This window comes from Lactuca virosa, chromosome 4, assembly GCF_052849685.1.
Source record: "Lactuca virosa cultivar CGN04683 chromosome 4, Lactuca_virosa_CGN04683_v6, whole genome shotgun sequence".
In the NCBI taxonomy this organism is placed as follows: Eukaryota; Viridiplantae; Streptophyta; class Magnoliopsida; order Asterales; family Asteraceae; genus Lactuca; species Lactuca virosa.
The window spans coordinates 40,015,122-40,087,210 of NC_136429.1; the positions used below are offsets into that span (position 1 = coordinate 40,015,122).

Here is a 72,089-nt window from a genome sequence, read left to right on the forward strand (position 1 = left end):
TAACAATGATTCCCTTGTAGACCGTGAAACTTGAGAACTTAGTGTCACAAGTGTAACACCTCTAATGGATCACAAACATACAATGCAAGAGAATGTGTAACATCCCAAAATACGACCCAAAAATTTTGTTTTAATATTACTAAAAATCACATCATCGAAAGCCATACATACTAAGAACCATAGAATGAGTAGCTCAAAAGTCAAGTAACAGTGTCAAAACAATACTGTATCAATTATATCAAAATATCTGAATAAAACTCCCAGGATAAAACTGAAGTTGTGGTGTGTGCCATGCCATCATCCCGAGCTCTTCCCCTTACTTGCGGAAGTACCTGAAACCAAAAACTGAAACTCTAAGCACAAAGCTTAGTGAGTTCCCCCAAACTACCACATACCATACAATGACATGTAAGCAAATACTGGGCCCCGCCCACTGCATCGGGCCCCGCCCGGCATCGGACTGAAATCCGGAACTAGCTTGGGCCCCGCCCACTACATCGGGCCCCGCCCGACATCAGACCGAAGTCCGGAACTAGCTTGGGCCCCGCCCACTACATCGGGCCCCGCCCGGCATCGGACCGAAGTCCGGAACTAGGTTGGGCCCCGCCCACTACATCGGGCCCCGCCCGGCATCGGACCGAAGTCCGGAACTAACTGAACATAGCATAGCATAATCATAACTATTGGCATAAACACGTATACTACATACTGCATCGGACCGAGGTCCGGAACTCATATCACAAAACATGCTTGAATCACAAAGACATCAAGCACACTGAACTACTGCATCAGACCGAAGTCTGGAACTACTACTAACTAAACGGGCCGACATTGTGGCCGTAGACCCGTTCCTATTGGAAGGAAACTCACCTCATAACGCTGGCTGCTGAGGTGCTAAATCTGAGACTGTCTGACTGCTGCTCCGGAACTCCCCGGCTACAAATCCCATAAACACTAGATCAATTACAGATAACTAATCTCAGGGTAAAATGACTATTTTACCCCCTAGTCAGAGTCAACTTCCTGGTCAAAGTCAACTTCCTGGTTGACCGGACTCGCCGAGTTGGGCCGCCAACTCGCCGAGTCCCTTTCATCCATTCTAGTCCTATACTCGCTTCTACTCGTCGAGTTTGGCAAGGACTCGACGAGTTCTTCTTCGATACATACAACAAGTCTAACTTCATCCGACTCGCCGAGTTGTATGAACAACTCGTCGAGTTCTCCTTCATCATATGAACACGTCCAGACTGCGACTCGCCGAGTCCTAAGAACAACTCGTCGAGCCTGAAGAAAAACTCGCCGAGTTGAAGAACAACTCGCCGAGTCCCAAGCATGCTATTACTATACAGTCGATTCTAATCGATTTCAGTGCTTCCAAATCATAGATCTGAGCTTCTAGGACTGGTTTTACACGTAAAGTTTCCAACTTTACGTGCATGTACAAGGGTATGAGGCTAAAATACCCAAAATCATCAAGTACTAAGCACCTAGGGTTTGGAACAAGGCCATGATTGCATAAAGGTGGCTATAAAGAGCTCCTGGAGTTCAATAAGGTCCAGATCTAAGGTTTTCATCCAAAGGAAAGTCCATATCTCAAGTTTTGAATCATATAAGGCTCCATGGAAGACATAACAAGCATAAAAGAGGGTTTAATGGAGGAATACACAAGGTAATAACTTTATTACCTGAATGAGAAACAGATGGGAGCTAACTCTTGGATCTCCTTTCTCTTCTATGGACCTTCTTTCCTTCCTTCTCTTCCAAAGCTTCCAACCTAGCACAAACACTCTCAAGCTCAACAATGGGGGATAGGGTTTACAGAGGAAATGCTCTAAGGGTGCTGGAGGCTGGGGTGGGAGGCTATAATGACGTTTATATAGGGTACAAACCCTTGAAATTAGGGCTTCATCCAGACAGGCAGACTCGCCGAGTCCCTTCATATGGACTCGCCGAGTAGCCAACTTAATTTGCGTGATCATCCTGTCTCTACTCGACGAGTCGGGCTACAGACTCGTCGAGTACCCCTTAAGAAATGAAAATTACTTTATTAAAGCACATACCAGGAATGGGGCATTACAGAATGATATGAGAGAGGAGGAGATCTAATTTCCGGTTCTAGCTTTTATGAAAGAGTGACCAAAAATCATAACCTTAAGGGTTCTATTTATAATGCACCAAGGATGTTATGAATAACCCTAATCTCAAATTTTGTAATTATCCAGTCCCTGTACTTTTTTCCTTTAATCCCAAAATTAATTCCAAATTAATTTCTGATTAAATACTAATTAATATACTACTTCCATAACATATTAATAAATCATTTATTCCAATTTCTTAATCAAATTAATAAATTCTTTCTCTTCCTCAATTAATCATCATGTCTAGTTACACATGTGAAGGTAACCCAAAAGGACATGCCACTATCAATTCAATTACATACCAATTATATTTATGGGCTTAGACACCAAATCCAACAGACTCCCCCTTGGATAAGTCTAATAACTATAGTTGCAAGTATGACTTCAAAAACAGATAAGCAATCGTAGCTCTCAAAGCCTTTATCAAACTCTGACCTAGTCAGTGCGTGTCCTAACATAAGGGATCATATAATCCTCCGTTCTGCGAGATATCATGTGGATAAATGACATGGAACAAAATCATTCTCATTGTCCAACAATTTGTTTCCCGATTTCTGATTTGTAATGACGAAGAACTTAATTGAACACATCAATTCAGTCCTGACCGCGCCCGTCACATAAGTCAACACCAAATCATCGAGGGGCCCAAGATATCGCTTTTCCCCCTTGGGGCAAAAGGAACAGATAAACTTTGACTCATATGTTTGCACTATTTACTCATCCAACCATGCACAACAATACATTTATAGCACCAACTTACGGATGCGTTTACGCATTATCAATGCACAACCAACTCGTAAACAACAACTCATATATCTTGGTTTAAAGATTATACGATATTATTGTCTCAGAATTACTCGTGATAAATTCCATGAAGTAATTCTTTGAGCGTGGGTTTAATCCAATACTTAAATCCCCATTTCAAAAGTACTCATGAATGTTGCAGCAAACCATTGTTATGTCTAAACACTTAGACAATCTACAATCCAATTCATAACAGCCTTAATTCCTTACTTCCTTCCAAAGTATGATCGACTGTGGATATTTGAATTATCTAATTATTCGGGAAATAAAACATGCGAAAGAAACAATTGACAAAAGATAGTAAACAATACTCATAAATAAATCTCTATTATTTAATCACCAAATGTCAATTACATTTATTTGTTACAAGTTTCTAAACAACTATCTAATCACAAAAACTAATATCATCTTTCGGACCAATGCTCCTCCCGTGTTGAACATGCTTAATCCGACTCAGACCCTTTGTGAGGGGATCTACAGGATTTTCTTCTTATGATACCCTCTTAACAACGAGGCTTCCTTCTTCTACACGATGTCTGATAAAGTGGTATTTTCTGTCGATATGCCTAGATCTACCATGATCTCTTGGTTCCTTGGTCAAGGCAACCGCTCCTTCATTATCGCCGAAAATCTCCATCGGCTCCTTAATGACTGGCACTACTCCAAGATCTCCAATTAAGTTCTTCAATCATATAGCCTCATTCGATGCTTCGCTCGTGGAAATGTACTCTGATTCACAAGTAGAATCAGCCACGGTCTCATGCTTGGAACTTTTCGAAGTCACTGCTCCTCCATTAAGGGTAAACACTCAGTCTGGCTGAGAATGGAAGTTGTCTCTGTCTGTCTGAAAGCTGGCGTCACTATACCCAGTAACTCTTTTGTCATCACTGCCACCAAAAGCAAGGACCCAGTCCTTAGTTCTTTGCAGATACTTAAGTATGTTCTTAACCGCTATCCAATGAGCTTTACCGGGATTACCCTGATATCGACTAACCATGCTTAAAGCAAAAGTCACGTCAGGGGGAGTACATGTCATAGCATACATGATCGATCCAACACCGGAAGCATATGGAACTCGACTCATTTCTACTATCTCTGCATCGGTACTCGGACTCTGAGTCTTACTCAGCTTGGTATTACTTTGGATAGGTAACTCCCCTTTCTTTGAATTCTCCATGCTAAAACGCTTTAACACCTTATCCAAATACATACTTTGACTAAGTCCAATTAGTCTTCTACTCCTATTTTTCAAAATCCTTATTCCTAGAATATAAGCAGCCTCTCCCAGATCCTTCATAGCGAAACACTTTCCAAGCCAGGACTTAACCTCCAGCAAGGTTAGAATGTCGTTTACTATAAGTAGTATGTCATCAACATACAATACCAGGAAGGTGACTATACTCCCACTAGCTTTGACATATACACAAGATTCATCCTCACTTCTAGAAAAACCATACTTTTTGACTTTCTCATCAAAGCAAAGATTCCATCTACGAGAAGCTTGTTTAAGCCATAGATTAATTTCTCAAGCTTATACACTCTATTCGGGTATTTAGCGTCTTCAAAACCTTCTGGCTATCTCATGTAAACATCATCAGCCAACTTTCCATTAAGGAAAGAAGTTTGTATTTAGCGTCTTCAAAACCTTCTGGCTATCTCATGTAAACATCATCAGCCAACTTTCCATTAAGGAAAGAGTTTTTCACATCCATTTGCCAAATTTCATAGTCATGAAACGCAGTTATGGCCAAGATAACCCTAATAGATTTAATCTTAGCCACCGGTGAGAAGGTCTCATCATATTCAATCTCTGGGTTTGAGTAAATCCCTTCGCAACCAGTCGAGCCTTGAAGGTGTGCACCTTTCCATCCATGTCAGTCTTCTTCTTTAAGATCCATTTGCACCCAACTGTCTTACGACCTGGTACATTGTCAACCAAGTTCCAAACTTGATTGTCATACACGGACTGGATCTCGCTGTCCATTGCCTCTTTCCACTTAGCAGAGTCAGGGTCCTCAGGTTGAGTGCTAGTGTTAGAGGTTCCTTCATCGCTTGGCTATTGCATTTCTTCAAGATCAATTGTACTCCCACTGTCCTCTTTGCATATGAGTTCTCTCTCTCGAAAGACTCCTTTTCTTTCTACGAAGACCACGTTCTCACTAGGTCTATAGAACAGGTACCCAAAGCACTTTTGTGGGTAATCGATGAAAATACATCGCTCCCTTTGAGGTTCAAGTTTGTCATGAGTCTCGTCTAACGAAAGCTTCATAACCCCAAACCTTGATATGTGCCAACGAGGGAACCTTCCCTGTCCACATATTGTGAGGTGTTTTGACAACCTTCTTTGTCAGAACAAGATTGAGAATGTGGGCGGCAGTCTCTAAGGCATACCCCCATAATGAGATTGGTAGTGAAGCTCGATTTATCATTGAACGAACCACGTCCAACAAGGTTCGATTACGCCTCTCAGGCATACCATTAAGTTGTGGTGTCGTAGAAGGTGTCAATTGTGAAACAATTCCAAATTCCTTGAGGTCATCGTGGAACTCGATACTAAGATACTCACCACCTCTATCAGATCTGAGCATCTTGATCTTCCTGTCCAATTGATTTTCGACTTCATGTTTGAATTCTTTAAACTTTTCAAAGGTTTCTGACTTATGCTTGATTAAGTAGATATATCCATATCTGCTATGATAATCGATAAAAGTCAAATAAAATCGATTTGCATCCCTTGTGGTGGATCTGAAGGGCCTACACACATCCATGTGTATGACATCAAACAATCCCTCACCTCTTTCACAAGAACCTGTGAAAGGTGATTTAGTCATATTTCCAAGTAAATAAGACTCGCATGTATCATCCGACCTTAAGTCGAACGATTCCAACACTCCGTCCTTTTGGAGTTGGGAAATGCGTTTCTTGTTGACATGTCTAAGACGACAATGCCACGGGCATGTTTTCTCTAAACCATTAAACGAATCAATTTGAAACACACTATTTCCTAAATTTTCTACAATCATCACAGTTTCATACACACCATCACAAGGTAATGCTTTAAAATAAAATAGACCATTATAGTAAGCATTAATAAAACCATTCTCATTGTCAAAAGAATATCTAAAACCTTCTCTATATAAACAATGAAATGAAATAATAGTCCTTGTCAATTCTGACAAGTAACAACAATTATTCAAATCTAAACATAACTCATTACTAAGCATTACAGAGCGAGAAGTGGTTGGATTTGTTGTTGGAGTTGGAGGAGACGGAAGCATTGTTTGAAGTTGACATCTGAAAATGAAATAGGATAAGATTTGATTAGATAAGAGAATCCTCAATATAACACCCAAATGAAATATTAAGGCTAGGATCCAACTAAATAATTAACAATTCAGAAGAGGGATGTAGTAATCTAATTGCAAATTATTTAAAGATAGGTAAATGACGATTTACCAATTTCACCACCACGATGTCATTTATCATCTAACTAATGTGTCGGTTAACCACACACGCTCCATTAATCAACGATAAGTTACGAGTTACTCATTTCCACGCTTTATTAGTCCATGTTAGTGTGTCGGTTAACTACACACGCTTCACTAACGACTTTCATAAGGTGCAATATGCAATTTCATGAATTAGCATCAAATTCACATTTTCCTAAACTAACTAAGATTGGAAATTTTATAAAAAAAATATTTAGTTACTTTATATATATATATATATATATATATATATATATATATATATATATATATTAATGAGAGTTTAGTGTCCAATTAAACCCGTTCGGCTAACGAACCTCCACCAATCAAGGAAGCGGTAGGTGAAAGTGGACACCCATTCAACCGTCATTTTATAGACAGTTTTCTTATACCCTCCTTATAGATTGACTTCGTGAATGAGGCATAGTAACGGTAAGACTGACTTTTCTTATACATATATATAAATATTAACTTTTAATTTTACAATATATAAGGGTGTATTTTAAACTTTTAAAATACTAGGGTTCTTAAATTTAAAATTTTCAAAATTAAACTATTCAATTTAAAATTTAAATTTCGAAACCAATGATGTATTTTTAAAACTTTTCAAAAATACTAGGTTAAATTTTTTTAATAATTAAATTAATTAATTAATTAATTTTGTCTTTATCAAAAAATTTAACCTAATCATGAATTCATGATAAAGATACAAAATTAGTGATTAAAATATCCCATTTTAAACAATTAAAATGAATTTAAGGTTATTATCCTAATCAATCCATGATGCATTTATCAAAACCGAAAATTTAGGATCTGACAGTGCAACTCGTCGACTTGGGCAATGACCTCGTCGAGTTGCATGTCTACTCGTCGAGTTCAAAGACCAATTCGACGAGTTCGATGAACAGAATGACGATTATGTTCCCTTTTCTTCTGAACAATTCACAATTGCATCATATTCAACATAAAACTAATTCTAGGCTCTCATACCACTGATGGGTTTTTATCATAACAACAATTTCTAAGTCTGCATGCAACCCTAATGCTTTGGATATAACTTTTCTCTAATTGAACATGCAAACTTGAACACAAAAGGAGAAACCCTAGGAAGTGTATACTATTTTCAAAATTTATGTAAAACTAGGGTTAGGTTACATACCTTCATTGTTATATTGTAATAACAATGATTCCCTTGTAGATTTTGAAGCTTGAGAACTTAGTATCACAAGTGTAACACCTCTAATGGCTCACAAACACACAATGCGAGAGAATGATATGAGAGAGGATGAGATCAAATTTTCGGTTCTGGCCAAAAATCATAACCTTAATGGTTCTATTTATAGTGCACCAAGGATGCTATGGATAACCGTAATCTCAAATTTGGTAATTATTCACCTCCTTTGATTATCCATATATGATAAGATATTCTAGAAACTCTAGAATAATCTTTCATATATCATTAAAACCGTCCACCCTTCCCCTAGGAAGGTTCTGGACCCTTTTGCTCAACTATTGAACAATTGCACATTTAGTCCCTGTACTTTTAATTAATTCATTTAATCCCAAAATTAATTCCAAATTAATTTCTGACTAAATATTAATTAATAATATGATTATTAATTAATATATTATTTCCATAACATATTAATAAATCATTTATTCCAATTTATTAATCGAATTAATAAATTCTTTCTCTTCCTCAATTAATCATCTTGTCTAGTTGCACGTATGAAGGCAATCCAAAATGACCATGCCGCTATCAATTCAAGTACATACCAATTATAGTTATGGGCTTAGACAACTAATACAACAAGGTGTTGGTAAAGAAATGGCCAAGTATCCAAATTATTTTCAGTTCGGGGTCAGGATGTCGGGTGGCACTGAAGCCGTATTACATAGCGTTAACAGGGTGTCGAGTGAGCGCGACAATGACGAGTCTCTTTCCATGCTTACTATGGACTTCTCCAATGCCTTTAACCTTGTTTACAGATCCGCATTACTTGATGAGGTCAGATTGAGGTGCCCTTCTATATCCTTGTGGATAGATTTTCTATATGGTCAAGCAGCAAGGTTGTATCTAGGAGACACACATTTGGTCTACTACTGGAGTTTAGCAAGGAGACCTCTTGGGACCAGTTCTCTTTGCCCTTTTTTTACACCCGCTCTTGCATAATATTAGAGAAAATTGCAAGCTTCTTCTCCATACATGGTACCTTGATGGTGGCACGCTTATTGGAGATTCGGCGGAGGTGGCCAAAGCGTTAGACATTAAGGTTATTAGCCTAAAATTGGGCCTTCAGTTGAATATCAAGAAAACCGAGCTCTTTTGGCCCTCATGTGATGGTAGGAAGCTGTGTGAGGGGCTATTCCCAGTTGGCATCGGGAGGCCGCCATTGGGGGTGAAACTTCTCGGGGGAGTTGTTAGTAAAGATGCTAGTTTTATTAGCGGCTTAGCCATAAAGAGAGCTGAAAACGTTGTGAATTTGATGCGCCTTTTTACATAATTGTCTGACCCACAGAGTGAACTCCTTCTACTTCGGTCTTGTATGCGTATTGCTAAACTTTTCTTTGGGCTGAGGATGTGCCGCCCGTTCACGAGGAGGAGGCGGCATTGTTCTTTGACAATGGGTTACGCGGGGCGATTAAAGACATTGTGGTTTGTGGTTACCCTTTCTTTGGCGACATATAGTGGCAAATTGCTTCCCTACCTATTAGGTTTGGTGGTTTGGGTTTATACTAGGCAGTAGAGGCTACCTCATATGCTTTTGTTGCCTTAAGGGCCCAATCATGGGTATTGCAAGACCACGTCTTACAGGATAGTGACATATATAGTATGGATTCTGATTATGATTGTGCCTTAGCTTCTCTTTGTAACAAGCTTCTGGACATTGACCTTAGCAGTTTTAGAACTAAGGACACCCCCCCCCCTAAATCCCTGAATACACTAGCAAGTGCCTTTTTTAGAAAAAATTTCCAAGATATGGAAATGCATTTCAACATGACAACTCGGCAGAAAGCAGTTTTCCAGTGTTTACGTGCACCAGCTGCTCAAGATTTTCTTCTAGTTATCCTTATAGATAGGCTTGGCCAACATATGTATCTATGTATCATGTGGAGTATCGTACCATCCTTAAATATCGACTTATGATTCCAATATTCCCAGCTGACGAGATATGGTTGGTGTGCCGGAAGGCATGTTAGGACTCTTTTAGAGAGCATACATTTCATTGCAAAGAACTCCTAGGCTTCAAATACATGCACGATATGCTTAGTGATGTTTTGGTCGACATATATAAGCGTGTCGGGGTTTCCGCCAAGAAAGAGGCTCCTGTTGTAACATCCCGATATTAAGGTAATTCTAATTTTGGACTCTATAATTTTATTGTGTTGCATTTCTGGTCCCTAAGTTAAGAAAGAGTGAAAAAGGGCCCAAAGTGGCATTTTGGTGAAAGTTGGGATGGGATGAATACGTCGTGTGTATGTGTGTGTACGATGAGCGTACTAAAGCGCGCCTTAGTACGCTCAGCGTACACTTCGTACGCAGGGCGTACATGGATTGCATGCAAACCCTAATTTTAGGGCTTTGGCTCATATTTAAACAACCTTATGGACTCATATCCTCTTCTTACCCAGCCTACATCTATGATATCGTCCCTAGAGCAAGAGAGAGCAAATTTTGAGCCTTTAAGAGAGTTTTGGAGTGGTTTTGAAGAGCGAAGAAGGTGGTGATAAAAATGGGTTACAAATGGTTGAAAGGGTCTTGACCCATTAAGTTGTCCTTTCAGACCCTTGGAAGGGTCTTGAGTCATAAAAATGGGTTACAAATGCTTGGTTTATCTCCATGCATCATTTAGAAGGTCTTAATGGATTAAGAAGTTGAGTTAAGCACTTAATGGACATGCAAAGTCATAAAGTTGGCTGGGTCTTCGATTGGGGGGATGTGTATGAGGATATCCGTTGATTCTCCGCTTTGAATTGATCAGAGAGGCTCGGGCAGAGGGAGTTCGGAAAAAGAACTAAAAACAGGAAAGGATCAGGGGTGAGATCGTGATGGATAGTTGAGGGTTGTTGACCCGATATGGTCGGGTCAGGCAGATTGTGCTAGAGGAGGCTCATAAGTCTCGCTTTTCTATACACCCTAGAGCCACCGAGATGTATCTGGATTTGAGATCGAATTACTGGTGGTCGCGTATGAAGAGGGAGATAGCATGGTATGTCGAGAGGTGCTTGACCTGCAGGATGGTTAAGGCTGAGCATCAGAGGCCGCATGTCAAGCTGCAGCCTCTGGAGGTTTCCATATTGAAATGGGAACAGATCACCATGGAGTTTATCACCAAGTTGTCGAGTACGGCAAAGAGTTTTGATACTATATGGGTCATCGTAGATCGATTTACCAAGAGTGCCCAATTTTTGGCCATCCAGGAGAGCTCTTCAGCCGAAAATTTGGTTGATATGTATGTCCAGAAGATTGTTGTTCGTCATGGGGTTCCGGTTCCGACCGAGATGTTCGATTCACTTCCTGTTTCTGGCAGAAGTTCCACGAGGAACTGGGCACGAGGTTACATTTCAGCACTGCAGATCATCCACAGACCGACGGCCAGAGTGAGCGGACTATTCAGACCCTTGAGGATATGTTGCGGGCCTATGTTATTGATTTTGGTGGGAGTTGGGATTCCTATCTACCTCTTGTGGAGTTCTCCTACAACAACAGTTATCACTCAAGCATTGGTGCTCCATCGTTTGAGCTCTTGTATGGTCGAAGATATTGTACCTCGATTTGTTGGGGAGAGGTTGGTCATAGGGTCATCGGAAGGACCAAAGTGGGCCTTGAGACCATGGAGCTTATCCAGCAGATCAGACAGAGACTGTAGACCGCTCAGAGTCGGCAGAAGAGTTATGTCGACCGACGTCGATCAAAGTTGGAGTTTCAGGTTGGCGATATGGTGATCCTGAAGGTCTCACCCTGGAAGGGTATTATACGCTTCAGGAAGAGGGGGAAATTGGGTCCCAGGTTTATTGGACCTTTTTGGGTGATTGTCAGGGTTGGCAAGGTAGTTTACAGGTTGGATTTTCCGAGCGAGCTTAGTCAGATCCACAACACTTTCAATGTCTCTGAGTTACGGAAGTTTGTGTTGAACGGCGAGGTAGTGGTTCTGTTGGATGATATTCAGGTCGATGAGCACCTAAACTATGTCGAGAGGCCGATAGACCTTTTGGAAAAAAAAATGAAGGTCCTGCGCAACAAAGGGATACCTTTGGTAAAGGTACAGTGGCAGCATCGGAGAGGCTCCGAGTGGACCTGGGAGCCGGAGGCTGAGATACGGGAGCATTATCCTGAGTTATTCGCCACAGCCGACTTCGAGGACGAAGTCAAGATCAAGTGGGGAGAATTGTAACATACCGATGTTAAGGTACTTCTAATTTTGGACTCTATAATTTTATGATTTTGCATTTTTGGTCCCTAAGTTAAGAAAGAGTGAAAAAGGGCCCAAAGTGGCATTTTGGTGAAAGTTGGGATGGGATGAGTATGTCGTGCATACGTGTTTGTACGCTGAGCATACTAAGCCATGCCTTAGTACGCTGGGTGTACACTTCGTACGCAGGGCGTACGTGGATTGCATGCAAACCCTAATTTTAGGGCTTTGGCTCATATTTAAACAACCTTATGGACTCATATCCTCTTCTTACCCAGCCTCCATCTGTGATATCGACCCTCAAGCAACCCTAGAGCAAGAAAGACCAAATTTTGAGACTTTAAGAGAGTTTAAGAGTGGTTTTGAAGAGATAAGAAGGTGGTGAGAGGGTCTTGGAGTTAAGATCACTTTGGATCCGGGATTTCTTCTTGGTTTGCAACATCTTGAAGGTATAAAGCTTGCATCTTTACCACTCCATCTTGTAGATTTAGGTTTTTGCTCTTTTAAGTCACTTTTTGGTCCCAAATTGATGATTCATGAATGGTTGGTTTTGCTCCATGCATAATTTAGAAGGTCTTAATGGATTAAGAAGTTGAGTTAAGCACTTAATGGACATGCAAAGTCATAAAGTTGGAAACTTTATGACTCTTGAGGGTATTTTAGCCATGGATCTGAAAAATAGACGTGACTGCTTAAGCCATTAAGCACTAATTGAGTCTTTGGGACTTGTGGTAGTACGCCCAACGTACAAGGTCAACCACCCTGATGGTGGTCAACATGCAAGTACGCCCAACGTACATAGGGAGTACAACTCGGCTACTCACTCTGAGTTGACTTGGCTGGGTTGACTCGGTTGGGTTGCTCGGTTGGGTTGACCAATATGAATTTAAATTTGACCTTAAGGGTTGATATTGACATATTTGTACATATTTTTAGGCAATATTTGAATTACAATTTCATTAATATTTTGGTTATTTGCAAAGATAAATGGTACTTATTAGATTGAATTACATTTTGCAGCCAAAAGGAGCAATCTTGAAGAATAAGGACCAAAAGCGACAAGTGACAGAACTTTGGAGGTTGGAAGAAATAAAGGAAAGAAAATCCCAGCGAAATGCTAAAATCACGACGTGGACTTCACATACACAACGTGGAGTTGGTGATTCTAAAAGAAAAGTACGCGGGAAGTCAGAATCTTTGCCCGATAAGGATACATCCAGATTCACGACGTGAACCACTAATTCACGACATGAAGTGTAAAAAACACAAAAATTATATATATCCTTGGTGTTTTACGAATTTGGGAGGTTGGCTGGAGAACAGAAGTTTCAGAAGACGATTTCCAGGGGAGAAAAAGGCAGAGAATTTGTATTAACATTCAAGGAAGGAGAAGGAGTTGAAGATATAACTTTATTCTTAGTTTGGTACATTTACTATGTCTTTATTAGTTAAGATTGTGTGTTTGATTTCAGCCATGAGTAGCTGAATCTAGTTGCTTCTGTTTAGCTAGATGAAACTTGAACTCATTGATTAGTTATTTGATTATGGATTTTACTAGTTGGATATATGCTTGTGCTTTATTGTTTTACCTACCATGCTTAAATTTGATACTTATATTGCTTAAATTCATATTCTGTGTAGCTTAGTGAACATTAATCTACATGAATTTGATACCTAGTAATTTAGTGACTATTAGATTATTAGAGCTAAGATCGAACCAATCTTAGATAAGTAGTTAAAGTATTTGAATTTGGTCGTGCTGGAGAACATATATTGTGACCATAATTATGTTTGTTAAATCAATCTTACATAGCTCTTTTCATAATTGATTATGTGTTAAATTATGTGTGACCATGCATAGTTCTACATTAATTAGCTAAACAATAGTATATTTAGACTTAAATTACTAATAATATAGTAATTGGTAACCAACTTGGATAATCTGTAATTAATAGCTAACAATTGAGGAAAGGTGGATTCGAACTAAACAGAAGTGTTTTTAATAATTGATTGAGTAGTTGTTAAGATATTAAGTTTGTCTAAACTTGCAAAATAAGATAAAAACCATTTAAACCTTTGCTTAGATTTTTAGGTTAATTTAGTAGCAATTAGATTAAATAACTAAATCCGTTCCCTGAGATTGATATCCGACTGTTTGTGGTATACTATTTGCGAAAAGGTACACTTGTTGGATTAATGTCTAAGTCCATAACTATAATTGGTAAGACTTGACCCGACCCGGCATGGTCCATTTGGGTTGCATGGCATCATGCATTTGGATAGACTATAATGAGAGGAATAACACTTAAGGTTGGTTAATATATTATAAGTTCTAATATATTAATAAGGTTATTTAATTAGTATTGATCAAGAATTAATTTGGAATTAATTAAGTGATCAAAAGGAGACTAGTTAAATATATGAGTTGATTGTGTAAATCATTCATTCTTATATATGTGGGCTTGTGATCCAAGATTCCTTATGTTGGACTAAGTCCATGGGGTGACCCATGGATACTCCATGGAGGTTAAAATCCATGGAGCATAAGGATTGGGTAAAGTTATGAGTTACATGGTGTAACCCTAATAGCCACCATATAAAAGAATCCCATGGCTCAAGAAATCGTGCACTAATGTGTGAATATGAGGGCTAGACGATTTCAAGGAGTGTTCCATTTCTCTCAAGTCATTCCATGTGCATTTGGTGTTATGTGAACCATTTGAGGTGTCACACTTGGGGCACTAGGCACTCAAGCTTCATGGAGACAAGCTACATCAAACAAAGGTATTTTGGGTATTTAGGGTTGCATGTACCTTGGAAAGTTCAACACTGCCTTTGGTCGAATAGCTAGTTAGATGGTAGGTAAAATTAGGTGTAGTATTCCGACCACATCAAGGGTATTTTGGGTATTTTGGGATTTTGATTGAGATTGGTCATTTGGTTGGAATAGGTGACGGTTAGAGCTGAGATTTGGAGTCGAGACCTGATCAGCTTTTGTGCAGTCTGTGAGGTGAGTTTTCCTCACTGTACTTATGGGTCGAAAGCACCAAGGCCGGCTTATCGGTTTGATATCCTGGTATTCACTGATATGCTGAGTATGGAATAGATATGCACGATTATGCTAGTTGCCAATATGCTATTATGGTAGATATGTAGGACTACCTGTGATTCTATCTGCATAATTATTTGTATATGTTTGTTATCTGTTATATGTCGACATATTGTTGTGGGTTGAGGTTGTATTGATTCGTGCGGTAGCCAACAAACCTTGGAGCATTCCAGATATGAGTTGAGGGTCAGGTAGGGCATGTCAGACTCATACTGAGGGCTAAGGAGCAGTCCAGATACGAGTTGAGGATCGGGTGGTATGCCACACTCATACTGAGGGCTTGATGGTACTTCATTCCGATGACTGATTTGGTCAGGGAACAAGCCAGACTTACTTTGTGGGCTCATGGTAATCCAGTCTTTTAGTTGTGGACCCAGTGCATGCTATTATTGTATATGTTATTTGCTTATGTGTTGGTACTTTGGGGTACTCACTAAGTATTGGCTTACAGTTTTGGGTTATGTTTCAGGTACTTCGGATGACTGCGCGAAGGCAAAGGCGTAACCGTACACATCCTCTTGTTTATGACTTATGATTTTGGGAGACTTTGATGTTTGAAAATGTTTTTGAAAACTACGATTCTAAACAATTTATGACTTTGGGTTATTTTAAAAGATTAAATTCCTTGTGATTTTACGGATATTACACCTGTGAATTTCTTGACTGATCTGACAAAAGGAAGGTCAACCCTTAGATCGACTAACGTTTTGATTTTTGGATGGGTTGAAGGGAATCACGCTTCTGTGGACCATACATGGGTATCCCCTCTTGTAGGCTTAAGGGTCGGGGTTTCACGGTGGGACAAACTGCATTAAAAGCTGTTACATGTAAGGTCACCAAACATGAGAAATTGTTCATGAAAAATCAACACGTGTTCATACCATTTACATTTGATACGTTTGGTTTCCTTGTGCCGGTTGCGGTAGAGCTTCTTAATAGAGTACAATGGATCATGCATAACAATGTTATATTCCCCAGATCTATGGATGCAGTCTTCAAAAGAATTGACTTTACCATACAAAAAGACTTAGCGACGTAACTTGTTGTCCGTTTGTCTTCTCATTCATTGTACTATGATAACTAAAATTGCTTTAATCAATGCATTACAACTAAAATAAAATAATGAATTTGGTGATTAGTCTTTTCTACAAAATAAATAAACTAATTAAAGAGTTAAATAAAAAAATAAAATAAAAGGACTAAAAGTGACAATATTTGGAAACTTACGTGTGATCTTCAGATCTTGATTTAATCATGTTTTAAGACTTAAATGTTATGAAAACAACATTTAAAATATTCAAACGAGATTCTTAAGTAACAATTTGGCAATGGGATTCATTCCAACAAAATGAGCTAAATTGAGTTTGGACAAGTTTGGAGTAAAAAAATACCTCAAAATTGGAAGTCTAAAAAATATTCGATAGAATAATTGTTGTGAAGAAAAATATTTGATTATATACCTTCCTGTATTAATATGTGGTCATTTTATTAAGTTTTTTCATGTAAGTTTGTTTGAGGTGTAGTACTTAATCACCTTGTATTCAAAGGAGATTAAAACGTTGAAGAACTTAATTAAAGGGTAAATAGTATTTAATCACCTTGTATTCAAATATTTAGGTGAGGATTAAGGTGTCGGCTTACTTGGAACTTGAAGTATGGCTTGCTTACTAGTTGTTACCCATCACTCATCAACACATGTCCCTTCTATGATTTTTCTTTTTGATCATTACTATCTTTGGTATTAATTCTTATATGCAACTTGCCTACTATATGCAAACTTTGTGCATCATGAAAATTGCTTTCCACAAAAGTGTTTTAAATATATGGATCATACTACGAACAAGATTTGACTTGTGTGTATTCCAGACACTTATTCATCAATGACACATCGAACACTTTCCCAAAGCAAGCACTAGCGCTTGTTTGCAATTGTCATTCTAGAATGTCACGAGCGGGGGATGGGGTTGCCACCCCGTTTTGTGGTTTCAGGTGTGATGGTCAAATGACTCCAAAACTTAAGGTTCTAATCAAGGTTTTGGGTGTGATGTTACTATTATCTTTAGGCTTCGGGTTTCCATCTTTGGCCTCATGTAAGGAACTTGTTGAGATTGATGTGGATATTAGAATAGATGCATATAAATCTCGTTGTGTTTTTTTGTTATTGTAAACTTTTATATTTGACATGATTAGAACTTATGATGTTATCCAAGCTTGATATTAAAACCTAAAATTAGTATTGTTTTGAAAATACATTTTGACCATGGGTTTAGATTAGTAAAAGTTTTTAATGGTGTGAGGTTGAATTAACTCAAAGCCCGGTATTGTGGATTGGGCCCAATGTGAGGGCTAGACCCAAGGATATGTAAGGTATGTGGCATTTTGGGGAACTCACTAAGCTTTGTGTTTACGGTTTTATGGTTATGGTTTCAGGTACTTACAGTTCGAAAGGGAAGAGCCTGACTTGATCGCAATGCATCCACCCATGTTTCCGTAATTTCATGATTTTGGGATTGTACTCTGACAACTATTTTTACTCTAATATACTTTTGAATGATTAAAAAGGATAAATGGTGTTTATGGTTGAATTAAAACTGAAATTTTTACCTTATAATTTTTACGATGTTACATTCTATGCAAGGATATAATGATGATTGATAGAAGCTAGATGATGTGTAATGATAGATGGAGTGGAACTTGTTGAGTTACTTGATATTTGTATTAATGTAATTTATATTTGATTGTTATGGTTTGTTGATGCTTAATGGTAATACCCAAAGTTTTAATTATAAATGTTTTTGTGGGACCCTTTTTTTTTATTAAATGTGGGTTAATACCTGAATACTTTTTTTAATCAGTTTTAAGGGTTTTGTGTGCGTCCTCAGGCGATTTCAGAGGCCCTTCGTCGTCGTCGACTTCTTCTGATCTTCTTGTTGTTCTCGTCGGTCGGTAATGAGAAAGTTTATTGTTCGCACCCTGCTTCAGTGAATCAAAGAATGGTCGACAGTGTCTGTACGTCATTCTAAGTGACTAATTTTCCTCCAGATGTCTATGTCAAGTCGTTATGGGAGGTCAATGATAAGGTTGGGAAGGTGGCTGATGTATATGTGGCTCGGAAATTATCAAAAATTGGTAAGAGATTCGTCTTTATTCGGTTTCTTAAATTTAAAGTTGAACTAGTGTTGGAACGAAAACTTAGGGAAATTTGGATAGGATGATATCATTTGTTTGCTTCTGTGGCTCGGTTTAGTCGGGATGTTAGTAATAAGAGAGGATCGACTGTTAAGGGGCAGGTTGTTACTCCTAATTATGTTGATCAGGTACTTCGGTCAAAAGTGCATGCACGGACTAGTTCTTATGCAAATGTAGTAAAGGGTGATATGGGGGTGAAAAACAAGAAAGGCTCGGTTCCTGCATGTATTTTATAGGGAAAGGAGATTAATAATTTTTTGTCCATGAAAGCATCTGTTTTTGGTAAGTTACGAGACATTAATAATCTCTTGAAAGAAGAAGGTTTTCCAGAAACTGTAATTAATTATGTTGCTAGTGGTTGGGTCTATATCTCTTTCGTAACGAAGGTTGCTTGTACACGGTTTAAGAACTTTGAGGCGTTTAAGGCATATTTTTTTCAGTCTTTAGACCGGTTGTTAATGGTTTTTTTGTTAAAGAGTGTGTTGTTTGGTTAGAGTTGGTGAGCTTACCATGTTGTGCTTGGAATGATGTTGCGGTTAAAAAGCTAGCTACTAAGTGGGGTGATGTTTGCTTTCTTGAAGAGGATGGGGATGACTCTTTGGCGGTTAAACGTGTGTGTATTAAGACTGGGAAACCTTCTTTGATTCATGACATGAATAAAGTGGTTGCTCAAGGCATTGAATATGGGGTGGTGGTGCGTGAAATTTCAAATTGAGAACCAGATATTATGGAGGAGGGAGAAATAGGTTCGGATATTCCGAATTTGTCAGGGGGAGGAAGAAGATGCTTGTTTTGATGATGATGATGATGTGAATGATGTTATTGATGTAGAGAATGGTGATAAGGTTGATGAGGAGCAAGAGGAATCTTTTAGCACGGATGATACGCCTATTAATGGTGCTAGAGGAGCTGGTTTTGTTGATAGAAAGGGAAGATTTTTTTCAAACTACTACTAAAAGAAAAGGTAACGGAGCTGTGGATGGCGGTCTTTATCCGCCTAATGTTGCTGCCACGAGAGATGTCGTCGAAAATCAATGCAAACCGGTTGTGCCTGCACCTGTTAGGGTGGTCGAGTGTGAGCTGTCAGATGGTCCGTCCCATTTGGTGGCTAATGTGGAGGGGGAGGGGGCATCCGAATCACCCTCACAACATCCTGGTTTTAGATGAGATCAATATTCTACTTCTCATGGATCTTCTAAGATGCTGAAAAAGAAAGTTTTAGTAGTTGTTGATGATATAGAAGATGTGTTGAAGCAATATTTTGAAATTAGTGGTCTTCTTGGGTCTGATATGAAGTCTAATAAGGAACGGATTTAAAAGATTTTATCTAATATTGGTGTGGTACAGGTGGATCAACGAATTTGTCAGGGTTAAGGCGCTTTGTTTGCAATTTGGAGTTTCTTTTTTGGGTTTGCAAGAAACAAGAATGACTCAAGTTGATTTGTTCACGGTCCGAAGTATGTGGGGTAACTATAGATTCGATTTTGCTAGTAGTAGTGCTCGGGGTCGATCCGGTGGTATTCTTTCTGTTAGGGATCCGAATGTGTTTGTCAAAAGTAGTGTTCCTCAACACTTAGTGGGAAAACAAAATATTTGGGGGTATCTCTCGGCTTTCATGAGAAGGAATAGGGATAATTATGTCGTTTTTGGTTCTGTCTTCTATTCTATTTCCGCCCAGTCTTTTAACAACTTCATTGAAGATGTTGGTCTTATTGATGTGCATGTGGTTGGAAAGCGATTTACTAGAGTTGATGCCATAGGTGCTAAACTTAGCAAGCTTGATCGATTCTTGGTCTCGGATGCAGTTTCAGATCATTTCCCTATTTTGCTTCATTCGAATACGGTTGACTTTGGGCCTTCTCCTTTTAAAATCTTCAAATTTTGGCTTTTTTTTGGAGGGTTTGGAAGATGTGGTTAAAGGAGCTATGGCTGGTTTTGTTAGTAATCCGACTTGGAGTAAGTTTGTTGTTTTAAAAAACAAGTTCAAGTTTATTAAAGCTAGGATTCGTTCTTGGCATGTGGAGTCTAAGTCGGCTGCGCAACTCTCTTCTTCTCAGTTGTTGGGCCGGTTGGTAGAGATTTACAACTCTATTGATGATGGTCAATCTAGTGCTGACATTATTCGAGAAATAAGAGGAATTCTTGGAGACTTGGAGAATTTAGAAAAAAGTTAGATCTCTTAATGCAGCTCAAAAGGTTAGATCTATTTGGGATGTGGAGGGGGTGAGAACTCTGCGTTTTTTCATGCTTTTTTGAAAAAAACGCAGAGGGCAGTTGATGATTTTAGGGGTTACTATTGATGTGGAGTGGATCTCGGAACCTGCTAGTGTTAAAAAGGCATTTTTTGATTTTTATGCAGCAAAGTTTCAGCCTTTTCTTGGTGTTAGTTTGGACCGTCAAAGCCCTAGATTCAACTCTCTGGATCCGAGTGTTACATTAAAAAAAAAAAGTTAAAGTGCAATGCTAAAAATGGGATGATTTTTGAAAATTGAATGTAAAATGGTAGTTTTTTTCAAAGTATATAATGCACACATGAGAAAAATGGAAGTTTTTGAAAAAAACGCTTTGATTGGAAGTTTTTCAAAGTAAGATGCATAAATGAGAAATGTGAAGTTTGATGTTCCAGAGATGTTACATAAAGAAAAAGTTATAGTGCAATGCTAAAAATGGGATGATTCTTGAGAAGTGTATGTTTTTTTTCAAAGTAAAATGCATATATGAGAAAAAGAGAAGCTCAATGATGTTACATAAAGAAAAAGTTAAAGTAAAATGTTGAAAATGGTAATGATTTTTGAAAATCGAATGCAAAATGGAAGTTTTTAAAAATAAAATGCTTTTATTGAAAAAAATATCAAAGTAAAATGCATAGATGAGAAATGAGAAGTTTAATGTTTCAAAGATGTTACATAAAGAAAAAGTTAAAGTGCAATGCTAAAAATGGGATGATTTTGAAAATTGAATCCGTAATAGAAGTTTTTGAAAGTACAATGCTTTAATTGTAAGTTTTTTTCCATGTAAAATGCACAGATGAAAAAAAGAGAAGTTTGATGCTTCAGTTAGGTTATACAAAAACAAAAATGAAAGTACAATGCTAAAAATGGAATTATTTTTGAAAATGCATCGTAAAATGAATGTTTTTGAAAGTAGAATGCTTGAATTGGATGTTTTTTCAAAGAAAAATGCATAGATAAGAAAAAAAGAAGTTTGACGCTTTAAAGATGTTAAATAAAGAAACAGTTAAAATACAATGATAAAAATGGGATGATTTTTGATAGTAGAATGGTTGAATTAGAAGTTTTTTCAAAGCAAAATGCATAGATGAGAAAAAAAAAGAAGTTTGATGTTTTAATGATGTTACATAAAGAAAAGGTTAAAATACAATGCTAAAAATAGAATGATTTTTCAAAATCGAATGTAAAATGGATATTTTTGAAAATAAAATGCTTTGATTGGAAGTTTTTTCAAATATAAATGCATAGATGAGAAATTAGAAGTTTGATGTTTCAATGGGGTTACAGAAACAAAAGTGAAAATACAATGCTAAAATTGGGATGATTTATGAAAACTGAGTGCAAAATAGAAGTTTTTTGAAAGTACATTGCTTTGATTGTAAGTTTTTTTTCAAAGTAAAAAGCATAAATGAGAAAAAGTTAAAGTACAATGCTAAAAATGGGATGATTTTTGAAAATCAAATGTAAAATGGGTGATTTTGAAAATAAAATGCTTTAATTGAACGTTTTTTCAAAGTAAAATGCGTAGATGAGAAAATAAAAGTTTGATGTTTCAAAGATGTTAAATAAAGAAAGAGTTAAAGTACAATGATAAAAATGGGATGATTTTTGAAAATTGAATGTAAGATGGAAGTTTCTGAAAGTAAAATGCTTTAATTGTAAGTTTTTTGAAAGTAAAATGCATAGATAAAAATGTTTCAAAGTAGAATACTAAATAAAGAAAAAGTTAAAGTATAGTGATAAAAATGAACTGATTTTGGAAAACTGAATGTAAAATGGAAGCTTTTTGATAGTAGAATGCTTGAACTGGATTTTTTTCAAAGCAAAATGCATAGATGAGAAAAAAAAAGTTTGATGTTTCAACGATATTACATAAAGAAAAACTTAAAGTGAAATGCTAAAAATGAGATAATTTTTGAAAATTGAATGTACAATGGAAGTTTTTCCAAGTAGAATGCTTTAACCGAAAGTTTTTTTCAAAGTAAAATGCATAGCTGAGAAAAAAAATTGATGTTTCAATGATGTTATATAAAGAAAAAGGTAAGTACAATGCTAAAATTAGGATATTTTTGAAAGTGGAATGTTATAATCGGAAGCTTTTTCAAAGTAAAATGCATAGATGAGAAAAAAAGAGGTTTGGTGATTTAATGATGCTTCATAAAGAAAAATTAAAGTAAAATGCTAAAAATAAGATGATTTTAAAAAACTCAAGGTAAAATGGAAAGTTTATAAAAGTAGAATGCTTAAATTGTACGATTTTTCAAAGTAAAATACATAGATGAGTAAAAAAAACAAGTTTGATGTTTCAATGATGTTACAAAAAGATAAATTAAAGTACAATCCTAAAATGGGATGATTTTTGAGAATTGAATATAAAATGGAAGTTTGTGAAAGAAGAATGTTTTAATTGGAAGTTTTTTCAAAGTAAAAATGCATAGATGAAAAAAAGAAGTTTGAAGTTTCAATGAAGTTACATACAGAAAAAGTTAAACTGCAATGGTAAAAATGGGATGATTTTTGAAAATTGAATGTAAAATGGAAGTTTTTGAAAGTACAATGCTTTAATTGTAAGTTTTTTTCAAAGTAAAATGCATAGGTGAGAAAAAAAAGTTTGATGTTTCAATGAGGTTACATAAAGAAAAAGTTAAAGTGCAATGCTAAAAATGGGATGATTTATGAAAATTGAATATAAAATGGAGGTTTTTGGAAGTATATTTCTTTAATTGTAAGTTTTTTTCAAAGTAAAATGTTTACATTAGAAAAAAATTGAAGTACAATCCTAAAAATGGGACGACTTTTTGAAAATCAAACGTATAATGGAAATTTTTTAAAATAAAATGCATAGATGAGAAATAAAATGCATAGGTGAGAAAAAAAAAGTTTGATGTTTCAACGAGGTTACATAAGGAAACAGCTAAAATGCAAGGCTAAAAATGGTATGATTTATGAAAATTGAATATAAAATGGAGGTTTTTGAAAGTATATTGCTTTAATTGTAAGTTTTTTTCAAAGTAAAATGTTTACATGATGAGAAATAAGACGTTTGATGAGAAATAAAGTACAATCCTAAAAATGGGACGATTTTTTAAAAATCAAATGTAAAATGGAAATTTTTTAAAATAAAATGCATAGATGAGAAATAAGACATTTGATGTTTCAATGATGTTACATAAAGAGAAAGTTAAAGTGCAATGCTAAAAATGAGATGCTTTTTGAAAATTGAATATAAAATGGAAGTTTTTGGAAGTAGAATGCTTTAATTGGAAGTTTTTTCAAAGTAAAATGCATAGCTGAGAAAAAAAAACTTTGATGTTTCAATGATGTTATATAAAGAACAAGGTAAAGTACAATGCTATAATTGGAAGCTTTTTCAAAGTAAAATACATAGATGAGAAAAAGAGAAGTTTGATGATTTGTTGATGTTACATAAAGAAAAAGTTAAAGTACAATGCTAAAAATGTGAAGATTTTGAAAAACTCAATGTAAAATGAAAAGTTTTTGAAAGTAGAATGCTATAACTGGAAGTTTTTTCAAACTAAAAGGTATTGATAAGAAAAAAGAAGTTTGATGTTTCAATAAGGTTACATAAAGAAAAAGTTAAAGTGCAATGGTAAAAATGGGATTATTTTTGAAAATTGAATGTGAAATGGAAGTTTTTGAAAGTACAATGCTTTAATTGTAAGTTTTTTTTCAACGTAAAATGCATAGATGAAAAAAAAAAGTTTGATGTTTCAACGATATAACATAAACAAATAGTTAAAGTGGAATGCTAAAAATGAGATGATTTTTGAAAAATTTAATGTAAAATGGAAGTTTTTGAAAGTAGAATGCTTTAATTGGAAGTTTTTTCAAAGCAAAATGCATAGATAAGAAAAAAAAGAAGTTTGATGTTCCAATGGTCTTATATAAAAAGTTGAAGTGGAATGCTAAAAATAAGATGATTTTTGAAAATCGAATGTAAAATAAAGAAAGAGTTAAAGTACAATGCTAAAAATAGGATGATTTTTGAAAATCGAATGTAAAATGATATTTTTGAAAATAAAATGCTTTGATTGGAAGTTTTTTCAAATTAAAATGCATAGATGAGAAATGTGAAGTTTGATGTTTCAATGAGGTTACAGAAACAAAAGTGAAAATACAATGCTAAAATTGGGATGATTTATGAAAATTGAATGTAAAATGGAAGTTTTTGAAAGTTCATTGCTTTGATTTGCAAGTTTTTTTCAAAGTAAAATGCATAGATAAAAATGTTTCAAAGTAGAATGTTGAATAAAGAAAAAGTTAAAGTACAATGATAAAAATGAGATGATTTTGGAAAACTGAATGTAAAATGGAAGCTTTTTGATAGTAGAATGCTTGAATTGGATTTTTTCAAAGCAAAATGCATAGATGAGAGAAAAAAGTTTGATGTTTCAACGATATTACATAAAGAAAAAGTTAAAATGAAATGTTAAAAATGAGATATGTTTTGAAAATTGAATGTAAAATGGAAGTTTTTCCAAGTAGAATGCTTTAACCGAAAGTTTTTGTCAAAGTAAAATGCATAGCTGAGAAGAAAAAATTGATGTTTCAATGATGTTATATAAAGAAAAAGGTAAGTACAATGCTAAAAATAGGATATTTTTGAAAGTAGAATGGTATAATCGAAAGCTTTTTCAAAGTAAAATGCATAGATGAGAAAAAGAGAGGTTTAATGATTTAATGATGCTACATAAAGAAAAAGTTGAAGTACAATGCTAAAAATAAGATGATTTTAAAAAACTTATGGTAAAATGGAAAGTTTTTAAATGTAGAATGCTTTAATTGTACAATTTTTCAAAGTAAAATACATAGATGAGAAAAAAAACAAGTTTGATGTTTCAATGATGTTACAGAAAGATAATTTAAAGTACAGTCCTAAAATGGGATGATTTTTGAAAATAGAATGCTTTAATTGTAAGTTTATTTCAAAGTAAAATGCATACATCAGAAAAAGTTAAAAATAAAATGCTAAAAATGGGAAGTTTTTTTTTAAATCGAATGTAAAATAGATGTTTTTGAAAGTATAATGCTTTGATTGTAATTTTTTTCAAAGTAAAATGCATACATGAGAAAAGGTTAAGGTAAAATGCTAAAATGAGATGATTTTTGAAAATCGAATGTAAAGAGGATGTTTTTAAAAATAAACTCCTTTGATTGGAAGTTTTTTAAAAGTAACATGCGTAGATGAGATATGAGAAGTTTGATGTTTCAATGATGTTACATAAAGAAAAATTTAAGGTGCAATGCTAAAAATGGGATGATTTTTGAAAATTGAATGTAAGATGGAAGTTTCTAAAAGTAGGATGATTTAATTGTAAGTTTTTTCAAAGTAAAAGGCATAGATAAGAAAAAGAGAAGTTTGATGTTTCAAAGATGTCAAATAAAAAAAAGAGTTAAAGTACAATGACAAAAAAAATGATGATTTTTGAAAACTAAATGAAAAATGGAAGCTCTTTGATAGTAGAATGATTGAATTGGAAGTTTTTTTTAAAGCAAAATGCATAGATGAGAAAAAAAAAAGTTTGATGTTTCAACGATATAACATAAACAAATAGTTAAAGTAGAATGCTAAAAATGAGATGAATTTTGAAAATTTTAATGTAAAATGGAAGTTTTTGAAAGTAAAATGCTTTAATTGGAAGTTTTTTCAAAGCAAAATGCATACTTAAGAAAAAAAAGAAGTTTGATGTTTCAATGATCTTATATAAAGAAAAAGGTGAAGTGCAATGCTAAAAATGAGATGATTTTTGAAAATCGAATGTATAATAAAGAAAGAGTTAAAGTACAATGCTAAAAATAGGATGATTTTTAAAAATCGAATGTAAAATGGATAATTTTGAAAATAAAATGCTTTGATTGGAAGTTTTTTCAAATTAAAATGCATAGATGAGAAATTTGAAGTTTGTTGTTTCAATGAGGTTACAGAAACAACAGTGAAAATACAATGCAAAAATTGGGATGATTTATGAAAATTGAATGTAAAATGGAAGTTCTTGAAAGTTCATTGCTTTGATTGCAAGTTTTTTTTCAAAGTAAAATGCATAGATAAAAATGTTTCAAAGTAGAATGCTAAATAAAGAAAAAGTTAGAGTACAATGATAAAAATGAGATGATTTTGGAAAACTGAATGTATTATGGAAGCTTTTTGATAGTAGAATGCTTGAATTGGATTTTTTCAAAGCAAAATGCATAGATGAGAAAAAAAAAGTTTGATGTTTCAACGATATTACATAAAGAAAAAGTTAAAGTGAAATGCTAAAAATGAGATATTTTTTGAAAAATGAATGTAAAATGGAAGTTTTTCCAAGTAGAATGCTTTAACCGAAAGTTTTTGTCAAAGTAAAATGCATAGCTAAGAAAAAAAATTGAGGTTTCAATGAAAATAGGATGTTTTTGAAAGTAGAATGGTATAATCGGAAGCTTTTTCAAAGTAAAATGCATAGATGAGAAAAAGAGAGGTTTAATGATTTAATGATGCTACATAAAGAAAAAGTTAAAGTACAATACTAAAAATAAGATGATTTTAAAAAAACTCATGGTAAATTGAAAGTTTTTAAAAGTAGAATGCTTTAATTGTACGATTTTTCAAAGTAAAATACATAGATGAGATAAAAAAAACAAGTTTGATGTTTCAATGATGTTACAGAAAGATAATTTAAAGTACAGTCCTAAAATGGGATGATTTTTGAAAGTAGAATGTTTTAATTGTAAGTTTATTTCAAAGTAAAATGCGTAAATTAGAAAAAGTTAAAAGTAAAATGCTAAAAATGGGAAGTTATTTTTAAATCGAATGTAAATAGAAGCTTTTGAAAGTATAATGCTTTGATTGTAATTTTTTTCAAAATAAATGCATACATGAGAAAAGGTTAAGGTAAAATGCTAAAAATGAGATGATTTTTGAAAATCGAATGTAACATGCGTAGATGAGATATGAGAATTTGATGTTTCAATGTGGTTACATAAAGAAAAATTTAAGGTGCAATGTTAAAAATGGGATGATTTTTGAAAATTGAATGTAAGATGGAAGTTTCTGAAAGTAGGATGATTTAATTGTAAGCTTTTTTTAAAGTAAAATGCATAGATAAGAAAAAGAGAAGTTTGATGTTTCAAAGATGTCAAATAAAAAAAGAGTTAAAGTACAATGATAAAAATAGGATGATTTTTGAAAACTGAATGAAAATGGAAGCTTTTTGATAGTAGAATGCTTGAATTGGAAGTTTTTTAAAGCAAAATGCATAGATGAGAAAAAAAAAGTTTGATGTTTCAACGATATAACATAAACAAATAGTTAAAGTGGAATGCTAAAAATGAGATGCTTTTTAAAAATTTAATGTAAAAAATGGAACTTTTTGAAAGTAGAATGCTTTAATTGAAAGTTTTTTCAAAGCAAAATGCATAGATAAGAAAAAAAAAAGTTTGATGTTTCAATGATGTTATATAAAGAAAAAGTTGATGTGCAATGCTAAAAATGAGATGATTTTTGAAAATCAAATGTAAAATAAAGAAAGAGTTAAAGTACAATGATAAAAATGGGATGATTTTTGAAAATTGAATGTAAAATGGAAGTTTGTGAAAGAAGAATGCTTTAATTGGAAGTTTTTTTCAAAGTAAAATGCATAGGTGAGAAAAAAAAAGTTTGATGTTTCAACGAGGTTACATAAGGAAACAGCTAAAATGCAAGGCTAAAAATGGTATGATTTATGAAAATTGAATATAAAATGGAGGTTTTTGAAAGTATATTGCTTTAATTGTAAGTTTTTTTCAAAGTAAAATGTTTACATGATGAGAAATAAGACGTTTGATGAGAAATAAAGTACAATCCTAAAAATGGGACGATTTTTTAAAAATCAAATGTAAAATGGAAATTTTTTAAAATAAAATGCATAGATGAGAAATAAGACGTTTGATGTTTCAATGATGTTACATAAAAAGAAAGTTAAAGTGCAATGCTAAAAATGAGATGCTTTTTGAAAATTGAATATAAAATGGAAGTTTTTGGAAGTAGAATGCTTTAATTTGAAGTTTTTTCAAAGTAAAATGCGTAGCTGAGAAAAAAAAGTTTGATGTTTCAATGATGTTATACAACAAGGTAAAGTACAAAGCTAAAAACAAGATATTTTTGAAAGTAGAATGCTATAATTGGAAGCTTTTTCAAAGTAAAGAAAAAGTTATGTGAAGATTTTGAAAAACTCAATGTAAAATGGAATGTTTTTGAAAGTAGAATGCTATAATTGGAAGTTTTTTTAAAGTAAAATGCGTTGATAAGAAAAAAAGAAGTTTGATGTTTCAATGAGGTTACATAAAGAAAAAGTTAAAGTGCAATGGTAATAATGGGATTATTTTAGAAAATTGAATGTGAAATTGAAGATTTTGAAAGTACAATGCTTTAATTGTAAGGTTTTTATCAACGTAAAATGCATAGATGAGAAAAAGTTAAAGTACAATGCTAAAAATGGGATGATTTTTGAAAATTGAATGTAAGATGGAAGTTTCTGAAATTAGAATACTTTAATTGTAAGTTTTTTTCAAAGTAAAATGCATAGATAAGAAAAAGAGAAGTTTGATGTTTAAAAGATGTTAAATAAAGAAAAGAGTTAAAGTAGAATGATAAAAATGAGATGATTTTTGAAAATTGAATGTAAACTGGAAGTTTTTAAAGTAGAGTGCTTTATTTGGAAGTTTTTTCAAAGTAAAATGCATAGATGAGAAAAAAAAAAGTTTGATGTTTCATTGATGTTATATAAAGAAAAAGGTAAAGTACAATGCTAAAAATAGGATATTTTTGAAAGTAGAATGCTAGAATTGGAAGTTTTCTTAAAGTAAAATGCATATTCTAAGTTTTTACAAAGTAAAACGCATAGATGAGAAAAAAAAAAGAAGTTTGATGTTTTAATTATGTTACAGATAGAAAAGTTAAAGTACAATGCTAAAAATAGGATATTTTTTGAAAATTCAATATAAAATGGAAGTTTTTGAAAATAGAATGCTTGAATTGCAAATTTTTTCAAAATAAAATGCATAGATAAGAAAAGAGAAGTTTGATGTTTTAATGATGTTACAAAAAGAAAAGTTAAAGTACAATGTTAAAAATGGGATGATTTTGAAAGTAGAATGCTATAATTGGATTTTTTTTCAAAATTAAATGCATAGATGAGAAAAGTGAAGTTTCAATGATGTTATACAAAGAAAAAGTGAAAGTGCAATGCTGAAAATGGAATGATTTTTGAAAAATCATTGTAAAATGGAAGTTTTGGACAACAGAATGCTTTAATTGGAAAAATGTTCAAAAGTAAAACGCATAGATGAGAAAAGTGAAGTTTGATGTTTCAGTGATGTTATAGAAAGAAAAGTGCAAGTAGAATGCTAAAAATGGGATGATTTTTGAAAATTCAATGTAAAATGGATGATTTTTTGAAAGTAGAATGCTTTAATGGGAAGCTGTTTCAAAGTAAAATGCATAGATGAGAAAAAGAGAAGTTTGATGTTTCATTGATGTTAGATAAAGAAAAGTGAAAGTGCAATGCCAAAATATGATGATTTATGAGAATTCAATGCAAAATGGATGTTTCAAAGTACAATGATTTAATGGGAAGTTTTTTCAAAGTAAAATTAAAGCACCATGCTAATTGTAAAAGTATAAGAGCAGCAGGACATGAACATGACATACCCAACACTGGATTTATGACACACAACAAAATATAGAGTGGTTTAGTGGTGGAACATACCTGGAGTAAGAAATGAAAGCAGTTTCCTATTTCTGAATACACTTGGAGATTCAGCATCCCCACTCATCCCCACTATAATATACAGATGTTTAGTATCAACTCTTTTGTAATTCAAAAAGAATAACAGCAGCAGAAGATGACATACCTTGGACTGAATATGAATATAATTGGTGGCAGAAAATTTCTTCTTTGTCTTTCCCATAACATGTGACACCTCCTACAAACACATACCACAAAACATAAGTCATAAGTCATACATAATCAATGCAATGGGTAAACTTTTTTAAATTAAAAATGTTGTAATAAATAAGACTTTGGAAGCATAACTTTAGTAAGGGAAAAAACCGAAACTACAATCTTTTTTCTTGCATATAAACATAAGAAATTTTATCAAAATTGCTTTCTATATATTTGGATAAATATTGATGTAATTGGTTTCAAGAACTTAACCTTAGGAGAAGTTGGTTTCCAGATGAGGTTGGGTTTGAAGGGGCCCACCATGGTTTCAGGTGGCAACATCCTGTAAAAAGAGTAAAATATTAGTTTGTGTTCATAAAAAGTAAAAAAGGCATAAACAATCTAGAATTATTTCCATAACCGAATCCCTAATCAAAAAAAAAAAAAAAATAGGTCAAGCCCAATAAAAGTGTAAGCTTAATGAAACATAGGAACTTCACACCTCTAGTAAAATTCAGTTAAATTAAAACCAAAAGGATTCAAAAATACCTCAAGATTCTGAATTTGGGAAACAAATGGTTGAATCAAACTGGCAAAAAGAAACCCTCTGTCCAATTCCACTGTGAAAAGTGGAAAACCAGTCATTAAATAGCATTGACACCTGGTTTTACAAGAATGAAATAATAATGATTAGATTGATAAGTTAAGGTCTTAAAAATAAAGAAATATGATATTAGGATGCTTAGTCACCTGTTCCATCCAAGAATCATAGAGTTTTGGTGACATGGCAAATGCTCTATTCCCAGTTTAACCAACCGGTAAGTTTTGGTGAGGTGACATGGCATGTATTTGACACGTCATCAAAGGTCATAGAATTGTCAAATGCATACCAACTAGACACCATGTCACCATAAATAAAACTTACCAGTTAAACCAGTCAACAAGTGACCTACCTTATTGGAATTGTCAAATGCATATATACCAACAAGTGGCCTTATCCATTACCCCAATGGAAGCGCCCTGCAAAAATAAAGTAAATAATAAGTTTTTCAGCAAACAGTTTTTAATTATCTAGTTGGCAGTTGCAATGAAAAGAGAAAAATAAAAGCATATTCATATCTTCAACCAAAGGAACAATATGTAGGGAAATGGAGTAACTACCTTCATGTCCAAATCAAGATTCTTGAACAATATCTAAAAGGCATCAACAAATCAGATAGTGAATACTCTCAAAAACATCTATAGACAACAAACCCGGTATAATATATGTGGTAATTCACCTTGATTTACAGTATTTTGTTGAGATGAACCAATAGAAATCAGGGTTTCCTTCAATTTTCCTAACCCTGTCCTTCACAAGAGATGAGATGTTCCAAATCAAGATTCTTGAACAATATATATATATCTAAAAGGGAAAAAGAAAACCAACATGAGAAAATGTATCTTCATTGATGAGGAAGTTGACAGAGAATGGAAAGTTACACTCTACCTTGAGTCGAGAAGGAGGATTTGTTGGTGGGGTGATTAGAAAGCATCTAGGAATGAGTTCAGTTGAGGTAAAGTTATAAAGGTTTCTTGGAAAACTTATACATACAACAAGAATTTAGTATCACTCAATTATATCTTACAATCACAATGAGAAAATTCAAATTCAAAAAGAATAACAGTAACAGAACATACCCAAAACTGAATATAAACAAAATTTCTTCAATGTCTTTCCCATAACATGTCACAGGTCCTACAAACACATACCACAAAACATAAGTCATATATAACCGAATCCCTGATCTAATAAAAAAGAAACAGGTCAAACCCAATAAAACTGTAAGTTTAATGAAACATATGAACTTCACACCTCAAGTAAATGTTACATTAAAATCAATCGGGTTCAAAAATACCTCAAGACTGTGAAAGTGGGAACAAACGGTGGAATCAGACCGGCAAAAACAAACCCTCCGTCCACTATGACCATCGCCTGTGAGAGGCGTCGATTTGAGTGAAAGCAGAGATGTCGATGAAAAAACTGGAAAACCACGATGAAAATCATTCGTTATGTCTCTGCTTTGCTTCAAGATTCTGGACGTTTGATTAGCTGAGATCAAACCAAAGAATATTTCAAGTGTTCGCTTCAGAGGGGTTGGGGCGTATAAGTTGATATCTGGGGTGAGAGGCTTCGGTTTCAAGAAACAGAGGCATTACAGGAGAAGTTGAGTGAAGCGTTTGATCAAGAAAGGAAAAGAAGAGGGAAGCAGCAGGCTAGGTAATTATGAACTGCGAATGTACTATTGATCATCGGATGAAAATTATGAGTATGGATAATGTGGGTTTATAGAATGGATAACCGAAGAAAAAATGGAGAGCATGAGAAAGAAAACGCTTGCCCTCCGACATCATCGTCTTCTTCCCGCTGTCACCAATTTCTTGAAATCAATTTATTTTACTCTTGGAGCACCAAAGGAAAATGGTTAAGATCCTCTTAATATCAAGAAAACAAGTGTTATGAGGAACAAAATTGGAAAAGTGGATGCGAAGAAGAAGAAGAAGAAATATGAAGAGTTCAAGCACGAGTGGCACTCACTTTGTAGTCAAACGAACCGTTTCTGCCCCTAACCGATTGAAGATCATGAATTTAATTAGAATCTTACGCATTAATTAATTGCCTATTATTAACCTGCCAAAGTTAATTTTTTGAATTGTTTTTTATTTATCGATAATTATTTATTTTTAATTATCCTTTTTTTATTTTGATGAAGCATTTTATTATTTTGTGAGATGAGATTATTTTAAATCAATAATTTCAGCATCATCATTAGCTTAGTTAATGCATAAAAATATAAATATATGATTTATGAAAACATAAATATATTAATAGAAATAAACGAACATAAGTTGTCATTTAACAAATCATACAATGGCAAATATTCTGAATAACTCATTTTTTTTACTAACTCATTCATTTTTTTTACTAACTCATTTTTTTTACTTAAGCATATCATTTTCTAAAATATAAAATGAAGTTTACGAGACACTATTTATAATAAACGTTGGGTATGAAAATGATTATTACACAAATTATATACAACTTAAAGGTCCATAAATATAAATATAGTTATAATATTTTGATTTGATCGTAATGAGATTTAATATATACATAGCACTCAATAAAAAATAAAGTTTAGAAGACATCCATTTAATAATAAAATGTAGAGTATGAAAAAGATTATTACATAAATTATATACAACTTTAAAAATTATAAATATAAATATAGTTATATTATTTTGATTTGATCGTAATTAGATTCAATTAATACATCACATTAAAGTTTAAGAGATGTCAATTTATAGTAAAATAGCGGCCTACTTTTTTTTTCTTTTTATTATTAAGATAAAAAATCATATTAAACATACACAATTATGAGTTTTTTTTATCAAACACAACTATAATAAAAAATAGAGTTTTCACATACTATTATTTTTATCAAACATACTCATATTTTTATTTCATTAGAAAGGTCGTTTATATGTCGTTGACTTAGACAAAATATCAAGAGGTTCTTAAAAAATGAGTTTTTTAAATCGAAACTAGGATGCATTAATTAAGGTGGAACTTGTGAAGTAGTTAGATATGTATTGGCTTAAGTTGAGAGAAATCTCCAAAAAAGTCCTAATATTTTACCCAAATTTACAAAAAAAGTCTCAAACTAAAATTTGTTTACGAAAAAGTCTCAAATACCGATAAAAATGACGATTTGACCCATTTTTCCTGGTTTACCAGTTTCATTACTTAGTCGGTTTAATCAAAGTCTCATTATTTTATCATAATTTACGAATAAGTCCCAAAATAAATTTAAGTAATGACTTAGCCATTTTCTCCATTTAACATATATTTTACCGGGTTCATTGTTGATCTGGATGTCTGGTCATTAAATCTTCTTTCTTAATAAAAGACTCCTACACCTGCCATGTGTCCTCTGCCATGTGTCCTCTTATAAGCACTATCTCTTGCCACGTGTCATTCCATCATCAATCTACTCTCTATTTTTCCCGCCCACTCACTCACATTCACTTCCTCAATTAAATCAATTTGTATCCCATATAATTAGTCTGCATTCCATAATTACTGATTCCATCCGTAAATAATCCCATTCAAATTTGAAATATGTGTAACTGATATCCCATAAAAAACTGATATCCCAAAAAATGAGGGACAAAGTGATTTAATTCTCATCTACCTATACCTATGAAAGGGTTCAGAGTTTTTTGGTCGTGTCGATCATCTGCTTCCATATACCAATAACAATTAACTTGGCAGCCATCTTCCCAGCCATGTCATTGGGTTGAGGATTCGATTAAGGCACCTCACAGCCACCCTTTTATTTTCCAGTTATCCCATGTCTTATAGATTAACCATCTACAGCTTCATGTGCTCACCTTCTTCCCCCTTCTGATCAATATCAAGATTTTTTTGGTCAGATAAGCAAGAATTTCAAAATTTCTTAGAGCAATTAGTGGCATGATATTTACAGTTACGATCCCTATAGCAATTGGTACGTTGACATGTCTTTTTTTATTTCATATTTTGATACTTTTAACTTCATTCCCCTCTCTAATACATGTTATTCTAAATCACAATAAATCAGAACATTATAGTATTGAAGCAGTAGGTAAGTGAAAATTAGGTTTCATGTTGTAGTTTCATGTAATATCTTGACCATTTTCTAACCTTTTCTCCATTTTTTTGTAATTGGGTTTTGATGCACCAAAGTATTGGAGTTGTATGGAAGCAATTATTGGGATAACATGATGCATACCAGCTGTTTGATGTAATGCAAAGTTCTTTTGACAGTGAAAGGAGTCACCTTTGTATTGTTTTTTTCACTTGTGCTTTGTCGCTTAAGTTTCTACAAGAGATTTTATATCATTTCATTTTATGTGTTTGTTAAAATTCCTAAATATAAATAAGATGTTCCTGCTAATGTGTAAAGGCATATAATATGCTTCTATTATGGCACTGTGTTTCGATATGAAGATCTGGGGTGGATCTCAAAAATAAGGAATTGGTATGTTAGAACCCTAAAAATGTGACCATTTTGCATAAAATGGAGCAATTGGTTTCCCAAATTGACCTGTATACAAGAGTTTATTAGGTAACCTTTCTTCCTGCTAAGTATTTTAATCTATCTTCTGTAGTTTTTTTTTCCAATTTTTTCATACATTAAAAGAGCTGGAATCTCTAATTTGGCAATTTTAATGTTTTATGTCATATACATTTTGTTTATTATTTTATGTAAAAGTGACTTTCAACTTTTATTTTTGGTTCAAGATTTGTAGGTATACACATGTTACAGAGAGGTTTGAAGAGAAATCTGATCATTATAGTCACTAAACTGCAAAGGGTTGTATGTGTTGATCCTTTTACATCTTTATGATATATGTTTCAATACAGGGAATTCTCTATTAGTTAACTTCTTTGAAATGTTTCCATTGTTTATTTAGATATGCCATGGACTATTTCTTATATGAACATTATGCACCGGTAACACTCACACATGTTCATTACATCTAATGGTTATTTTTCGTTATATTTAGTTCTTGAACTAACACGAGGATATGCATGTTAAAGACATGAACCGTATATGCTCTCTTTTATTAACATGTTTGTAGAAACGAATCTTGTATTTGTCAATGCTATAACCATACACCTTTGATATGTTTCAAATTTTGACATATGCTATTTTCATTTTTAAGGAAAAAAAATCACATGTTATCTTCATTTTGAAGACAAAAAGCATGCCACTCACATTTTTAAGGCAAAAATAATATGATACTCTCATTTTAAGTCAACAATAGCATGTTACTTTTATTTTGAGGCAAAAATAGCAAGCTACTTTTATTTTTAAGGAAAAATAGCATGCTAATTTAAAACGAAAAAATTGCATGTTACTTTATTTTTTGGGCAAAAATCTCATTATGACAAAAATCACATGCTATTTTCATTTTAAAGACAAAAAGACTATGCTACTCTCATCTTTGAGGCAAAAATAGCAAGCTACTTTTATTTTTAAGGAAAAATAGCATGCTAATTTAAAACGAAAAAATTGCATGTTACTTTATTTTTTGGGCAAAAATCTCATTATGACAAAAATCACATGCTATTTTCATTTTAAAGACAAAAAGACTATGCTACTCTCATCTTTGAGCCAAAGATGGCATGCTACTTTCATTTTAAAGGAAACAAGCACAATACTTTCATTTGAAGCCAACAATAGCACGTTATTTTCGATTTTAAGGAAAAACACATGCTACTTATACTTTTAAACCAAAAATATCATGCTACTTTCATTTTTTAAGCAACAAATAACATGTTACAACATTATCATTTCTACATATCCTAATAAAGTTACTAACATAAAGACCTTTCAAACTTGGAACTATTCCTGCCAATTACTAAAATTTTATGAAAAAAAAATCCCATGATACCTTTTTTCTAACTAACAATGTTTTAAAATCGTCATATAACCACAATATAACAATGTACTTTTCTTTAAACAGTAATTACAACCTTTTACTATCACAACATTGTACTTTCTATTTTTTTAATTACAACATTGTACTTTCTTTTATTTTAATTACAAATTTTTAGTATAAAAATCATTGTACTTTCTTTTATGGGAAATTTTTATAATATTTTAGTAATTTGCATGAATAGTTCCTCTGCCATAATATAGCAATGTAGTTTCTAAGTATATTGTTATATTTCATATTAAAACAATGACCATTTATATTTGTTTTATTCAATGTATTACATTTATCAAATATAACATCTTACAATTATTTTTATTATGTATGAATTAATAATTTTAAATATATCAACCGTGGTTTCCACGGGTTATAACCTAGTTAGATGATAAAATAGATATAATGGGTTATATAATGCTACAATTACCATAAAATTTAATATCCATCTCATGAGCTCATTTATTATTATGTATCCAAGTCAGCAATGAAACCTGTAAAATGTGTGTTTTTGGGAAAAGGGGCGGGAAATTAGCTGATGAGATAGATATATTGGGTTACATAAGATTAGATAGACAATTTGAAATTTCTTATAAACTAAAAAATGACGAATTTGTTGCTAGTTTATGTAATTATTACAGTTTTTGTTGAATGCATTTTATATTTCAAAAAATATACAGTAGATCATGATATCATTTTTTTTGGTAAACATAATATTATATAACCCAACATATCCATATCATCAACTCATTTAATGACTATGCGTCCAAATCAGTAATGACACAGGTAATATGTATGTTATAGGGAGAAAATGGTTAAATCATTACTTAATTTAAGTTCGAGACTTATTCGTAAGTTATGTTAAAATAATAGGACTTTAATGGAACCGAGTAAGTAATGAAACCGGTAAACCGGGAAAAAAATGGTCAAATCGTCATTTTTACCGGTAATTGAGACTTTTTCATAAACAAATTTCAGTTTAGGGTTTTTTCGTAAATTAGGATGAAATATTAAGACTTTTTCGGAGATTTCCCTTAAGTTTATACATAACTGGTTAAAGGTTTTATGAATCTTATTGATTATATATTAAAAATACACTTTTATCAAACACAACAATAATAAAAAAATCATATTAAACATACACATTTATAAAAGGAGTATTTATATGAATACCATTTACTTGCTTCATAAATTTCAGATGTTCTTGTTCCAGAGGATGAACTCTTGCTCGAGAAAGAAAAGGGGGAGGGGGGGGGGGCAAAAAGCTTGAACACAATATTGATCTTTCTTCTCAGTCTCAATCCACGTCGTGGAGATTGAATCTCCACGTCGTGATGTCGAGGATTCAACATAACTTTTCTTTTCAACTTTCGACTTCTTTTGTTGTGGTTCGGGCTAAATTGGCTCTACTTCTAAGGCTTCTAGGAACTCATATATAGTATCTTCTTCGGTTTCGATCACCATGACTTGCGGTTGTGGCTTCTTATCGGGAATTTGTAGAGAAAGTCGTTCATTAACCAATGTAGTTAATTGATCAAGTTGGGCTTCAATGTTTTGGATCGATCTTGATGATTTCTCAATAAATCTTGTTGATCTCTCATTAAAACTTGTTGGTCTCTTATTGCCGCATCGGTCTCATCATGTCGTTTTTTCGAAGCCTCCATGAATCTAGCTAGCATGGACTCTAAATCAAACTTTCTTTTCCGGTTGTGGTTGCTCTTTTTGGTAAAAGCCTCAGCCATTTTGCCTAAAATTTTCGTCTTTTTGCTTTTTATATTCATCATAAGGCAACCATTCCTTCTTCAGCTTCCTCCAATCTTCATCATATTTGTCTCCACTTGAGTAGAAGACTTGAGCTTTTTTATTCCCGTTTTCATCCAAATAGCAATCTTTAGTCAAATGTGGACCATTGCATCTTTCACAACCCACACGAATAGCATGCATGGATTGATCAATCTTTGTCATTCTTCGGTCCATATTATCTAGCATAACTAACACGACTGCCATGTCCTCAGAAGTTTCACTCCCAATTCCATTAGCTCTATCATGTCGAGATTTGTGGTACTCACGCGAATGCTTAGAAAATTCTTCTATTAGCTCCTTGATTTTAGCATGATTTTTCTTTGTTAAAGGTCCTTGAGAATCAAGGAGTTGCCTTGTCATCACATTTACCTCCATCATAGAAGATTGATACTTCTTGTTGTTCATTTAAATCGTTTTGAGGACAATTTCTTATTAATCCTTTGTATCTCTCCCATGCTTCGTAGAGTGACTGACCCGGTTGTTGCTTGAAGTTTGCTATAACCTTCTTGAGTTTAGAAACTTTATGTCACAACTAGCATAATTAGGCTAGGAAATTTCGTCCATATGTAATCAACTCTTGATGTATCTTGTAGCTTCAAGTTTAAGGTTATACATATTTCTCATTCAAAAACAACTATTCGAATCAAACTCACTCGTGAAGCCCAAAACCTAATTCCATACACTACATCCACTCAACTTAGGTTTGTAACCCTAATTTCCCCGGTTCGAACTCTTATTGGACCAGGACCCTCTTATTGGGCCTAATGGGCCAATAAAATCTCAAATGGGATTATTTTGGGGTAAGGAACCTCATTTGGGCCTTAAATGGACCCACATTCATTAAACTATAGCATTTTGGGCCATAATACTTTTTATGGGCCTTATTGGGCCTAAAATGTCTCACTTCATTTTCATGGGCCTTATTGGGCCAAAAACCACATAAATAATTGTAATGGGCCGAAAATCCATTATTTTTACCCCTTTTGGGCCGTGAACTCATGAGAGGGCCCAATGGGCCGAAAAATTCATTTTGGGCTACACAACTCGGTTGATTAATCCATATGAGCCCAACATTTATTCATTTCTTCCCTTTTTCCCCTCTCATTCTCTGTTTTGAGATAAATAAAAAAAGCTTATATGATTCAAGACCTTGACACCTCACTATTGCTTAAAGGATATCCATGCTATTTATCCAACAAATATCAATGCTTAAGTGATGTAACCATCATGGAATTGCCACTTAAACCCTCTCTTCCTTCCTCCTTAAAACTCACGGCCTAAGGCCATTTCTCCAACTTCATTCCACATCAAGAATTCTCTCTAGAACACTCAAGTACATCTCACTTTTCCCTCTCCAAAAAGTTGTGTGTGCTTATGTGTGAGTCCAAGGATACTTCATCAAAATCCATTCATTTTTGGCAAGCTACTTACACTCAAAAAGTTTGACTTCATGTTCATGTTAAACCTATTACTCTTAATCACTCTATTTTATGATTTTTGCTTCTTAGAACCTCCTAGAACTCGAGAATCTCTTCAAGGGGCTTGCTAGACCGAAAACAACATCATTTCCTCTCATCTCTTCACCAAAACCGACCCATCACCCCAAAGTGAGTTCATACCCCTTATTTTCGGTTTTTACTATGTTTTGGGGGAGGATACAAGTTGCTTTGTGTTAGATCTATGTGTTTATGTATGTATATGTGTGTTTTTCCATGTTATATGTTGTGATTATACGTTAAAACCTCATGAAACTCAAAATTGCTAACAAAACTTGGTGATATTTGCAAACTAAATCATTACATGCAACTTACTATGATAATGGAAAGTTTAAAACATGTTTTGATACACTAGAAACAATCCAAAACCGTTTAAGGGGCCATTTTTAACAAATAAACAAAAAAAAAAAGTGAAACCTTTAGAACATTCACGGTTTTTCAAGGACCAAAAGAGTCATTTTTAGATAAAAATGGGTCTTAAAGATATTTATGGTTTTAAAAGGGCCAAAAGTGTAAATTTTCACCAAAGAGGCTTAAAGTTGGGCCTTCACGGTTTCATGGGCTTAAATTGTAAATTTTTGACTTTTGTGGGTTAAATTGTCATTTTAAACAAATTTGAGCCAAAAATGTAAATTTTAGGTTAAAAAGGGGCTGAAAATGTCAATCTTATTAAACTTGGTCCGAAAAGGTAAATTTCTATACATTTGGGCCACAAATGTCAATTTTCATCAAAATTAGGCCGAAAATGTAAATTCTAACGAAAGTGGGCTAAAAATGTTATTTTATTTAAAATAAGCCCTTAAATGTAAACTTTTGGTCTTAATGGACCTAAAGTGTCATTTTTACCAAAAATGTGCCTAAATTGTAAATTTTCAGCTTAATGGGCCAAAATGTCATCATTACAAAAAGTGGGCCTTTTATGTCATTTTGGTAAACAATTGTGCTAAAAAAACAACGTAATAACAAACGGACTAAATACGTCATTTTCTCTTTTATTGGGCCTGAAATATACCTTACATGTTTATTCGGCCTTAGTGGTCCATTTACATGATTGTTGGGCCTGGAATATACCTTACATGTTTATTGGGCCTTAGTGGTCCATTTACATGCTTATGGGGCCTGGAATATACATTACATGTTTATTGGGCCTCAGTGATCCATTTACAAGCTTATTGGGCCTAGAATATACATTACATGTTTATTGGGCCTTAGTGATCCAGTTACATGCTTATTGGGCCTGATACTTTCACCACATGTCATTGGACCTTATAACCTAAATACATACACGGAAACATTATTTTGAAACGGTAAACAACGTGATACACTATTGGCGTAAAGTTTAGTTAAGGTTCTTGTGAGATGTTCTTTCATTCGTACCTACCTAGTGTACACCCTTAAGTCATGTAGTTATAACCAGAGTCTCCTGGAGGGAGAGCGATAATTTGTGTATAGATCTATACAAGGTTGACAGCCCCGCACTTGAGCTGTTCGCTACAGCTAGACTAGGCCAGTCTAGGGTGACAAACGTCTTACCTTAAACAAGTGACTCCTGAAAAACGTCAGGACAAGCAGATCAGTCATATCACGTATGGTTATAACGACTCACATAGAAAATAACTCCACTGTAAAACTTACAGAATACATATACAGTTTTGATGATAAAAAAACATACAATTCTACAATGCCTTCTACTTACAGCAGAAAATATAGGATTTTCTGGAACACTCTTTTTATACATTTCAAAACAGAAACACACATGTTTTAACACAAGATTTGATACAAAGCGTTCAAACCATTTATTTCTTTTATAGAAAATATCGGATTTTCTGGTGTTTACAAAGTGATACAAATTTTTCATACAAATATGCTTATGAACTCACCAACATTATATATGTTGACCATTTTCAAAATAACTTGTATTCTCAGGAAATCGTTAAGCAGGTTGGCCTTCAAGAACTCATGGATTTTGACCTTCAAGAACTCATGGATTTTGATGTATTTTTGCTATCATCGTACACTTATATTTTGGGAATGTAATGTTGTAAACCAAAACACTGTTGTAAACAATGATGGTTGTATTATTGTATGTGTGATGATGATGTTGTCTTGATTCAATTATATACATTGTGATGGTATTACAAGATGAAGTCACCCTCACCCCCGGACGTTTCCGACGTTTCTTCAGTTTGGGGGTGTGACACTTTAGAAGGTGGGCAGAAATGTTCTAAGAATTGTTCACACATTGGTGCCCATGTAGTAATTGCACCGGGTGGAAGTGCCTTTAACCAATCCTTAGCAACTCCTTTTAAAGTGACTGGAAGCATTCTCAATAACATCGTCTCTCGTGGAACATTCGGGATGTTGAAGTAATCAGTTGTGTCATTGACTTCATCAAGGTGTTTGTAAGCATCCTCATGATCTTTCCCGGAAAATGGAACTGCCTTAAGCGCATAAAGAATATGTCATTTAAGATCGAATGTTGCGGTAGCAGGAATCGCGAGTTGCACTAGACCGGTACCGGTGTCTTCTCGGATTCTTTTCTTGTATGCCTCCATAGACATGTTGGCAATATTCACCATCTCGTTTTTCAGCTCGTCTTCGGGTTCGCTCTCTTCTTTTTTTAAATCGGGTTCGGACTCGTATCGGATTCTTGTGTATTAGGATTCTGCTCAAAGCTTTCAACCTTGTTTTCGTCCTTTGAGGAATTGCTCGATTCTCCTACGTTCTTTCCTTTCTTTTTACCCAAAACTGATTTAATATCTTTGAACGGTGATTTCTTTGGTGTGTTGGTTTCTCCTACAATCTTGTTCGTATTTTTACGAAGGGCTGACTCTGGATCTTCAAGCGGTGGTATCAAAGGTGTATTGGATCCACAGGTCATGTACTACTGCAATTAAACAAAAATAAAAACGTAAAAACAAACAAAAGGTAATTAAATACTCCTACTGAACGTTTACCACGGCATGGGGTATGTGACCACGTCGTGTTAAGTAGAAAAACTAAACAGAAGCTAAAAACGAAATAAAACGTAAAATAACCTACTTCACGACGCGAACTTAAGGTTCACGTCGTTAGTTCAGTAAAAAAAAACAAAAAAAAAACTAATGCTAAAAATTAACTTTTTGCTGGTTTTACCCCACAAAAAGGATCGATTAACCTAATTCAAATAAATCTAAAACTAAATAGTCGTTCCCCGGCAACGGCGTCAAAAACTTGATACGTAATTATATATTATACCTATTTGTGAGTTTTTCCAACTATTTAACTAACTATTACGATTTTAGGCAGTGTACCTTTTCGCAAATAATATAGCACTAACAGTCGGGTATCGAACACAAGGAACATATTTAATTAACTAATTTAACTACTAAAAATTAACCTAAAAACTAGCAAAAGTTTAATTGGTTTTTATCTGATTTTACAAGTTCAGATAAACTTAATTACTTAACTATCAAATTCAATCAATTACTAAAAACATTTCAGTTTAGTTCGAATCCACTTCTCCTCTATTGTTATCTATTAATTATGGATTATTAATGTTGGTTATCAATTATTATTTTATTAGCAATTCAAGTCCAAATTTACTAATAATTTCACTAATTCATGTAAAACTATGTATGGTCATACACTAGCAAACACATAATCATATATAGGATGTAGACAAGCTATGAAAGATTAATCCAAATAAAAACAATTGTGGTCATAGTTTATGTTCTCCAACATAGCTAAATCAGTTGCTTTTATTATTTATCTAAGATTGGGTTGATCCTAGCTCAATCAATTTAATGGTCACTAAACTACTAGGTAACAAGATCATGTAATTTAATGTTCACTAAGCTACACAAAACCTGAATTCAAGCAATTAAAGCATCAAATATTAACATGTTAGGTAAAGATAATCAAACACAAGCTCATAACCAACAATTAAAATCCAATAATCAAATAACTAAACCATAGAGTTAAAGCTTCATCTAGATAAACAAAAGCTACTAGATTCAGTTACTCATGGCTGAAATTATGAACACAAATCCAGTTAAAATTGACATTATCAAAGTTTACCAAACTAGAATGATGAATGTATTCTTCAATCTCTTGATCTTCAATTAAGCCTCCTTTAAGGTATGCTTTTTCGCACTTATCTCTGAGTAATTTTTCTCCATAAGTCTCTCTGAAAAACCTCCAAGCCTCCTCAGATCGTGAAAGTGAATATATATATATATATATATATATATATATATATATATATATATATTGGGAATTTTCGTACTTCACGACGTGAAAAGGTATTTCACGTCGTGAACTTGAGATAAATCCTTATCGGGGAAAGACTCTGACTTCCCGTGCACTTATCTTCTAGAACACTCACTTCACGTCATGTAAATGATGGCCACGTCGTGATTTGGGCTTTTTGCAGGATTTTTCTTCTTTTAATTATTCATTCCTCCAAATTTCCACTTCTTGTCACAAATGGTCCTTATTCTACAAGATTGTACATTTTGGCTGCAAAATATAATTTAATCTCATAAGTATCATATATCTTTGCAAATAACCAAAATATTAATAAAAAAGTATTAAAATATTGCCTAAAAAATATGTATAAATATAGTAATATCAATTACCAAATTTGATTAATAGGTAAGATTACAATTTTACCCTTATCTATGTTTTTAAAATGATTGGTCTGTATTGATTCTTATATCCACACAATAAATAGCTAGAACATATGAACCTATATATATATATATATATATATATATATATATATATATATATATATATATATATATATATATATATATATATATATTATGATTTATGAAAATCACCTTGTTTTTTCTGGTGAGATGTGTATTGATCTATATATATAATTCAAGATTACAATGAATATAAGGAAATTAACAAACTTTCCTAATAATACAAGCTATACAAGATAAATCCCCAATTAAATATGATTCTGTTGAATCATATCTATTACCCCCACCCCCCCCCCCCACAAGCTTAAGTGGGGGAGTACCAACATGAAGGTTGGTGTGAAAGTATTTAAATAACGGACGGGGAAGACTCTTCGTAAAGATATCTGCGAGTTGAAGATGTGAAGGGAAAAACTTGGTGTGAATTTTCTCAGACAGGACAAGTTCCCGAACAAAATGATAATCAATATCAATGTGTTTTGTACGTTTATGCGAAACCGGATTTTGACTCAAGAATAAGGCGCTTTTGTTTTCACACATGATTGTTGGCCGAGAAGGAGGAAAAATATGTAGTTCACAAAATAGATGTGTTGGGTTTTAAATGTATTGTGTCAAATATATGTGCGTGTATAAGTCTTATTTAGCGGTTTAGGCCTGTCCATTCACGGTTTTGCTTTTTAGGGTTAACCTATTTATTATGCATGCATGTAACAATTAGGGTTAACGTTTTGGTTACCCTACCTAGCTCTCACAGAGAAGTTCTCTCATTGAACTCTTCTAGAGCTGTTCAATCAAAGCATTCGGCACTATTTTGATCTTTGTTCTTGTCATTCAATTCACGTGATTTAATATAGCATCTGTCGATCACATTTATTATTGTTTCTACAATTTGTATCAGAGCATGAGATAGTGTAATTAATTCGATATTCTTCTGTCGAGTTTTTTCTAGGGTTTTTCGTTTTTCTTGGATCTTTGTTGTTGTCTCAATCGCTTCAATCGGTTGTAGGCTACAGATCTAGATTTGTAGTTTCTCTCTAGTACTCGATTCACGTTTTTACATATCTGGTTCTATACTTGTTTCTGTGAATTCTTGATAAGATGGCTCAAGAAGACCCTCACACTCTTTCGTTCAATATTTCTAGCAACAACGGATCTACAACGAGGATCCCAATCCTCTTCCCACAGGACTATGAAGTTTGGGCATTACACTTCGAAGACTATGTTCTTGGTATTAAAGAACATGGTGCTACTATATGCCAGGCAATGACTCAGGAAACATTCACGTTGTCCAATACAAGACAGCCAATCAAAACTTTGGCTCAGTATAATACGCTCCTTGTTGATCATAAAGATGTTCTAAATGATGAAAAGAATAAGTTGATGAGCAACATTAAGGCAATGAGAATTATCCGCTTCGCTTTTCCACCGGATACTTTTCGTTTGGTCAGTGCATGTGAGATAGCCAAGGAAATATGGGATAAATTGAAGGAACTTTATTCGAGTGACACTGATTTAGAACACTCTGTGCAAACATTGCTCTTATCAGAGTTTGGAGCATTTCTACAAAAACCTGTTGAAAAACTAGATTAGATGTTCAATCGTTTTAATCATCTGTTAAGCAGGATGCTTAAACATAATATTAAGCGTGAAGTTATTGAACAAAAAGTTGCTTTCATGAATGGACTGAGATCTGAATGGAAAGCCATTGTGTCGACTGTGAAGGCACACAAGCATTTTTCAAGAGCTAGTCATTGACCAAGCTTGTTGGAATTCTGAGATCCCATGAAGACGAAGTTACGAAGGATGTAAAGCTTGTTTCTGGTCTTGGATCTTTGGCCTTAGTTGTAAAAGGCAAGAAGATAGTTGAAAAAGATTTCGAATCCGACTTTTCAGATAGTGAACTTATGAAAGAATAGTATGCTCTGATGGTGTCAAATCCCAAAAAGTTCTTTAAAAAGAATTACTCTCGGTTCAAGAATAAGAATAAGCAGGGAAACTACAGTTCAGAAAAGTCCAGAGATGAGAGCTTCAAGAACTCTCAAAAGGATGATGAGAAACAGGAAAAGAAGTTGTCAGGTAATTCTGGTTATGATTGTAATTACTGTCATGGCAAGAATCATTTTGCCAAGGAATGTATGCTTAGGAGGATGAATGAGAAGAAAGAATCTAAGAAGGATGAAGCCTACTATCTTCAGAAGATAGAGGATTTCAGGAAGAAAAGTGCATCTAATGCAAAACCATCGTTGATTGTGCAGGAAGGAAGTGACGAAGATGGACGAGTGTGGTCTTCAGATTCTGATGATGACGAGGTCATGAAACCCACACATGGTGGATGCTTTGTGGTAAAGTCAGAAGTGCATGAGTATGAAGGCAGATGCTTAATGGTTCAGAACGGGGTTTCAGAACAGAGGGGTTATGCTACTGATGGTGACCAGATCTCTGAAAACTGTTTTGCTGTGAAGCCATTTTCAGAACAAGTGAAGGAATGCGAGAAGGTCATCGATAAGGTACACTCTATACTCCAATCTCTTAACATTCCTATGTCTCGTTATAATTCTGAACTGGACGATTCAAATTATACTATTTCTAACTTTAGCGATAGTTTAAAAAGAACTCGTCTTAGCAATTCTAATCTGACTGATCAACTTAGCAGGGCACCATTTAAAAGTGAAGAGAGAAGATTAAGAATTTAGGCTTTGGAATTAGAGCTTAATAGATCATGTGATGATGTTATTTATCTTAAAAGAGACAATTTAGCACTTTTGAAACAAATGAATGTTTTTTGTTTAATTGTTAAGCGTTTATATTTCAATATTACTCAATTGCATATGGATAATGAAATAGGGAAGGGTTTGCATAAAATGATTTTACCCTTTCTTGAATCGAAAGAGGATGAAATTGATGCAGACTGTTATAAATGCGTGTGAATCCATTGTTTTTTCAGATGATGTTTCAGATTCATACAGGGTTGGACTTGAGAAAATCGAGGAATACATTCAGTCCAAAGATCACAAAAATATGTTGAAAGATTTGATAACTGAAAAAGATAAAAAAAAACAAATCAAATTTAATATTGTGCAAAATTTTGACTCATTATGCGAGAAATTAAATTCAGAAAACACTTTTTGATTCCGAAAATGTTTCTGTATTTGACGAAAGTGATATGAGTGAAATTTTTGTAGATGATGAAATAGATTATTCTGAATTTGTGCAAAATGTTAATGAACCTAAGAAAAATCTGATTTCTGAAAACTCAATCGAATTCGTTCAAGTTGTTGAAAATAAAGGTTCTAAAGTTTTAAATGAAAAAGCAACTGTTTTTTCCAAAAGTAAAAAACCGTTCCAAATCAGGTTTTCATTAAAACAGGACTGGACAAAAATGATACAACTGAATTAACGTCCCTTGTTGCTGGTGACAATGCCAATGGTTGCGATGAATTCTTCTGGTCCAAGCCGATCGACAATGCAGACAAGACAATAGGTCTTTCGGAATTGACCTCTTGGAAAACAAAAGGGAAATACGTTTCAGAACCTCTGAATTGTGACATCCCCATTTTCACGGCCAGAAAAGACCGATTTTGTTTATGCTTTATAAAAATCAGAGTACCTCTTTTAATAAAAATGTTGCGGAATTTGTTCCCAGAAAAACATGATAAATACGTTATCAAAGCATTTCCGAAGAAATGTACTTTTATCCATTTTAAAACATTTGGGATGTCATCGTCAGTACAGAAACATAAGCATAAACATAACTTACATTCATTTACACTAGTGATCTACATCTCTTTTAAATCCCTCAGTGTAAAGTAACTTCATATCGACACCTGTGATACAAATAAGCTTGAGTGGGTCAGGTTGGGAAACCTGGTGAGTACATAGGGTTTTCAACCCACAATAATATAATTATTATGTTAAACATCAAAAAATCAACCCAATTACCCATCCCCATTATCTTCTTTACTCTTAAGGATCTACCCTAAGATTAAGCTATTCTTCGTTCATTCATTCCTAAGGAGTATCCTAAGGAATCAGCACTAAGTCTGCATAGTCGCCAAGTTTTATCCCGTTTATTGACAGTATCATTTTCAAGAGTCCACTCGTAATACGCGTCAAGGGTTTTTAGAGTACACCGGGTGAACACATTGTTCACAACACCTACAGATTGTGAGCCTGCTAGAGTTCCAATGGACTATCTATAATAGTCCGTGGTTGTCATCCATACTCTGCTAGATGACGGGGCCAACGCTTGGGTAAAAGGCTTCTCTCATTGTTCACCTCTCACCCTAATCTCATGGTCTATATCACCTCTTATCTCATCATCCAACTCATATTTCATCTACCCATGTTTTACCCAACATATTTTGTAGATATAAAATACATATACAGTTTAAATTATTTAAAACATGTATAAAATCGTTCATCCAACGTAGACAGCAAGTATTCAGATAATATGCACACATAGCACGTAATTTATATAAAATACTTCATATTTATCTGTAAGATGAAAGTAACTATGCACTCACCTGTTAAGGTGGTGATTCCGAACTCAGACAGTGTTTCGCTTAATTTATTTTCCTTCGACGAAACCTAGTATCATTACCACTAGATTTTAGTCTAATATTCATTGCGACTAATTATTAGTCTAGATTCATCATTAACTCAGAGTCTACTTCATGATCTATCAAGTAAGGATCAGCCAGGCAGGACAGTTGGGAGGCATGACCATTTTGGCATATAGCTTTTCTGAAATCCAACAACCAAACCCAACGTAACCATTCTAGACACATCTCCTATAAGTAGTTCAATAAGTATAACGACTTTGAATCACTGATAAATTTTATTTATAGGTTCATAATAACGGTATTATAATCTATTTTTAAAGTAGGGTAGCATAACTTACTTAGCTAGGAGCCGGACTCTGTAGGGGCAGAACTTCGTCGATGAATCTTTCTAAGAAAGATTCTTCCAGCACTTCAGCGCTCACCTTACTATACTAAAACTACAGAAAGAGAAGTCGAATCACAAGGGACCGAAATGCTCAGGGGATAAGAAGGGAAAGACTCTTGAATCAAGAGAATGGTGCAAGAAATATGAGAGCTAGAGGCTCTTATTTATAGTGATTGAATTTTCAAAAACTACCCTCCATAGTTACTTAATGACCTTATAGTTATATAAATGACTAAACATCCCTTTATAATACTATTTTAAATAGATTTAATGATATTTGTACTAAATTAATGTCGAAAGTACTCAACACTAGTCTTATAACGACCGCATCGTCGATACCTTTCTAACGATATATACATATGTATATGTATGTATACGTATATATGATTTACACTTTATTTTAATATGTAAATGTGCTATTAAAAATTATAGCTCGTTCATACGAACTCCGTTTTTTGACGTTCTTTATATCCATGCGTAGCTATCGACGAGATCTACTACTTTCGTTTAGACTCTGTCGGCTAATTTTGAATTTATATTTTTGTCCATTTTTTATAAAATTAAATGATTTTGCTAAAATCATAACTCTCTCGTACGGACTCCGTTTTTGACATTCTTTTTCTCAAAATTCCTATTTTAAGGAGTACTACGATTTTCATTTTGGTCGCATTAGCTAAAAGTCAACCATTCTCTTCGTAGTTTTTTACGTCATACATTCGTTGTGCGCGGCTAACTTTTATATCTTATTAAAATCATATCTAATTCATATGGATTCGGATTTCGACGAAATTTATATTTTCGGGATCGCTACGATGTATACTTCCTAAATATAATATATATATATATATATATATATATATATATATATATATATATATATATATATATGTTTTGGCGCACTTATTTTTACGATTAACGGTCGATTCGACTGATTTTTCCTATTTTATTTTATTAAAATAATCATGAAACATATAATATTCAAATAATTATTCTTTATAACGTCGAATAGGTTATAATTGTTAACCCTAACTATTACTTTGGTTAAGATTATTTATCCTAGATAATATTCTATAAAAAAATCATTTTTAACGCTTATTATATCTTAATTGACTAGCCCGAATCTGCGGGTGTTACATGAATCGTGTGGACCTTTGTTACGATCAGGTAGGGCCAAGCAGCACAAAAGATGTTTCCAGTGAGATCTCTTCGGAACAACATGAAACGCCTGTTATAAAAGAAAAACCAAAATCTAACATTCACAAATCTGTTGCTAAATTAATTGAAAAGAAAAGGCAGTTGAATGCTAGATATAGGAAGAAATTAAAAGAAAGAAAACGTTTTTGGAAAAATAGGAATTCCAATCAAAACTCTGTTAATTTAGAAAGATCTTTGAATCAAAATACGAATTCTTCTTCCATTCAGAAACCAAAATCAGAATCCTCTTCACAACTTCAGTTTTCAACTCAACAGGCTTCAAAATCAAAGTGTTTTACAAAACCAGCATTTTCTAAACCAACGTCTTCAAAAACACCATTTTCGAACCCTCTTGGAAAACCAAAATCCAATTGTCCTCTAAAAACTCAAATTTCAAACTCTGTCAACACATCAAAAGATGTTAAGGGAAAAAGCAGAGTATCTTCGGAACCAAAAATTTCTTTTAAATAATATGAAGCTAATTTGAAAAGGGAGAAAAAGAAATTTTCAAAAAGAATGGCTCCGATACACAAAGAATTTATTCAACGGAAAATTAATGTTGTTGAAATTAATCTTTGTGATGATAAAGTAGAAGTTTTCAAAATCATAAAAGGGAAGAATTGTGTGTTGACAAAAAGATCCTTTTGGGTTGATAGAACTAAAACCTCTCCTGTTCCTAAGAAATCCTCACAAGGACCCAAGATGGTTTGGGTTCCTACATCTCACTGATTTTGCAGGTGATGCATGACGAGCAGTACGATTCATAATGATATATCGACAATGGCTGTTCTCGTCACATGAATGGGAGAAGGGAAGAGTTACGAGAGTATACATCGTTAAAGGATGGTGGTAGAGTCAAGTTTGGAAACAACACTATCGGAGAGACAAAAGGCTATGGAATGATTACGAATGTAGAATTCTCTATTCGGAAGGTGTTGGGTTTTGAGCATTCTAACACTCCTATGGTGTACATGCAACCCTATAAACCTTGGATCTATGTTTTCTCTATTATACATACAAATATTAAATATTCCAAGGTTTCATCCTAACTAGCATATTATGAAGCACCTATACTACAAAGTTCTAGTTAGATGACATACCTTTTGATGTAGCTTGATGTCTTCAAGCTTTAAGAGCTTAGCCCCAATAGTGTGGAAGCCTCAAATGGAATCACAAATCACCAAAACACCTTGGAAGAACTTGAGAGAATATGTATGCACACTAAAATCGGCCCACTCTTATTTTCACACACTTGTGCCAATTTTGTGAGCCAAGGACCCCTTTATATATTATGGAGGATTAGGGTTACATCCATGTAAACCCTAATACCCATGACCTTTCATTTACATAGGATCCATGGGTTAAAAGCTCCATGGACCATCAATGAAAGCTTAGCCCAACCTAAATGAACTTGGCCCATTCCATATATATAAGAGTCCATATTTAATTAGTTCTTTTTGATCACTTAATTAATTCTAAATTAATTCTTGATCAATACTAATTAAATAATATGATTCCATATTAATATATTAGAACTTATAATATATTAATATAAATCATAAATGTACTATTCTCAAAAGACTATCCATATAAATTGTGCCGGTGAAGTGCAACCCAAATGGACCATGCCGGGTCGGGTCAAGTACATACCAAATATAGTTATGGACTTAGACATTAATCCAACAGTCTCCCACTTGGATAAGTCTAAAACTATTATTGAGTATGACTTCAAAACCTAACTGGCAATCGTAGCTCTTAAAGCCGCTGTCGAACTCTGACCTTGTCAATGACTTGTCCATTAGATAAGGGATCATATATTCATCCATTCTAGATATCATATGGACTGAGACATGGATTATAATCATTCTCTCTGTCCATTTGTTGTTTCCCGATTTTGGATTTATGATGACTGACTGATTGAACAAATCAAATCAGTCCTGGCTTGGCCAAGCACTCACATGTGTCATCGCTAAATCATCGAGGGGCCCACAGATATCGCTTTTATCCCGAAGGTAAAAGGAATGGATAAACTTCGACTCATATGGCTTGTTCTACTACTTGTTGAATCATACACAAAGGCACGTTTTATAACATCGAGTTACCAAATGTGTTTTCATGCAATCAATGTATAACCAACTCATAGTAACAACTCATATCTCTAGGTTTGAAGAATATAAGATATTATCGTCTCATGATCACTCGTGATAAAATCCATGAAGTGATTCAAATGAGCGTGGGTTGCATCCAATACTCAGAACTTATGAGCACTCATGAGTGTTGTAGCACCACTTTGTCCACCAACTTGGACCTCTACAAACCAACCCATGACAGTCTTGATTCATATCTACTTCCAACATATGACCGACTGTGGATGGTTTGAATAACTTAATCATTCAGGAAGAGCGACTTAGTTATTCTGGAAGTCAAAACATGCAAAGTGAAACACAAGAATAAATGAATCAAATATGGTATCAAACCCTATGAATATAAATAAACACTTTTATTTATCACCATACCGATTACTTATTATTCATTGTTTCGGTTTTATCAACTTTATACTTGAATTAAAAACACTAGTTGTCCCATGCACCAAGCATGTACACTATGTTTTTCTTAAACAATAGCTTTGCCATACACCGAGTATGAACTCTATGTTTGTCTATGATCCTTTTCTTTGTGAACTAGATCAATTGAACATAATTTCAATGATTCTCTTTTCACACTCCCAAATCCTTGTCTTAAATGTAAGAATTCCAAATTCCTATCATTTATCGAAATCTGTTTAGATTTTAAACTTATATGTAATGTTCCTCTTGTAATGATTATGCACAAAGCCACAAAGGCTTGGCAACAATCATTACAGAGTATCCCAATGGAGATCAATTCCATGGAAACGATGTCTCAAACTCAAAGCGCATTGCTTTGAACATGCTTCTTGCATTAAGTTTCTTTAACCTTACACAGATTGCTTCCACCTATGAAGACAACTCAATATTCCCATTTTTACTACCACTTCTGAACAAGAGTTGCCTCTTTTCAGACTATGTCAATATGGTCCTTCCAATATTAAACAGTATACTTCCAACTGTCCTTGAACAACCAATCTTTGGTAAACCTTAGATTGTCCTCGACAATTGCTTAATCACTTTAGTCATATCTAATTCTAGACATTGTTCCCCTTAATTCCCCAAGGCATTTGGAAAATTCAGAAAGGGTAAATATTATAGCACATGTAATCGATCTTGTACCCAAAGTAAATGGGACACGATTCATGATTTTTCACATAAAGACATGGTTCTAGTCTTTTTCCATAATAAGTTTTTGTTTGCCATATTCTCAAAATTTGACTATGAACAGGGATGCCGTAATCATAATCGAATTTTGAGAACGCAATATATAGAATTTCCTTAAGTTGAACCAATCCAACATGAAATTCATATATATATATATATATATATATATATATATATATATATATATATATATATTCTTGACTAAATATGATTAAAATCTCAATCTAAGCTTAAAATCTCACTCTAAGCCTTTTAGAATTGACATGAAGTATAATATCCTCTCCCTTAATTATAGCAAAACAACTTTTTCAACCCCTACAACCTCACGAATTGAAACTTTTGTTTTCTATAATTAACATTGCTAACTTGCAATACTTATCATAATTATCATGCTCCCACTAACATGATGATTATTAGCATAACACTCATGCTCCCACTAGCTTTGACATGTATCCAGAAAACAGCTGGATTTCTAGAAGTCAATACTTTATTGACATTCTTACCAAAGTTCAGATTTCTGATACTAGATTGCTTTGATAAGACTTTATCAAAATCATACACCTTATCTTATATAGATCACAGGTGTGTCTAAACAATTTCAGAACTATGAAAAGGGATGCCATAATCATAGTATCAATTGTTTAGACCTTTTGCCATTTCTCATAAGTCAATGTTAGTGTGCCGGTTAACCACGCACGCTCCACTAACGACTTTGAGAACTGCAAATATCACAATTGCTATCTACTTAAAATCTACTTAGTGAAAGAATTTCCTCACCATCATTTTCATGAATCGGAGAGAAACCTTATGACACTTAGATTTTATGGTGTATGTGTTCTTATCCATGTGAATTTGTCAAACCATAATCACAAGACTAGGTTAGTGACAAATCCTAACTCATATGGATTGAACTTGTACAATCTTAACCTCTTGCCACCTGGCAGCACAAGGGTCTGCCATTGCTTCCAAGTAGTTATGCAAACAATTGAGAACATGTAGAACTCAAATATATATAGCCAACTTAACTGGAATGGGCACATAAATGTCAACACGATAGGTTGTAAACCTCTAGTTGTGTGCTAGTGATGAAATACATGTTTTATTCTTGATTACTTCTTGAAACCCTTTCAGGATCTTTTAGACTCCCACTGTCTCCTTGACCTATAAGACTTTCTTTCCAAATATTCAAGAGATAGTGTGGATTCTAATCAAGACAAACACTTAACATAATTGGCCTAAGTTGGTCTCTGTTTTATCCAAAACATCACAACTTACCAAATTCAAATGTACAAGAGTAGAAAACCTTTTACTCTTACATTTGACTAGTGTTAATAAACCTTCTTTAAGATATGTCACTCAAGTTACATTTGTGGTGGGCTTGATCAGTGCACAAGAATGTGTACTCGATCCCTTAGTCCTTTACTTGACTCACACATCCATGTGAACAAGTAATTAGTCTTAATTTTCCAATGCTTGAAAGTTGTCATTCATCATACTATACAACTTGCATGATTCCAAGTTTCTATCCAACTGAAACTTGGGTGATGAGAATCTTTCATTATTTGGAAAATTTAGACACTACCACAAATGAAAGAATCAAATTCATATTTCCACTCTTGCTATTAATGGAATCATATAAGCAACAATTTTTTTCCTTTTCACAAATGCCATTGTAAGGATATTTTAAAATAAATAAAATCAAAATATTTTTTCTTTTATTTTAAAAACTTTGCGGAAAAACTATCCTTACAGTGCAAAAGCACATGAAAAACTTTGTTGTTATCTATTCCTAAGCAATATATCATAACTCCTAAGCAACAACTCAACATTCTGATCACAGAACCATGCGATCGAGATCCATCTTCATGATCAGAATCAGCATATACTTTCTTTAAGTTTCTTCACTTTTCTTTGATTCTTAAAACATCAACATGTGACCCAGTCACATCATGTAACAAGAATCTCATAATAGAAACTTAACAGAGTTAGATAGTGGACTTTAACTGAAGTAGAGTCAATCTTCTTGACTTGATCAACCTTATGATCTTTCAAGTAAATAGGCTGCTTCACAATCAATGCCCCTTCCTTTGGCAAGAGAAACATAGGGACTCTTTGGGAATGGTACATGGGACTATCGCAGACTTAGCCTTTCTCTTTACCATTTATTCAACCTAGTTGACTATGGTCAATCCCTTTCCTTGGGAAGAGAAGACTTTTCTAGATATCCAATGTTACCATTGTCAATGTCCATGGTAGTTTGGGAAGTTGATCTACTAATAAAATTTGCTTTCCCAGTGCTCCAAATTATTGCTGATTCAGCAGCACCAAGCAAATAGATAAGATCATTAAGGGTCATGTCATAGTCTGTTTCATAGTAGTCCCAGAGGAATTCACTATGTGACTTAGAAAGTGATTGAACCACCAACTTTATCAAGAGTTTGACACCCAACTCTCCCGGCTTGTCAATATGTGACTTCATCTCCAAGATGCGATCACACATAGACCTTGCTTGCCAATAGGGCTTGAGTGACCTTGAAGTTGTGGGTTAGGGAGAATAATTGGAGGAGGTGGAGGAAGTGAAGTTCCAAGAGATTTGGGAGGATCATAGATGTCTGAACCAGACATCTTTTTGGGAGATATTCAAGATAGTTGATCTAAAGTCCTTAATATAACACCCAATATGAAATATTAAGGCTAGGACCCAGCAAACTATTTTATAACTTGGAAGAGGGATGCCGTAATCCAAGCTATAAAATATTTGAAGGTAGGTGAATGACGATTCACCAATTTCCACCAAGATAAACGAAATGTATTATTAGGTTTTAATTGGTTTTGAAACTCCTAGATTCTTTTGAGATTCATTGAACTTTTCAAAGGTACGTTTCAATCTCGAGTGTGCCCTTCAGGTTTTGTGACTGGGATGCCGAGGATCACAAAATAAGGTGTGAATAACCTGTTGGGTTATGAGCATTCTAACACTCCTAAGTGTACATGCAACCCTAAATACCTTGGATCTATGTTTTCTCTATACATACAATTATGAACATCCAAGGTATTATCCTAATCTAGCATACAAAATAATAAATATAACAAGATAGAATACATACCTCTTTGATGTAGAATGTCTTCATGAAGCTTGAGTGCCTAGTGCCCCAAGTGTGACACCTCAAATGGTTCACACAACACCAAATACACTTGGAATAACTTGAGAGAAACTTGAACACTCCTTGAAATCGTCTAGCCCTCACACTCACACATTAGTGCACGATTTCTTGAGCCATGAGATTCTTTTATATGGTGGCTATTAGGGTTACACCATGTAACTCATAACTTTACCCATTCCTTATGCTCCATGGATTTTAACCTCCATGGAGTATCCATGGGTCACCCTATGGACTTAGTCCAACATAAGGAATCTTGGATCACAAGCCCACATATATAAGAATGAATGATTTACACAATCAAACCATATATTTAATTAGTCTCCTTTGATCACTTAATTAATTCCAAATTAATTCTTGATCAATACTAATTAAATAACCTTATTAATATATTAGAACTTATAATATATGAACCAACCTTAAGTGTTATTTCTCTCATTATAGTCTATCCAAATGCATGATGTCATGCAACCCAAATGGACCATGCTGGGTCGGGTCAAGTCTTACCAATTATAGTTATGGACTTAGACATTAATCCAACAGTCTCCCACTTGGATAAGTCTAAAACTATTATTGCGTATGACTTCAGGAACCGATCAGCAATCGTAGCTCTCAAAAGCTTCTGTCGAACTCTGACCTTGTCGATGAACTCTGACCTTTGTCAATGACTTGTCCATTAGATAAGGGATCATATATTCCTCCATTCTAGATATCATATGGACTGAGACATGGATTATCAATCATTCTCTCTGTCTATTTGTTGTTTCCCGATTTCCGATTCATGATGACTGACTGATTGAACAAATCAAATCAGTCCTGGCTTGGCCAAGCACTCACATGTATCATCTTTAAATCATCGAGGGGCCCACAGATATCGTTTTTATCCCGAAGGTAAAAGGAATGGATAAACTTCGACTCATATGGCTTGTTCTACTACTTGTTGAATCATACACAAAGGCACGTTTTATAACATCGAGTTATCAATGCGTTTTCGTGCAATCAATGTATAACCAACTCATAGTAACAACTCATATCTCTAGGTTTGAAGAATATAAGATATTATCGTCTCATGATCACTCGTGATAAAATCCATGAAGTGATTCAAATGAGCGCGGGTTGAATCCAATACTCAGAACTTATGAGCACTCATGAGTGTTGTAGCACCACTTTGTCCACCAACTTGGACCTCTACAAACCAACCCATGACAGTCTTGATTCATATCTACTTCCAACATATGACCGACTGTGGATGGTTTGAATAACTTAAACATTCAGGAAGAGCGACTTAGTTATTCTGGAAATCAAAACATGCAAAGTGAAACACAAGAATAAATGAATCAAATATGGTATCAAACCCTATGAATATAAATAAACACTTTTATTTATCACCATACCGATTACTCATTATTCATTGTTTCGGTTTTATCAACTTTATACTTGAATTAAAAACACTAGTTGTCCCCTGCACCAAGCATGTACACTATGTTTTTCTTAAACAATAGCTTTGCCATACACCAAGTATGAACTCTATGTTTGTCTATGATCCTTTTCTTTGTGAACTAGATCAATTGAACATAACTCCAATGATCCTCTTTTCACAGTCCCAAATCCTTACTGCAAATGCAAGAATTCCAAATTCATGCCATTTACTGAAATCTGATAGATTCTAAACTTATATGCATTGATCCTCTTAATGATTATGCACGAAGTCAGAAAGGCTTGACAACAATCATTACAGAGCATTCCAAAGGAGATCAGCTCCTTGGAAACATCCTTCTTTCATTAAGTTTCCTAATCTTACACAGATTGAATAATTTCTAACTTTGAAACATTTCCATATTCCATTTTGACTATCACTTCTGAACAAGAGTTGCCTCCTTACAGATTATGTCAATATGGTCCTTCCAGAATTAACATTATACTTCCAACTGTCCTTGAGCAACCAATCTTTGGTAAACCTTAGATTGTCCTCCACAATTGCTTAATCATTTTAGTCATATCCAATTCTAGACCTTTTCCCTTCATAATGCCCCAGGCATTTGGAAAATTTTAGAAAGGATGAATATAGCACATGTAATCGATCCTATATCCGAAGCATATGGGACACGATTCATGATGTCTCACATAAAGACTAAACCAGTCTTTTGCTATAATATTTCCATTTCAATTTGCCAAGTTCTCAAAATTCAGATTATGAAAAGGGATGCCGTAATCATAGTCGAATTTTAGAACGCAAATAATGGACCCATATATAGAATTTCCTTATGTTGAGCCATTCCAACATGAAATTCATATATATATATATATCCTTGATTAAATACGATTAAAATCTCAATCTAAGCTTTTAGAATTGAAATGAAGTATAATTTCCTCTCCCTTAATTATAGCAAAACAACTTTTTCAACCCCTGCAACCTCACGAATTGAAACTTTTGTTTTCTATAATTAACATTGCTAACTTGCAACCTTTGTCATAATTATCATGCTCCCACTAACATGATGATTATAACACTTATGCTCCCACTAGCTTTGACATGTACTCAGAAATCAGCTGACTTTCTTACCAAAGTTCAGATTTCTGATACTAGATTGTTTTGATAAAACTTTATCAAAATGATACACCTCTCTTAGATAGCTCACATGTGTGTCTAAACAATTTTAGAACTATGAAAAGGGATGCCGTAATCATAGTCTCAATTGTTTAGACCTTTGCCACTTCTCACAAGTCCATGTTAGTGTGCCGGTAAACCACACACGCTCCACTAACGACTTTGAAAGTGTTTCCATGTTAGTGTGCCGGCAAATATCACAATTGCTATCTAGCTAAAATCTACTTAGTGAAAGTGTTTCCTCACCATCATTTTCATGAATCGGAGAGAAACCTTATGACACTTAGATTTAATAGTGTATGTGTTCTTATCCATGTGAATTTGTCAAAACCATAATCACAAGACAAGGTTAGTGACAAATCCAAACTCATATTGATTAAACTTGTGCAATCTTAAATTCTTGCCATTTGGCAGCTCAGGTGCCTGCCATTGCTTCCAAGTAGTTGTGCAACCAATTGAGAACTCTCAGAACTCTTATGCAAAGCCAACTTGAATAGGCACAAAAATTTCAACACGATAGGTTATAAACCTCAAGTCGTGTGCTAGTGAAGTACTTTAGGTTTTATTCTTGATTAAGTCTTGAAACTTTCAAGAGCTTTAAGACTCCCACTGTCCTCTTGACATATAAGACTCCCTTGTCAAATATTCAAGTGATAGTGCGGATTTTTTATCAAGACTAACACTTTACACAATTGGCCTAAGTTGGTCTCTGTTTTATCCAAAACATCACAACTTACCAATTTCAAATGTACAAGAGTAGATAACCTTTTACTCTTACATTTGACTAGTGTTAACAAACTCTCTTTAAGATATGTCACTCAAGTTACAATCTTGGAGTATGAATCTAAGAATTGTTTTGGAACGAAGTATGACTCATCTTTTTGATTTAACCATTTCAACAATTCATGACTCCTCTTCTTAGTCATAAGAATGCACTAAGATGACTTTAGAGGACCAATTGTGATATGGTATCTTAATCATTAAGATGATCATAAACATGATACTAAAGTACTCTCCCATCTTTTCAGATTTGAGAAACTTTTATCTTTCTGCCATACTTTGATTCTTCTTATTCGTTCTGTCTCACATTGAAACTTCTCCAATGCTACAAACTTATACTTAAACTTATAAGTATAACCATATTTACTGAACTTAAGTAAATCATGACGAATAGTCTTCTTGATCTTTTGTGGTGGACTTGACCAGTGCACAAGAATGTGTACTCGATCCCTTAGTCCTTTCCTTATTCACATAAGGAATTAGTCTTAATTTTCCAAGCTGAAAGTTCTCATTCATCATACTATACAACTTGCATGATTCCAAGTTTCGGTCCAATTGAACCTTGGGTGATGAGAATCTTTCCTTATTTGGTAATATTAGACACTACCACAACCGAAAGAATCAAATCCATTTTTCCAATATTGCTATCAATGGAATCTTATAAGCAACAACTTTTCACAAATGCCATTGTAAGGATACTTAAAATAAATAAAATCAAAACCTTTTTCTTTTATTTTAAAACTTTGCGGAAAAACTTATCCTTACAATCCATATGAAAACCTTGTTGTTATCTATTCCTAAGCAATATAAATATCATAACTCTTAAGTAATAGCCCAAAATTCTGATCACCGAACCATGCGATTGAAATCCATCTTCGCGATCAGAATCAACATGTACTTAATAGAGTTAGACAATGGACTTTACCTGAAGTAGAGCCAAACTTATTGACTTTAACATCCTTAGGTAAATTTGGCAGCTTCGTAACCAATGCCCCTTCCTTTGGCAATAGTTACCTATGGACCCTTGATAATGGGACTATCTCAGACTTCGCCTCTCTCTTTACCATTGGGTCAACCGAGTTTACTATGGCCGATCCCTTTCCATTGGGAAGAGAGAGCTTTACCGGATATCCAATGTCATCATTGTCAATGTCCATAGCGTTTTAGGAAGTTGATCTTAGCAAATAGATAAGATCATTAAGGGTCTTGTCTTAGTCTGTTTCATAGAATTCCCAAAAGAACTCACTATGTGACTTAGAAAGTAGTTGAGCCACCAACTTTCTCAAGACTTTGACACCCAACTCTCCCGGCTTGTCAATATGTGACTACATCTCCAAGATGTGATCACACCTAGACCTTGCATTGCCAATAGGTCTTGAGTGACCTTAAACTTTTTAGGAACTTGTGGGTTAGGGAGAATAATTGGAGGAGGTGAAAGAAGTATGATATCCATGGGACATCATCTTCATTTAGGAAAGCTTGTTTCAAGAGATTTGGGAAGATCATAAATGTCTAGACCAGACATCTTTTTGGGAGATATTCAAGATAGTTGATTTAAAGTCCTTAATATGACACCCAATATGAAATATTAAGGCTAGGACCCAACAAACTATTTTATAACTTAGAAGAGGGATGCCGTAATCCAAGCTATAAAATATTTGAAGGTAGGTGAATAACGATTCACAAATTTCCACCATGAAAAACGAAATAATTTATTAGGTTTTAATTGGATTTGAAAGTCCTAGATCTTTGAGATTCATTGAACTGTTCAAAGGCATGTTTCAATCTCAAGTGTGCCCTTCAGGTTTTGTGACTGGGATGCCGAGGATCACAAAACAAGGTGTGAATAACCATGCAAATATACTTGGTACCCTTAATATTTACCCCTTAACCAGTGTGCCGGTTAACCACACACGCTCCACCGATACTATGATAAATATTAAGTTACTCTTTGCCTACCTTGTTAAGTCCAGGTTAGTGTGCCGGTTAACCACACACGCTCCACTAACGACTTAAGCAAAGTGCAAAGTGTAATTTCATGGGTTAGCACCAAATTCACATTTTCCTAAGTAACTAAGATTGGGTATTAATAAGAGTTTAGTTACTTAGTATTTATCATTAATACTTTTAATGAAAGGAGAATTATAGTCCTTGTCCTACCCGTTCGACTAACGACCCTCCACCAGTCAAGGAAGCGGTGGGTGAGAGTGGACACCCATTAAACTGCCATTTTATAGGCAGTAACCTTATACCCTCCTTATAGACCGGCTTCGTGAATGAGGCCTACTAACGGTAAGACTGACTTTACTCTTATACATATATATATATAAATATTATTAACTTATAATATTATAAAGTATAAGGGTTGAATTTTAACTTTTAAAATTCTAAGGGCTAACTTGGAATTAAAGTATTCATAAGTGAAAATTTTCAAATTCCAAAACTTGAGGGCAAGTTTTGAAACTATTCAAAACTAATTAATTCCATAACTTATGAGTTTAAAGTAGTTTTAATTAAAAAAAAAACTCTTCAAGTTCCATAACTTGAGGACAAGTTATGGAAGACTTTAAACTAATTAATAAAAAAAAATAACTTTTTTTATTGTAACTTATGGAACTAATTAAGGTTACACTTTTTTTTAATTTAATGAAGAGACTCTTGAACCTCCATAACTTGAGGACAAGTTATGGAGTCATAAAACCATTTAATTAGATCTAGACTCCTCATTTTGTAACCTTTGCCAACTTTTATGAGTTTTATGATTCTTAAATGTGACTTTTCATATAACTTGAGGACAAGTTACAAAAACACACTTTGGAATCAACTCTTAGATTAAAATGGATTGAAAACAACTATTTCTATTAATCTAAGAACCTCATAAGAACAAGATAATTCAAATCATCAATCTTCAAGAAATTAGCATGAACATACAAACTAATACAAATCTTGAAATTATGACAATTATCTTAGAAATTGGATTAGCATGAACATTACCACATCAAAAACAAGTTTATAACTCCAAAAACATCTTAGGGTAATGTTCCTAGTCCAATTCCAGCCAAAATAATCGAATATATGCATCCAACTCGATTTTTCAGCTACTTTTGCAAGTATAACAAGAAAACAAGCCTAGGCTCTGATACCACTGTTGGGTTATGAGCATTATAACACTCCTAAGTGTACATGCAACCCTAAATACCTTGGATCTATGTTTTCTCTATTATACATACAATTATGAACATCCAAGGTATTATCCTAATCTAGCATACAAAATAATAAATATAACAAGATGGAATACATACCTCTCTGATGTAGAATGTCTTCATGAAGCTTGAGTGCCTAGTGCCCTAAGTGTGACACCTCAAGTGGTTCACATAACACCAAATACACTTGGAATAACTTGAGAGAAACTTGAACACTCCTTGAAATCGTCTAGCCCTCACACTCACACATTAGTGCACGATTTCTTGAGCCATGGGATTCTTTTATATGGTGGCTATTAGGGTTACACCATGTAACTCATAACTTTACCCATTCCTTATGATCCATGGATTTTAACCTCCATGGAGTATCCATGGGTCACCCCATGGACTTAGTCCAACATAAGGAATCTTGGATCACAAGCCCACATATATAAGAATGAATGATTTACACAATCAAACCATATATTTAATTAGTCTCCTTTTGATCACTTAATTAATTCCAAATTAATTCTTGATCAATACTAATTAAATAACCTTATTAATATATTAGAACTTATAATATATTAACCAACCTTAAGTGTTATTTCTCTCATTATAGTCTATCCAAATGCATGATGCCATGCAACCCAAATGGACCATGCCGGGTCGGGTCAAGTCTTACCAATTATAGTTATGGACTTAGACATTAATCCAACATAACCATGCAAATATACTTGGTACCCTTAATATTTACCCCTCAATCGATGTGCTGGTTAACCATACACGCTCCACCGATACTATGATAAACATTAAGTTACCCTTTTCCTACCTTGTTAAATCAAGCTAGTGTGCCGGTTAACCACACACGCTCCACTAACTGACTTAAGCAAAGTGCAAAGTGTAATTTCATGGGTTAGCACCAAATTCACATTTTCCTAAGTAACTAAGATTGGGTATTATTAAGAGTTTGGTTACTTAGTATTTATCATTAATACTTTTAATGAAGGGAGAATTATAGTCCTTGTCCTACCCGTTCGGCTAACGACCCTCCACCGGTCAAGGAAGCGGTGGGTGAGAGTAGACACCCATTAAACTGCCATTTTATAGGCAGTAACCTTATACCCCCCTTATAGACCGGCTTCGTGAATGAGGTCTACTATTGGTAAGACGACTTGCTCTTATACATATAATATATTAAACTTTTAATATTATAATAGTATAAGGGTGTATTTTAGACATTTAAAATACTTGGTGGTTTAATCTATTAATTAAACTAAACTTTTAATTTAATTAAACTCAAACCATATCTTTATTTATGGATTTAATAATACTCTTTTAATTAAACGCTTTAATTAACTATTAATAAAGTCCATAAGAGTTAATTTGAATTATTCAATAAAACATCATAATTCCAATTATTAAATTCAAAATTAAAACCATTTAATTAATTGTTTAAGTTATGAACCCAAGAGTTTTAGAATTCAATTTTTTTTTTCATAAAAAGCTTTTTCCAAATTCCAAAACTTGAGGGCAAGTTTTGTAACTCTTGAAACCCTTTGGATTCCATAACTTATGGAGTTAAATACTTGTTTTATGATGAAACTTTTCATGTTCCATAACTTAAGAACAAGTTATGGAATTCTTTAAAACATTAACTCCAAATTTTGTAACTCCATAAAAACTTTAAATCAATTTTTTTTTTTAAAAAAACTTTCATATCCATAACTTATGGAGGTTTCAAAACAGTTAAGATCACAACTTTAAAAAAAACTTTTGAGCTCCAAAATTTTATGACAAAATTTGTAACTCCTTAAAACATTTAGATCAAACTTTTAAAACTAACAAAATAATCATATCATTTTATCTTTTACTAAATTTGACCTAATTCAACTCATATAGCAAATGATTCAAATTTTACAAATAATTAGTTTTTCACACAACAAGTAATTATCTTAAAATTTGACAAACGTCATGTTTTTTTCCTTTTTTTCAACTTGAAAATAAAACATTTGCATCAATATAACAGAAAACAACCCATGGCTCTGATACCACTGTTGGGTTTTGAGCATTCTAACACTCCTATGGTGTACATGCAACCCTATAAACCTTGGATCTATGTTTTCTCTATTATACATACAAATATTAAATATTCCAAGGTTTCATCCTAACTAGCATATTATAAAGCACCTATACTACAAAGTTCTAGTTAGATGACATACCTTTTGATGTAGCTTGATGTCTTCAAGCTTTAAGAGCTTAGCCCCAATAGTGTGGAACCTCAAATGGAATCACAAATCACCAAAACACCTTGGAAGAACTTGAGAGAATATGTATGCACACTAAAATCGGCCCACTCTTATTTTCACACACTTGTGCCAATTTTGTGAGCCAATGACCCCTTTATATATTATGGAGGATTAGGGTTACATCTATGTAAACCCTAATACCCATGACCTTTCATTTACATAGGATCCATGGGTTAAAAGCTCCATGGACCATCCATGAAAGCTTAGCCCAACCTAAATGAACTTGGCCCATTCCATATATATAAGAGTCCATATTTAATTAGTTCTTTTTGATCACTTAATTAATTCTAAATTAATTCTTGATCAATACTAATTAAATAATATGATTCCATATTAATATATTAGAACTTATAATATATTAATATAAATCATAAATATACTATTCTCAAAAGACTATCGTTGGTCGCATTAGCTAAAAGTCAACCATTCTCTTCGTAGTTTTTTACGTCATACATTCGTTGTGCGCGGCTAACTTTTATATCTTATTAAAATCATATCTAATTCATATGGATTCGGATTTCGACGAAATTTATATTTTCGGGATCGCTACGATGTATACTTCCTAAATATAATATATATATATATATATATATATATATATATATATATATATATGTTTTGGCGCACTTATTTTTACGATTAACGGTCGATTCGACTGATTTTTCCTATTTTATTTTATTAAAATAATCATGAAACATATAATATTCAAATAATTATTCTTTATAACGTCGAATAGGTTATAATTGTTAACCCTAACTATTACTTTGGTTAAGATTATTTATCCTAGATAATATTCTATAAAAAAATCATTTTTAACGCTTATTATATCTTAATTGACTAGCCCGAATCTGCGGGTGTTACATGAATCGTGTGGACCTTTGTTACGATCAGGTAGGGCCAAGCAGCACAAAAGATGTTTCCAGTGAGATCTCTTCGGAACAACATGAAACGCCTGTTATAAAAGAAAAACCAAAATCTAACATTCACAAATCTGTTGCTAAATTAATTGAAAAGAAAAGGCAGTTGAATGCTAGATATAGGAAGAAATTAAAAGAAAGAAAGCGTTTTTGGAAAAATAGGAATTCCAATCAAAACTCTGTTAATTTAGAAAGATCTTTGAATCAAAATACGAATTCTTCTTCCATTCAGAAACCAAAATCAGAATCCTCTTCACAACTTCAGTTTTCAACTCAACAGGCTTCAAAATCAAAGTGTTTTACAAAACCAACATTTTCTAAACCAACGTCTTCAAAAACACCATTTTCGAACCCTCTTGGAAAACCAAAATCCAATTGTCCTCTAAAAACTCAAATTTCAAACTCTGTCAACACATCAAAAGATGTTAAGGGAAAAAGCAGAGTATCTTCGGAACCAAAAATTTCTTTTAAATAATATGAAGCTAATTTGAAAAGGGAGAAAAAGAAATTTTCAAAAAGAATGGCTCCGATACACAAAGAATTTATTCAACGGAAAATTAATGTTGTTGAAATTAATCTTTGTGATGATAAAGTAGAAGTTTTCAAAATCATAAAAGGGAAGAATTGTGTGTTGACAAAAAGATCCTTTTGGGTTGATAGAACTAAAACCTCTCCTGTTCCTAAGAAATCCTCACAAGGACCCAAGATGGTTTGGGTTCCTACATCTCACTGATTTTGCAGGTGATGCGTGACGAGCAGTACGATTCATAATGATATATCGACAATGGCTGTTCTCGTCACATGAATGGGAGAAGGGAAGAGTTACGAGAGTATACATCGTTAAAGGATGGTGGTAGAGTCAAGTTTGGAAACAACACTATCGGAGAGACAAAAGGCTATGGAATGATTACGAATGTAGAATTCTCTATTCGGAAGGTGTTGGGTTTTGAGCATTCTAACACTCCTATGGTGTACATGCAACCCTATAAACCTTGGATCTATGTTTTCTCTATTATACATACAAATATTAAATATTCCAAGGTTTCATCCTAACTAGCATATTATGAAGCACCTATACTACAAAGTTCTAGTTAGATGACATACCTTTTGATGTAGCTTGATGTCTTCAAGCTTTAAGAGCTTAGCCCCAATAGTGTGGAAGCCTCAAATGGAATCACAAATCACCAAAACACCTTGGAAGAACTTGAGAGAATATGTATGCACACTAAAATCGGCCCACTCTTATTTTCACACACTTGTGCCAATTTTGTGAGCCAAGGACCCCTTTATATATTATGGAGGATTAGGGTTACATCCATGTAAACCCTAATACCCATGACCTTTCATTTACATAGGATCCATGGGTTAAAAGCTCCATGGACCATCAATGAAAGCTTAGCCCAACCTAAATGAACTTGGCCCATTCCATATATATAAGAGTCCATATTTAATTAGTTCTTTTTGATCACTTAATTAATTCTAAATTAATTCTTGATCAATACTAATTAAATAATATGATTCCATATTAATATATTAGAACTTATAATATATTAATATAAATCATAAATGTACTATTCTCAAAAGACTATCCATATAAATTGTGCCGGTGAAGTGCAACCCAAATGGACCATGCCGGGTCGGGTCAAGTACATACCAAATATAGTTATGGACTTAGACATTAATCCAACAGAAGGTAGCTTATGTGGAAGGCCTGCAACATAATCTAATAAGTGTTTCACAATTAGTTGTAGGTACTGGTTTAAAGGTATCGTTTGATGACGAAGGTTCAGAGATTATTAAGAAGAAATCTAAAGCAGTGCTTATGGAATCTAAAAGGAAGGGAGAGATGTATCCTTTGAATCTGAATCCTATCAAAGGGAAGCCTTCCATTTACCTACTTACAAAAGCATCTTCGGATGATAGTTGGATATGGCACCGAAGGCTCTTGCATCTGAATTCAAGGATATAAACAAACCAATACTTGGCGATGTTGTATGTGGTCTGCCTCTTCTGAAATTCGAGAAGGAACATCTGTGTGCTGCTTGTGAGCTTGGGAAACAAAGCAGGAAGAGTCACTCAACCATCATCAATACGAAAAGAATTGAGCCGTTGGAACTATTACACATTGATTTGTGTGGTCCATCTGCGATCGAGCGTATTGGTGGTAATAAATTCATTCTGGTTATTGTTGATGATTTTTCTAGATTTACATGGGTGTTCTTTCTAAGACAGAAATCAGATTCAACTCCGAAGCTTGTAGATTTTATCAAGCAGATTGAGTTACAAATACGAAAGCCTGTTCGGAAGATCCACAGTGACAACAGTTCGAAATTCAAGAACCATGTGTTTGACGAATTCTTAACTGGAAAAGGGATTGCTCACAACTTCTCATCACCTTACACTCCTCATCAGAACATCACAGTTGAACGATGAAACCGCTCTCTTTGCGAAGCTGCAAGAACGATGTTATCTTTTGCGAATCTACCATTATACTTCTGGGCCGATGCAATTGCAACTGCTTGTTTCACACAAAACCGTTCCTTGATCAATAAAAGATTTGTGATTACACCTTACGAGATTACGAACAAAAGGAAACCTAATGTCAAATTCTTTCATGTATTTGGTTCCACGTGCTTTATATTCAACTCTAACATAGGAACAAATTTGATGTGAAAGCTGATGAAGGTATCTTTATGGGTTATTCTCTAACATGAAAGGCATATAGGGTTCTAAACAAGAAATCAAGAAAGATTGAAGAAACCTACTATGTCACATTCGATGATAACTATCTGAAGACATATCAGAAAGTTGCGTGTCAATCTGAGGAAATCTTTCCATCGAAGAATCCCATGACAATTCCTCTTTCAAATTTATATGAGGAGTTTTTGAATTTTTTTGATGTGACAGATAATGATATTTCCTCATAACTTAAGGCCAAGGACAATCACGACGATGAATTAAAGAAGATTGTTGATGAAGCTGCTGAGAACATTGAGACAAAGCCACCCACTCCGAAAGCTTCTGAATTGTCATCTTCGTCCGGATCAACTGATACTCCATTCCAGGGGGAGAGTTCCACTTCGAATTCAAATGATAACACTCAACTCCAGGGGGAGAATTCGATACCGAATGAAGGGTTGAACACAAACTTCCAGGGGGAGAATGAAAATAATGATTCTGATGTACAATCAGAGTTTGAGGAAGTTTTTTCTAAAGTCAATAAAGCCTATGATCTGTGTTATCCTCCCATAACGAAATGGACAAAAGATCATCCAAAAATTCAAGTTATTGGAAACTCATCTTCAGGAGTTCTTACACGGGCTCACAAAAAGAGAAACAGACATCATTATTTTTAAAAATGGAATTTTGCATGTTTAACTCCTTCATTTCCAAGATAGAGCCTAAAACTGTGAAGATTGCACTTGATCATGCATATTGGGTACAAGCTATGCAGGATGAACTACATGAATTTGAGAGAAATAAAGTATGGAGATTGATTCCAACTCCGAAGGATGCGTCTGTGGTTGGATTGAAATGGGTCCTTCAGAATAAGCTAGATAAGGAAGGAATGTGATCCGAAACAAGGCGCAATTAGTTGTTAAATGGTATTGCTAAGAGGAAGGAATAGACTATGAAGAAATGTTCGCACCGATTGCAAGGCTGGAATCTGTTCAGATTTTCCTTGCTTAAGCAGCTCACAAAAATTTTGAAGTCTATCAAATGGACGTGAAATGTGTGTTTCTGAATGGTGAACTCGACGAAACAATCTATGTGGAACAACCACCAGGTTTCGTAAATGAAAAATATCCAAATCATTGCTATATTTTGGATAAGGCTGTGTTTGGTCTAAAACAAGCACCTCGTGCATGGTATGAAACCCTAACTTGATTTCTGAAACAATCTAAATTTAAACAAGGTTCGGTCGACCCAACCTTATTTCGTAAGAAAGATGGTGACCATCTGATGATCGTTCAAACTTACGTTGATGGCATCATTTTCGGATCCACAAATCCTAAATTAACAGCTGATTTCCGAAAACTGATGGAACTAAGTTTGAAATGGGCTCAATGGGTCCTATTAACTTTTTCCTTGGTTTAAACATTAGGCAGAGTTCATAGGTGTTGAAAAATGTTTTTTTGTATGTGACCTTGTATGTGACCATCACTGAAATAAGACGAACTGTTTTTGTATTATCTAACAAATATTATCAGTTATTTCAGGTTGCATAAATTCGTGATCAAACGGAAAATACGAAAACACGCGAATGACGAAAACGCATAGACGAGAAAATTAGTTGTGCGACTGAACAGTTTCAACAATATATATATATATATATATATATATATATATATATATATGTATGTATGTATGTATTATATATGTGTATATGTATTTATATATATATATATATATATATATATATATATATATATATATATATATATATATATATATATATATATCATTGTGTGAAAAGTCAACAATGTTGAATAGTCAAACCAAGAAAAGTCAACAAAAGCAAAGGATATGAGAAGCAAAACCCCATCACACGTTTTTTTTGCTCCTAGACCTCTACCACAACTTGCTTCACCAGCCATTACTCTTTCACTAACAAATCAAGTGCTGGAAGATATTTGTTTCTCATATATATACATGTGTATGTAGTGTGTGTTAGAGTTGGTGAGAATAGAAGAGAGTAAGAGAGATTCATATGTTATAGTGAGTTTTCCTTTGTAAAACCACACCATCTCAATCTTCATCCCTGGAGAAAGTGAAGAACACAAATTTCAAACAACAATGAAGTGAAGAACACCAAGATCATCAACAAGCTAAATGAAGAACACCATCAACCATCTTCATATTCTTCATTGAAACTCAGGGTTCTTCATCTTCACCATC

General features: G+C 33.8%; 1 non-coding gene across 1 annotated transcript; it reads left to right on the forward strand.

Annotated features, from left to right (window-relative positions):
* Window positions 1-39,022: 39,022 nt before the first annotated feature.
* LOC145110421 (small nucleolar RNA R71) lies at window positions 39,023-39,129 on the forward strand. The gene has a single exon (XR_013709801.1). It is a non-coding gene; the product is annotated as a small nucleolar RNA R71 (small nucleolar RNA).
* The last annotated feature ends 32,960 nt before the right edge of the window (window positions 39,130-72,089 follow it).